At 40.5% G+C, this 72,089-nt stretch overlaps 1 protein-coding gene across 1 annotated transcript; it reads right to left on the minus strand.

The window, feature by feature from the left end:
* Positions 1–29,288: 29,288 nt before the first annotated feature.
* On the minus strand, positions 29,289–60,359 carry LRP10 (LDL receptor related protein 10). Its single transcript, XM_053702308.1, has 5 exons — positions 60,157–60,359; positions 47,084–47,119; positions 45,817–46,975; positions 45,610–45,739; positions 29,289–31,626 (listed from the first exon to the last, which is right to left on the minus strand). The coding sequence occupies exons 1-5, from the start codon at positions 60,194–60,196 to the stop codon at positions 31,078–31,080; spliced, it is 1,914 nt and encodes a 637-aa protein (XP_053558283.1). The 5' UTR covers positions 60,197–60,359; the 3' UTR covers positions 29,289–31,077.
* Positions 60,360–72,089: the final 11,730 nt, after the last annotated feature.

The following is a 72,089-nucleotide window of genomic DNA, read 5'->3' on the forward strand; positions in this document are numbered from 1 at the left end:
CAGAAGAAAAGAAAATCAGGTAAGCATAATTAAAGTTTTTCCCTCCTTCTTCTAAAATCTCCACCACCATCCCTCTATAATTGTGGACAACTCCATCATTACCCCTACCCCGCATGCCCAATGTCTTGGAGTCACATTTGACTCAGATCTTTCACTCCTCACATTCAGTCCTTAATCCTGCTGCTTCCACCTTAAAAACAATCTCTAAAATTAGACATTTTCTTACACAAGACATAACTAAGATTTTATTCCACTCTCTCATCCTTTCCCACCTTGACTCCTGCAACTCCGTCCTCTATGGTCTCCCTAGCTGCCGCCTAGCTCCTTTACAATCCATAATGAATGCCTCTGCCAGGCTCATCTTCCTTAAATGTAGCTTTTCATCTGCTGCACTTCTTTACCAATCCCTTCCCTGGCTTTCTCTTGCCTCCAGGATTAAACACAAAATTCTGACTCTGACATACAAGGCCCTCAACTGCACTGCTCCCCCCTATATCTCAGACCTTGTCTCCAGAAACTCTCCCTCCTGTCCCCTTCGCTCTGCTCATGACCTCCTACTCTCCTCCTCTCGTTACCTCCACACATTCCCGTTTACAGGACTTTTCCGACTGGCTCCCATCTTGTGGAAGTCTCTGTCTTGCTCCACAAGACTCTCCCCTAGTTTTGAAAGCTTCAAATGCTCCTTAAAGATTCTACTGTTCAGGGATGCATACAACCTACACTAACCTTTCCTAATACCAGTTCCTCTCCTACATTACTATCCGCCATGAACCCCCTTAGCATGTAAGTCTAAGAGCCTAACTGTTTGCAGATCACCTTCATAAGAGCTGATTACAACAGTGCGACTCTCAGCCGGGCCCTCTACCCATTTGTTCCTTATAAATGTTACCTTGTATACCGCCTATGTTTATAGCGCTGGGAATCTGTTGGTGCTCTACAAATAATCGATAATAATAATAAAAGATTTATACACTGTTAGTTACCTAAAAATGTACTATATGATTCTTGATGGTTCAATTGTATATATTGTTACCTGTCTGTGAGTGTTAGTGTAGTTGCTAAGATTCACCACTAGGTGTGGTGTGTGCTTAGACATGGAGCACCAAAGGTTAAATTATGTGCTATTTTTCAGAAACTTTGCTATTTTTGTACCTATCTCTCCAATAATTTTTTTAATCACATTGAGGTACTGCTGATCTGTATTTTTGGGATTGTGCTTAGGAGCTGGACAGTGGCTCCTTACAGAGTGCACCTCTGATATATGTTTTTCCGCTGGACCAGTATTGTTGTGGTTTAGTTATACTGCATCAGCAAAGTCTCTCCCAGGCAGACAGGGGTTTTCAAATCTGCTATCCAAGCTCTTCTGAAGAAGTACAAAGAAACGGGCATCATTGAGGACCGTAGATGCAGTGGTCAGGCCAAAAAGCCATACCTCCAATATGGAAACAAGGCCTAGCGACTCAACTATGCTCAATACACAGGAACTGTGGTGCAGAAAAATGGCATCAGGGGCACTGGACCAGTGAATCAAAATTTTAAATATTTGGTTGTAGCAGAAGGCAGTTTGTTCGCTAAAGGACTGCAGAGTTGTACAAAAATGAAACTGCAGGTAACAGTAAAGCCAGCGTGCATCCTCTGCATGAGCATGCTATCCTTTGTTAAAAAGCATAGCTAGGTAGGCTTAGCACCTGGGTGCTATTTGCTGATTGTTAGCTGGAGATTTTATATGTGCAGCCACTAATCAGCAAATAGCACCCAGGTGCTGAGCCTACCTAGCTATGCTTTTCAACATAGCATACCTAGATAATTAAGCAAATTTGATAATAGAAGTAAATTGGAAAGTTATTTAAAAATGTATGCTCTATCTGAATCATGAAAGAAAAAAATTGGATTTTCTGTCCCTTTAAATTAACTTTCAAGGGGGACCATCCCCCTTATCTGGACATCCATGGTTTATACCAAGAACAACAGTCTACTTAGCTACCTAGAATGAACAGATGTGGGTTCTAGGTGTGATTCAGCAGGGCCTTTACAGTTCTTAATATCTTTCTGCGTATATGGACTGGATACTGCTGGAGTGGTAAAGGACGTTAGGCATATATGCCCAACACCTTGACCCTAGCTTTCTGCTGCAAGGTGAGAAATCATGCAAGTCTATATCACTTATGCCTGTAAATACAGACTACATAGAGTTTTGACTACCAGTTCAAGTGCATATTCTGCTTAAAGGGACACTAAATCAAAATTAAACTTTCACTATTCAGCTAGAACATGTAATTTTAAACAACTTTCCAATTTACTTCCATAAACAAAATGTGCACAGTCTTTTTATATTTAAACTTTTTGAGTCACCAGCTCTCACTGAGCATGTGCAAGAATAAGTGTGTATGCATTTGTGAATGGCTGAGGGCTGTCACATGGTACGTGTATGCATTAATGACTGGTTGATCACTGTCACATGGTACATGGGGAGTGGAAAAAGACATAACTTTTAAAATTGTCAGAAAAAAAAATCTACTACTCATTTGAAGCTCAGACTAAGGCCTATATTTATCAAAGTCTGGCAGACCTGATCCAACAGTGCGGATCAGGTCCACCAGACCTCGCTGAATACGGAGAGTAATACGCTCTCTGTATTCAGCATTGCACCAGCAGCTCACAAGAGCTGCTGGTGCAACGCCGCCCCCTGCAGACTCGCCGCCAATGGGCCATCAGCAGGGAGGTGTCAATCAACCCGATCGTACTCTATCGGCTAGATTTCCGGCGATGTCTGTCCGCCTGCTCAGAGCAGGCGGATAGGTTATGGAGCAGCGGTCTTTGTGACGGCTGCTTCATAACTGCTGTTTCTGGCGAGTCTGAAGACTCGCCAGAAAAACGGGTGTCAAGCTCCATACGGAGCCTGATAGATAGGCCCCTATGTGCTATTGCATTGTCTTGTTATCTTGCATTTGTTGATTATGCAAATATACTGTGTTGATTGGTCCATGCTCTCTGGGACATTAGCTGTTAAGTAATTTTGAATTACTGTCCTTGGCTAAAAAGCCTTTGTCACTTACTTAGTACTCAGGTCCTGTGGATTTTCCTGAAGCATAAGTTGGCTTTCCACTGTTTGCTCAATATGTCTCGGAAACGCTTACCTAAACAAGATAAAAGTGACAAGTCTCAACAAAGCTACCGCTTCTTCAGTTAAAGGGACTGTAAATTCAAAATAAAATTTTCATGGTTCAGATAGAACATACATTTTTTTTTAAAAACAACTTTCCAATTTGGTTAGTTTCTTGGTGTACTTTGTTGAAAAGAATACATAGGTAGGTTCCAGAGCAGCAATTAACTACTGAGAGAAAGCTGCTGATTTGCCTCTTGTCATTGTATCACCCATTGTGTTCAACTAGCTCTCAGTAGTGCATAACTGCTCAACAAAGGATATGAAGAGAAGTAAGCACATTTGATAATAGATATAAATGATAAAGTTGTTTAAAATTCTAATAAAAAGAATTGTTCCACCAAGGGAATCCGTACTGTGCAATTATTCATACCATCCACATATGCAGATGTAAAACTGTAAAGTCTCGATCACACAAATATAAGACTGTATATGATTCAGTAAATCCCGATGACCATTAAGTCCTGGAGTACACAAAGGAACATATAAAATGGCAAAATACTTTACAGTTGGTACATATCCATTATCTCCTGGTCTCACAAGAAAAGAAAAGGCAAGTCTGTAAAAAGCAGCGCCGGTGTAGGACTCCATTCAAAAGAGCCGCAATTCTGGATGTGACGTCTGCGTAGCTCTGCCTTTACGCGTTTCGTAAACTCTTTCACTTTGTCAGAGGGCAATCTATTGCCATCCTACTCCATGGACCTTTAATTCACCTTGGAAAGGGGAGGAGTTAACTTGGATAGAAAAGTGCTGATTGAAACTATGCATCCTTTTTCATGTTTTGCACTAGATACTATCTATTTGCATTTGTGAGTTATGCATACAAACTTCTTTAAAATAAGGAATTCATTAGATTATCAGTCTTTCAAAAAGTAAAGTTTTTTTTTGTAGAAAATCTACGTATACATATATATTAGGATGTATTAAAAGAATATGACAATAATAAAATTTAGTAGAAGCTAAAAAAAGAGGAATCAAAAGCGATTTAGAGACGGTTCATACCAATGCAGGACTGAGATCCCAGAAACAACAATATGAAGTTGAGACTACCAATATACTTCACTAATAAAAACTTCTCATTTATCAGATGATTCTGAGCAAAGATTACCTATACATAGTGCGAGATCAATATTTTGAAAATAGGGTCTACAATGCTGATAAATCAATATCTATATTTAAACCTTGAGGTCTAAGAGTGTTAAGTTGGTGAATCCAGAAAGTTTCCCTTCTTCTGAGTTCTTTCAATCTATCTAGCCCTTTTAAAGCTGGTATTTGCTCTATAGCTTTTACTACAAACTCTTTAGGATTTTTATTATGAACTTCTGTAAAATGTTTAGAAACACCATATAGCTAAGTTCTCCCTCTTTTATGCTATGGATATTGTTCCAAGCATCTCTTTTTCAAAAGTATTTTCGTACGCCCTACATAAAGTAATTCACATGAGCATTGAAGAATATAAACTACATATTCAGATTTACAATTCAGAAATGTTTTAATAGGCATTTTTTCCCATTTTACTTCTGCGATCACCTTGTTATTTTCTTTGTTTTTACAATTTTTCCTACCACATTTGAAAAAACCTATACTATAATAATTTGCCTTTTTTCTTTTTGTCTCCTCCCATTCTCTGGTTTTCGTCTAAAAACATAAATTATGCTTACCTGATAATTTCATTTCCATCTGTATGGGAAGAGTCCACAGCTGCATTCCTTACTTGTGGTAAATACTGAAACTGGCCACCAGGAGGAGGCAAAGACACCCCAGCCAAAGGCTTAAATGCCTCCCCCACTTCCTCATAACCCCAGTCATTCTGCAGAGGGAACATGGGACAGTGGGAGAAACATCAGGGTGAAAAAGGTGCCAGAAGAAAAAAATTAAAATTTAGGGCCGCCCATCATAGAACACGGGCGGGAGCTATGGACTCTTCCCATACAGATGGAAATTAAATTATCAGGTAAGCATAATTGAGGTTTTCCATCTTAATATGGGAAGAGTCCACAGCTGAATTCCTTACTCGTGGGAAACATATACTCAAGCTCTAGAGTACAAGGAATGCTAACGGGAGTGAAAAAAGAGAGGCGTACCCTAATCTGAGGGCTCCACAGCCTCAAAACCTTTCTCCCGAAGGCTGCTTCAGCAGAAGAAAAAACATCAAACTTGTAAAATTTTGGAAAAAGGATGTAAGGAGAACCAGATAGCTGCCTTACAAATCTGATCCATAAAAGCCTCATTTTTGAAGAACCAAGAGGAAACCACTGCTCTCATAGAATGAGCCATAATCCTCAGAGGAGGCTCATGTCCAGCCGTTTCTATGCTAAACGGATGACACTCCTCAGACAAAAAGATAAGGAAGTCGAAGAGGCCCTCTGACCCCTACGCTTCCTGGGAAAGGAACAAACAGAGAAAGAGGTTTGTCTAAATTCCTTTGTGGCTGAAGACAGAACTTCAAGGCACAAACCACATCCAGAAATACGTTGTAAATGTTCCTTCGACGAAGAAGTATTAGGACATAAAAAAGGAACAACAATCTCTTGATTGATGTTGCGAATTGACACAACCTTAGGAAGAAAACCTAACTTGGTTCGTAGAACAGCCTTATCGGCATGAAAAGCCAGATAAGGAGGAACGCATTGCAAGGCAGCAATCACAGATACTATGAGCGCAGAAGCAATAGTCAGTAGAAGAGGAACCTTCCAAGACAACAATTTAATATCTACTTCATGCATAGGCTCCAACGGAGCCCGTTGCAAAACCTTAAGAACAAGATTTAAACTCCAAGGAGGAGCCTTAGATCTAAAAAAAGCCCTTCTCCACTTCATCCTGGAGAACAGAATAAGTAGGTCCTTCACACCTTATAATAGATGTGACGAGCAACCAGCTTACGAGCTTGAATGAGAGTAAAAATAATTCTCTCAGAAAACCCTCTCTTGGCTAAGACTAAGCGTTCAATCTCCACGCAGTCAGCCTCAGAGAATCTAAACATTGATGAACAAAGAGACCTTGGTCAGCAGATTCCTGCGACAAGGTAACTTCCACGGAGGAGATGATGACATCCCCACTAGATCCGAGAACCATATCCTTTGCGGCCAAGACGGAGCAGTCAGTATCACTGACGCCTGCTTGACTCGAGCCACTACACTAGGAAGTAGTGGTAATGGTCGGAAAGGATAAATTAGGTTGAACTTCCAAGGCACTGCTAATGCATCTGTTAGCTCCGCCTGAGGATCCCTGTACCTCGACGGCTATCTGGGTAGCTTGGTATTTAGACGTTATAAGATCTTCCTCTTGCAAATCTCTGCAAAACACTCGGGATGGAGAGACCATTCTCCTGGATAAAAGGATTGTCTACTGAGGAATCCGCTTCCCAGTTTTCCACACCCGGAATGTGGATCACTGAAAGCAAACAAATGCGGGTCTCCCCCACACCAGAATCCAAGATACTTCCCTCAAAACTAGGGAGCTTCTCGTTCCCCCCTGATGGTTGATGTAAGCCACCGAGGATATATTGGAATCTGATAAACTGGGATGAACCCAGCAGAAGCCAAGCATTCAGAGCATTGTATATTGCCCGAAGATCCAAAATGAGATCAGGACGGGAGCTTTACCTTCTGAGACCAGATGCCCTGTGCTTTCCTGGCCCCCGAAACGGCTCCCCATCCTGACAGACTCGCAACCGTAGTCACAATCACTCAGGATGGTCTTGAGACGGACGTCCCTCAGGACAAGTGATTTGGACAAAACCACCAAGAGAGCGATTTTCCCAATTGGTTGTCCAGAGAAATCTGTTGAGACAGATCCGAATGATCGCCGTTCCACTAGTTCAGCATGCACAGTTGCAACAGTCTGAGGTGAAACCTGGCAAAGGAAATTATGTCCAAGCTGGACACCATGAGACCAATCACCTCCATACACCGAGCCACAGATGGCCTTAAGGAGATCTGGAGGGCAAGACATTTGAAGCTAGCGTGCAACGTCTCTGGTCTGTTAGCAATATTCTCATGTCTATAGAGACTATTATAGTACCCGAGAATTCTATCCTGGTACTTGATACAAGAGAACTCTCTCTAGATTATCTGCCATTACCTTAGGAACTGGAAGTGGTTCTTGAGGATTGGTACGAGAAGGGAGCATCCTTCAGATCTATCGTGGTCATGAACTAGACCTCTCAAAAAAGGGGAAGAATGGACCTTATTGTCTCCATCTTAAACGAGGGGACATTTAAAAACCTGCTTAAGCACTTTAGGTCCAGAATCGGACGGAAAGTTCCCTCCGTCTTAGGGACCACAAAAAGGTTTGAATAGTATCCCAAACCTCTGACTGCGATAGGCACAGGGACAATAACTCCTAGAGGACAGATCCCGTACACACCCCAGAAAGGCTTCCCTCCTTTCTGGTCAAGAAGACAGGAGGAATCTGCCCTTGGGTGGCTGAGACCTAAAACCTATCTTGTAACCGTGAGCTATGACCTCCAGGATTCTGCACGTCCCTGAACCAAGCGACTGAAAAGAGTGACATACTGTCCCCTACACGATCCAGAAGAGGACTGGGGACCGCCCATTCATGCCGGCATAGACTCGGCGGGCTTCTTGCTCTTCTTGGATTTATTCCAGGACTGACCCGGCTTCCAAGAGCTCTTGGTTTGCTCTGGCTTAGCGGAGGACTGCTGACATGGGCTTTATCAGAATGAAAATTGTCACTTGGATTAGTTCATATACTCTTGCGGTAGGAGGGCACCCTTGCCCCCTATGACCGTGGAGATAATTGAGTCTAAGCCTGGACCAGACAAAATCATTTACTTAAAGGGAGGGAAGAAGTCTAGACTTAGAAGTCATATCTGCAGACCATGACTTCAGCCAGAGCCCGATGGGCCTGAACAGAAAAAGCTGAAGCCATAGCATTCAAGCGAATAAACTGCCTAATAGCAGCACAGATAAAAGAATTAACAACCCTCAAGGCCATAAATCTTTTCTTAGTAACATCGAGGGGATCCTCCACCCTGATCAAATCCTATAAGGAGTCACACCAGAAGGTAGTTTCTCCAGTAACCGCAGCAACAGGCACCGCCAGTTGAAACAAATATCCCGTATGTTGAAACATCTTTCTTAACAGAGTTTCCATCTTTTATCCATGGGCTCTTCAAACGAAGAACTATCCTTAAGCGGGATAGTAGTAAGTTTAGCAAGGGTGAAGATAACGGCATCCCATTTAGGGATAGAACCTCACAACTCCATTGAGAGTCCAGGACCGGGGACAATTTGTTAAAGGTAGAAGAGGGGGAAAAGGAATCCAATCCTGTCCCATTCATTCTTAATAATGTTCGCAATCTAACAGGAGCAGGGAAGAATAAGGTACCACCCTGTCCTCAAACTCTATCCAATTTAGGAATTAAAGGTTCATCAGGCAATTTGGCCTCTGGAACCTCTGAATTCGCCAACAACTTCCTTTAGAAGAAAGTGCAAATTCCTAAACTAAAGTCTGGTTCCTCCGCAGCCGGAGGTTTAGAGGCAGCAGACTCCAACCCAGAATGTTCATACTCTGAAGTCTCAGAAAGAACTTCATCCTCGGATAACCCTCAGTTAAATCCAATAAATGATCCTATTATTAGGAGTGCAATATGTAACCTTTCGCTTGCGCTTAGCAGGACAAGGTAAAGCATTAAAGGCTGCAGACACCACCGTCTGAACTGCGCAGTAACGTCTGGTGAAAAAAGCCCCCCTCCAGATGGAGGATCAGCAATTCTACAGGAAATCTGCATGTGTAGAGATATAAGAATGTAGGGTATGCACCTCACTGGACGACAACTCCTCAGAGGTGGACGGCTCTGTGGTATCAAACATGGTTGATATTATCACATTATCAAGGCATATGGAAAAAAATTGAGAGGGCAGAACTAAAGCCTCCTCACCATATAAACAGGAATTACTCATTAGGAATAGAGGGAGTGCCCTCTAAAGTAACAAAATCCTCCATCGCTAGTGCAATAACCGGAGAACTAGAGAAATAAAACATCTTATTTTATTAAAATAAATGGCACCCTTTTACCCCAATGGCTGGGGCACTCACCACCTCCTATGACCCAGACAGTACAGAGATTTATGACTCCTCTCTGATAGACACCCAGTCAGGAAAATGGGAATGAATCACATGGTGCACAATGCAGGACCAGCCCTGCTATGAGAAAGCGCGCCAAGCTTGTAAGCTGCATGGCTCTGAAAGTGAAACCTGTATATTCTATAACAGCCTATGAGCCCATAACATCTCACACATAAAAGCAGCATAAAATCAAACAAACATGTAAGATTATCCCCCTTGTTCAATAATCCCCCTAACGAGATATTAACCCTTGATTCCATACAGATAAAAGGAGTCACACTGTGACCCTGTCTTCTTGCGTTATCATACATGAATAAAATATGAAACGATCTTACCAGAATCTAAGCCGTGGAACAGGAACACAGCCCTTCAAGTATGACAGATAGTAGCATCGCTTCTGACATGGACTTAAGTGAAGAAAGCAGGCAGCGAAACTCGTCAACGCTGATTGCTTATGGAGCTGTTAATCTGAGTCGGGATGGTTTTGCAGAAAGACTCTCCCTGCATCTTCAGACTCTAACTTTCATCTATGCTCTAACTGAGAGGCTGACAGGACTACTTAAAACTCCAGTCCCATCTCGAAGAGTACTACCCTCCATAAGAGACTACTCCGAAATCTTCTAACACTTCTCTGCCAACCTCCTGTGACGAAAGGCAAAGAATGACTGGGGTTATGAGGTAGTGGGGGAGGTAGTTAAGCATTTTTCTGTGGTGTCTTTGCCTCCTACTAGTGGCCAGATTCAGTATTTCCCACAAGTAAGGAATGCTGACAACCAGGGTGCCGGCAGGTCTGAGAAAGGGGAGCTTATCCTCGAAACATCACCAGAATAAAGAAATACTGGTTTGTCTGAAACCCAGCAAGTGCAATCTGTATACTTTCTCTCTCTCTCTCTCTCTTTATATATAAATATATATATATATATATATATATAAACTATTTATGTTTTTCTAAATAGATATGCCTGTATATACAGTATATCTGTATATATTTATACATATATAATTATATATATATATATAAATATATAAACCATCAGATATATGTAGAAATATGTATTTATGAATAAACAGAATATATTCCGTTACGAAATAAACATTGGAATATAAAACATTCATATTTTCATGTCTGGTTAGCGCTAATGGGAATGTGTGATGGTGTTTGCGTGAGAGTGGTTATTTTCAACTTGAAATACCAGCACAACCCAAATAGCGCAAAAATCTTAATTCTAGCAGAGTATTCGCTATAGCGATATAGCGCAAAATACCGCTTCACTTGTAATCTAGCTTTTAGTGTTTAATATCCCTTTATGCCTGTTACTTTTTGACTTGTCTAGATTTATAAATAGACTGTGTATTTCAGAATTGAGCTTATAATTTTTTCTGGAACCGATTGCATAATATTGCGTTGTTCCCAATCTCTCCCTTCCTTTTTGTATGCACAACTATCCTGTCCATAATTTTTGTTTTAACGTGTGATAAACTGTATTTGTCATTGTCTACTGTATGTTATGGATTTTCATTAAAAATAATAAAAAATATAAAGAACATTTTGACTAGAACCTGCTGATCTACACAACTTCATACTAAACACCATAATTTGCCACTTTATGTAAACGAGACAGTTCCTTTTTACCTTTAAAATCATAATAGCGTACACACATATACAAAGATGTTTCAGTAATTTTATTTTGTGTGGAACTTTTGATTTGTTTGATTTTTTTTATTCAAAAAAATAATTTCCTTTTTTATGACAGGGCATGTGATTTGCAATTTATTGGATAATGATTCCAATTATTTCATCTCCTATCTGCTAATATGTCCCTTTCAAGGCTGGTAATTGAAGTCTCTGAGGGTATGTCCAGCAAATGATGATACATAAGGCATCATATGAAAATAGCTACTTTAATATTAGTAAAAAACTGATCCAAGACTAAAGCTAACAAATGTTTTGTGAAATCCAAAGAAGGTTTCCGTTTTCTTCTATTCAGTTTAAAATGCACCAATAAGTGATGGACAGACAAGAAAATCAGGCTTCTATTAGTGGTATTAAAATACCAATGTTTGCCAGTAGCAGAGTCTCTCTCTCTCTCACGTTTGATGGAATATATACCTAGCGCCTGTGTAATCCTATATGCTCCGGCTGTCTTGAACTCTAGCTGTCAATAAGAAACTCTAAGAATATATGGATGTAGCCTGAGCGCCTCAACTAGAAGTGGGCTAGGATGTGAATAGGCAGTACACGTGTATTTATTAATGACAATAAATGTTGACAGTTAAAACAATTAAAACAATAATTAAAATAATAAATAATATGTAATATGCAAAGGTACCTATGTAAAATATTCAAATAGTACATTAAGATGGATCCATGTTTATCAACATACAAAAAGACTGGTAAAATGTGACAGTAGGGACAATCTTGATAATAATATGCAAATAAAAGATATATATATATATATATATATATATATATATATATATATATGGAAAAAGTACCACTAAAGAAAGTACCACTAAAGCAGTACTACACCACCTTGGTACACAAATGGGGCACTAAGCGCCCAGCAGGGTCTTGGCCGTAGTGTAGTAAGAAGTCACAAATTGTTCCTATCAGTTGAGTGTCATTTGTTATCCCAGGTTCAGTGAAAATATGATGTAGAATTTCCAAGCGTATACTTAGGTAGAGTCCAATATAGTTATATTATAGATGATCCCTCATTAGTGATGGTGTAGGAGAAAAAAAGGGGATGTAACTGAATCATAGTGCAAAATAGCAAAAATATATTTTTTTTTAGCAGAAATTGCCAAAAGATGCCATTGATGAAAAAAAGAAGAAAACATGTGCTGAAATTAGGATAAATACATTCATAGGTGCAATATAAGTCTAAGTGATGAAAATTAGTGAATTAAACATTATTCTCAAGGTTCAGTTGGGTGCTGCGAGATTTGTGCAGCTGGGTGCTGCAGGGTTAGTGCTGCGACCACAGATGGAAATCAAGAGATTTTAGTGGATGTTCAAAGTAGATAAAGATGTAGAAATAAGGCTTACCAGATGCTTGGTCAACGCGTTCCGGCCTCTCACAGGCTTTTTTCAAGACTGACTCTCACATGTTTGCTAGAAGAAGAGTCTCTCTCTCACATGTCGCATGTTTGCCAGTAGCAGAGTCTCTCTCACATGTAGCATGTTTGCCAGTAGCAGAGTCTCTCTCTTACTCATGTCGCATGTTTGCCAGTAGCAGAGTCTCTCTCTCACACGTCGCATGTTTACCAGTAGCAGAGTCTCTCTCTCATACACGTCGCATGTTTACCAGTAGCAGAGTCTCTCTCTCACACATGTCGCATGTTTGCCAGTAGCAGAGTCTCTCTCTCACACATGTCGCATGTTTACCAGTAGCAGAGTCTCTCTCTCATACACGTCGCATGTTTACCAGTAGCAGAGTCTCTCTCTCACACATGTCGCATGTTTGCCAGTAGCAGAGTCTCTCTCTTACACATGTTGCATGTTTGCTAGCAGCAGAGTCTCTCTCTCTCTCTCACACGTCGCATGTTTGCCAGTAGCAGAGCCTCTCTCTCACACATGTCGCATGTTTGCCAGTAGCAGAGTCTCTCTCTCACACATGTTGCATGTTTGCCAGTAGCAGAGTCTCTCTCTCTCACATGTCATGTTTGCCAGCAGCAGAGACTCTCACACACGTTGCATGTTTGCGAGTAGCAGAGTCTGTCTCTCTCACACGTCGCATGTTTGCCAGTAGCAGAGTCTCTCTCACACATGTTTGACAGCAGCAGTTTCTCTCACACATGTCGCATGTTTGCCAGTAGCAGAGTCTCTCTCACACATGTCGCATGTTTGCCAGTAGCAGAGTCTCTCTCACACATGCCGCATGTTTGCCAGTAGCAGAGTCTCTCTCACACATGTTGCATGTTTGCCAGCAGCAGAGTCTCTCTCTCTCTCACACGTCACATTTTTGCCAGCAGCAGAGTCTCTCTCTTACACATGTTGCATGTTTCGCAGTAGCAGTCTCTCTCTCACACGTCACATTTTTGCCAGTAGCAGAGTCTCTCTCTCACACATGTTGCATGCTTGCCAGTAACACAGTCTCTCACACATGTATGTTTGCCAGTAGCAGGGTCTCTCTCTCACACATGTCGCATGTTTGCCAGCAGCAGTCTCTCTCTCACATGTTGCATATTTGCCAGTAGCAGAGTATCTCTCTCACATGTCGCATGTTTACCAGTAGCAGTCTCTCTCACACATGTCGCATGTTTACCAGTAGCAGTCTCTCTCACACGTCGCATGTTTGCCAGCAGCAGTCTCTCTCTCTCACACATGTTGCATGTTTGCCAGTAGCAGAGTCTCTCTCACACATGTTGCATGTTTGTCAATAGCAGTCTCTCTCACACATGTTGCATGTTTTGCCAGTAGCAGAGTCTCTCTCTCTCACACGTTGCATGTGTGCCAGTAGCAGAGTCTCTCTCACATGTCGCATGTTTGCCAGTAGTAGTCTCTCTCACACGTCACATGATTGCCAGTAGCAGAGTCTCTCTCTCTCTCACACGTCGCATGTTTGCCAGTAGCAGTCTGTCATGAGATGCAGGACACAGCATAGAAGGTACAATGCTATTTTATTGCAGAGTATAGAAGTATACAGCTTGTACAACACATCAAACTTGGTAACTGCGACATAGACCAATAACGGACAAAATCATATTCACTGCATTCCGTTATCACTCACTAACTCCATTGGTATGCCCCACCGTTGCCAGTAGCAGAGTCTCTCTCTCACACATGTCGCATGTTTACCAGTAGCAGAGTCTCTCTCTCATACACGTCGCATGTTTACCAGTAGCAGAGTCTCTCTCTCACACATGTCGCATGTTTGCCAGTAGCAGAGTCTCTCTCTCACACATGTCGCATGTTTACCAGTAGCAGAGTCTCTCTCTCATACACGTCGCATGTTTACCAGTAGCAGAGTCTCTCTCTCACACATGTCGCATGTTTGCCAGTAGCAGAGTCTCTCTCTTACACATGTTGCATGTTTGCTAGCAGCAGAGTCTCTCTCTCTCTCACACGTCGCATGTTTGCCAGTAGCAGAGTCTCTCTCTCACACATGTCGCATGTTTGCCAGTAGCAGAGTCTCTCTCTCACACATGTTGCATGTTTGCCAGTAGCAGAGTCTCTCTCTCTCACATGTCATGTTTGCCAGCAGCAGAGACTCTCACACACGTTGCATGTTTGCGAGTAGCAGAGTCTGTCTCTCTCACACGTCGCATGTTTGCCAGTAGCAGAGTCTCTCTCTCACACATGTTTGACAGCAGCAGAGTTTCTCTCACACATGTCGCATGTTTGCCAGTAGCAGAGTCTCTCTCACACATGTCGCATGTTTGCCAGTAGCAGAGTCTCTCTCACACATGCCGCATGTTTGCCAGTAGCAGAGTCTCTCTCACACATGTTGCATGTTTGCCAGCAGCAGAGTCTCTCTCTCTCACACGTCGCATTTTTGCCAGCAGCAGAGTCTCTCTCTCTCACACGTCGCATTTTTGCCAGCAGCAGAGTCTCTCTCTTACACATGTTGCATGTTTCGCAGTAGCAGTCTCTCTCTCACACGTCACATTTTTGCCAGTAGCAGAGTCTCTCTCTCTCTCACACATGTTGCATGCTTGCCAGTAACACAGTCTCTCACACATGTTGTATGTTTGCCAGCAGCAGAGTCTCTCTCTCACACATGTCGCATGTTTGCCAGTAGCAGGGTCTCTCTCTCACACATGTCGCATGTTTGCCAGCAGCAGTCTCTCTCTCACATGTTGCATATTTGCCAGTAGCAGAGTATCTCTCTCACATGTCGCATGTTTACCAGTAGCAGTCTCTCTCACACATGTCGCATGTTTACCAGTAGCAGTCTCTCTCACACGTCGCATGTTTGCCAGCAGCAGTCTCTCTCTCTCACACATGTTGCATGTTTGCCAGTAGCAGAGTCTCTCTCACACATGTTGCATGTTTGTCAATAGCAGTCTCTCTCACACATGTTGCATGTTTTGCCAGTAGCAGAGTCTCTCTCTCTCACACGTTGCATGTGTGCCAGTAGCAGAGTCTCTCTCACATGTCGCATGTTTGCCAGTAGTAGTCTCTCTCACACGTCACATGATTGCCAGTAGCAGAGTCTCTCTCTCTCACACGTCGCATGTTTGCCAGTAGCAGTCTGTCATGAGATGCAGGACACAGCATAGAAGGTACAATGCTATTTTATTGCAGAGTATAGAAGTATACAGCTTGTACAACACATCAAACTTGGTAACTGCGACATAGACAATAACGGCCAATAACGGACAAAATCATATTCACTGCATTCCGTTATCACTCACTAACTCCATTGGTATGCCCCACCGAGCGAACAAGCTCTTGAGACGAGTGATAACGGCTTGACTTGTGATCTCATTCAAGGGTGCAATCTCCACATACCTGGAATAGTAGTCAATCACGACTAGGTACTTTTTCCCATGCAGTTCGCACAAATCAGCAGCAATTTTCTGCCACGGGCCTGCAGGCAGCGGAGTAGAAATCAAGGGCTCCCTTGTCCGAGTAGGACAGCGTTCCCGGCAAAAGGCACATTTTGAAACATGGCTTGAGATGTCAGAACTGATCCCAGGCCACCATACTGCCGTAGCTGCCCTTTCTCTAGATTTTTTATAAATCCTGCTTAACATCTCCTGCCGCATGCTAACAGGAATAACAATGTGGTCCTGGAACAGCACCAACCCATCCAGCTCCATGAGCTTCAACCTTTCTGACTGGTAAGAACTTAAAGACATCCAGGCTGCCCGGCTCTCGGGCCAACCTTCTTTTATGTACTTAATAACTTCTTGAAGGTCAGTATCTAAATATGTCTCCTTTCTTATTTGCTCTAACTTCCCTGACGAATTGGATTTGGATGCCAGAACTGAATCTACATAGACTTTCACATCTGATTCCGTTGAAGATTCTTCAGCAGCAGCCAGTGGGAGCCTGGAAAGTGTATCTGCCACTACCAGTTGTTTCCCCGGCACATGCACTGCCTGAACGTTGAACCTGAGCAGCCTCATCAGAAGTCTCTGGCATCTTAGGGGTGTTTTGTCAATATCATAGGAGTTGATTAGAGGTACTAGCGGTTTATGATCAGTCTGCAGACTAAATTTCTCTAAACCCACTAGGTAACGCTGGAATCGCTCACAGGCCCAAACTGCAGCCAGGCACTTTTTCTCAATTTAAGCGCATTTCGACTCAGCAGCCGTCAGTGTACGGGAACAGTAGGCAATGGGCTATAGTTTGTTCTCATTCAACTGCAGGAGGGCGGCCCCTAACCCACAACTGCTCGCATCAGCACTAACCACAGTCTTTTTAGAAGGGTCGTAGAACCCCAACACTGGGGCAGACCCCAGCAGGGACTTGACCTGCATAAAATATTCTTCCTGTGAAGGTCCCCAGACCCAGGCAACATCTTTCTTTAACAACTCTGTGATAGTGTGTAGTATTGTGGATAAATCTGAAAGGAACCTGCCCACCTAATTCACAAGGCCCAATATTTGTCTCAGTTCATGTACATCAGAAGGACTTTTCATCTGTTCAATAGCAAGGAATTTTATCAGGGTCCGGCTTGATGCCATCCCCATTAATAATATGCCCAAAGTAACATAACTCAGCCTTCCTAAAATGGCATTTCTCCTTATTTAATTTTAGCCCTGACTCTCTAATGGTCCGCAGCACACAGCTAAATCACTGAATATGTTCTTCCAATGTAGACCCATACACCAAAATGTCGTCCATGACGACTGCCGTGCCCTTGTGGTCCCTTATGAGAGAACTCATCTCTCTTTGAAAGATTTCAGGAGCAGAGGCTATCCAGAAGGGGAGTCTGCAGAAGCAAAACCGACCTACCGGTGTAATGAAGGTAGTCAGTTTGCGGCACTTTGGATCTAGAGGTATCTGCCAGAAGCCGGTGGAAGCATCAAGTGTAGAGAAGAACTTCGCCCCAGCCAATTTCAGAGCTATGTCTTCAAGTGTCAGCAGCACATATCTCTCTCTCTTTACCGCCTCATTCAGCCTTTTCAAGTCTACGCAGATGCGTACCTTCCCATTTTTTTTCTTCGCAACAGGCACAATGGGGGCACACCAGTCAGCTGCTTCAACAACTTCTTCAATAACTCCCAAATTCTTCATACGCAGAAGTTCCTTCTCCACTTGAGGCATGAGCAGGAACGGAATTCTACAAGGAGTGGTAATGCTGTATGGGACTGCGTCACCTTTAAGTGATATTGGGACTGGGTTGCAATTCAGTAGGCCCAATTCACCAAACATGTCTTCTGAAATCTCATTCACTCTGGCGAACAGGCCCAAACCACAGGCTGCTTTTTTGCTCAATAGGTTGTTAACACACTGACCTCTAATCGCATGTACCCACATGGTGAATTTCCTCTGCTTGTACTCGCAGCTGGCAAGAAATTTCCACGCACAAACAATGCGGCCACCAGAACTATGAACTTCTGTTGTAACTTTCGCCAGCTGAGGCCGTCGAGGCAGTTTTCTGAATGCTGCAAGGGACATAACAGTGATGTCTGCTCCTGTGTCAATCTTAAAGGCAACTTTGGCTCCCATTACAGTAAGAGTAACCCGCCAATCTTCATCTGAACCGGACCGTTCAACAACAGACCCTACAAAGGACACTTCTTGACCCTCCTGGTCACTATCCACCTGCATCTCCTTAATGTATTCAGTTAACACGCCACTTCAAAATGGCCCATTCGGTTACATTTTCTACATCTTTTGTCTTTAGCAGGGCATACGACACTCTGATCATGGGTACGGTTACACCACGTGCAGTGAGCATGCTGCGCCCATCCGCTTCTGGGCCTATCTGTTGCCCTTGGTCTACCGCTCACACTGTGTCTTTCACTAGCAGCTCTCCTGAACTGCTGCACTTCATCCACAATACTCTCGGACCTCAGATCAGCACTTTGCTTTTTCACCAGTTCACTCTGGCGGGCCATCCTAATAGCCCCATCCAATGTTAAATCAGCCTCCAACAGTAGCTTCAGTGAGACTTCAGCATCTGCAATTCCTAAGACTATTCTGTCTCTGATTTGCTCCTCTTAGGAACACCAAACTCACAGAATTCAGCTAGTTCATACAGGCTGCGCACAAATGACTCCACAGATTCTCCCACACGCTGAGCACGTTTGTGAAAACAGGCCCTCTCATGAATCACATTTCTTTTGGGCACAAAGTGAGCACTGAGTTTGTTCATAATTATTTCAAAGTCAAATTCTTCCCCTTCTTGGAAAGTAAAGGCATTGAACACTGGCTCCACATCTTTCCCCATAGAGTATAAAAGAGAATTAACTTGTACTTCACCACTCTCCTTGTTCAGCTTGGAAGCAATCCTGAAGCGTTGAAACCGCTGACGCCATGTGGGCCAAGCTGCAGGCTGAGAGAAATCAAAAGGCTCAGGTGGGGTAAACTTCGACATTGTCATTAATCAGGAAACAGAAGTGCAGGCAAGAACTTCTGACACCATGTCATGAGATGCAGGACACAGCATAGAACGTTATTTTATTGCAGAGCATAGAAGTATATAGCTTGTACAACACATCAAACTTGGTAACTACAACATAGACAATAACGGCCCTAAACCACCACCCCCATCCGGTGACGTCACTTCCCACTCTCATCACACAGTCTCTCTCACGCACGTCACATGTTTGCCAGTAACAGTCTCTCTCACACATGTTGCATGTTTGCCAGTAGCAGAGTCTCTCCCACACATGTTGCATGTTTGCCAGTAGCAGTCTCTCTCATACATGTTGCATGTTTGCCAGTAACAGTCTCTCTCTCACACGTCGCATGTTTGCCAGTAGCAGAGTCTCTTTCTCACACATGTCGCATGTTTGCCAGTAGCAGAGTCTCTCTCTCACATGTTGCATGTTTACCAGTAGCAGTCTCTCTCACACATGTCGCATGTTTGCCAGTAGCAGTCTCTCTCTCACATGTGTCACATGTTTGCCAGCAGCAGTCTCTCTCTCACACATGTTGCATGTTTGCCAGCAGCAGTCTCTCTCTCACACGTCGCATGTTTGCCAGTAGCAAAGTCTCTCTCTCACATATGTCGCATGTTTGCCAGCAGCAGTCTCTCTCTCTCACGTCGCATGTTTGCCAGTAGCAGAGTCTCTCTCTCACACGTCACATGCTTGCCAGTAGCAGAGTCTCTCTCTCTCACGTCGCATGTTTGCCAGTAGCAGTCTCTCTCTCACATGTCGCATGTTTGCCAGTAGCAGAGTCTCTCTCTCACATGTCGCATGTTTGCCAGTAGCAGAGTCTCTCTCTCACATGTCGCATGTTTGCCAGTAGCAGAGTCTCTCTCTCACACGTCGCATGTTTGCCAGTAGCAGAGTCTCTCTCTATCTCTCACACATGTCACATGTTTACCAGTAATGAGTCTCTCTCTCACATGTCGCATGTTTGCCAGCAGCAGAGTCTCTCTCTCACACATGCTGCATGTTTGCCAGTAGCAGAGTCTCTCTCTCACACGTCACATGTTTGCAAGGAGCAGAGTCTCTCTCTCTCACATGTCTCATGTTTGCCAGTAGCAGTCTCTCTCTCACATGTCGCATGTTTGCCAGCAGCAGTCTCTCTCTCACATGTCGCATGTTTGCCAGTAGCAGAGTCTCTCTCTCTCACACATGTCGCATGTTTGCCAGCAGCAGAGTCTCTCTCTCTCACACATGTCGCATGTTTGCCAGTAGCAGAGTCTCTCTCTCTCACACGTCGCATGTTTGCCAGTAGCAGAGTATCTCTCTCACACATGTCGCATGTTTGCCAGTAGCAGAGTCTCTCTCACACATGTCGCATGTTTGCCAGTAGCAGAGTCTCTCTCACATGTCGCATATTTGCCAGTAGCAGTCTCTCTCACACGTCGCATGTTTGCCAGTAGCAGTGTCTCTCTCACACATGTTGCATGTTTGCCAGTAGCAGTCTCTCTCATACATGTTGCATGTTTGCCAGTACCAGTCTCTCTCTCACACGTCGCATGTTTGCCAGTAGCAGTCTCTTTCTCACACGTCGCATGTTTGCCAGTAGCAGAGTCTCTCTCTCACATGTTGCATGTTTACCTGTAGCAGTCTCTCTCACACATGTCGCATGTTTGCCAGTAGCAGTCTCTCTCTCACACGTGTCACATGTTTGCCAGTAGCAGAGTATCTCTCTCTCACACGTCGCATGTTTGCCAGTAATAGTCTCTCACACATGTTGCATGTTTGCCAGTAGCAGTCTCTCTCACACATGTTGCATGTTTGCCAGTAATAGTCTCTCACACATGTTGCATGTTTGCCAGTAGCAGTCTCTCTCACACATGTTGCATGTTTGCCAGTAATAGTCTCTCACACATATTGCATGTTTGCCAGTTGCAGTCTCTCTCACACATATGTCGCATGTTTGCCAGCAGCAGACTCTCTCTCACACATGTCGCATGTTTGCCAGCAGCAGACTCTCTCTCACACATGTTGCATGTTTCCCAGTAGCAGAGTCTCTCTCTCACACATGTCACATGTTTGCCAGTAGCAGAGTCTCTCTCACATGTTGCATGTTTGCCAGCAGCAGAGTCTCTCTCTCATACACGTCGCATGTTTGCCATTAACAGAGTCTCTCTCTCTCACACATGTTGCATGTTTGCCAGTAGCAGTCTCTCTCTCACACATGTCGCATGTTTGCCAGCAGCAGAGTCTCTCTCTCTCTCACATATGTCGCATGTTTGCCAGCAGCAGAGTCGCTCTCACACATGTAGCATGTTTGCCAGTAGCAGAGTCTCTCTCACATGTTGCATGTTTGCCAGCAGCAGAGTCTCTCTCTCATACACGTCGCATGTTTGAGAGAGAGAGACTCTGTTAATGGCAAACATGTTGCATGTTTGCCAGTAGCAGTCTCTCTCTCACACATGTCGCATGTTTGCCAGCAGCAGAGTCTCTCTCTCTCTCACACATGTTGCATGTTTTCCAGTAGCAGAGTATCTCTCTCACACATGTTTGACAGCAGCAGAGTTTCTCTCACACATGTCGCATGTTTGCCAGTAGCAGAGTCTCTCTCACACATGTCACATGTTTGCCAGTAGCAGAGTCTCTCTCACACATGTCGCATGTTTGCCAGTAGCAGAGTCTCTCTCACATGTCGCATGTTTGCCAGTAGCAGTCTCTCTCACACGTCGCATGTTTGCCAGTAGCAGTGTCTCTCTCACACATGTTGCATGTTTGCCAGTAGCAGTCTCTCTCATACATGTTGCATGTTTGCCAGTAGCAGTCTCTCTCTCACACGTCGCATGTTTGCCAGTAGCAGAGTCTCTTTCTCACACATGTCGCATGTTTGCCAGTAGCAGAGTCTCTCTCTCACATGTTGCATGTTTACCTGTAGCAGTCTCTCTCACACATGTCGCATGTTTGCCAGTAGCAGTCTCTCTCTCACACGTATCACATGTTTGCCAGCAGCAGTCTCTCTCTCACACGTGTCACATGTTTGCCAGTAGCAGAGTATCTCTCTCTCACACGTCGCATGTTTGCCAGTAATAGTCTCTCACACATGTTGCATGTTTGCCAGTAGCAGTCTCTCTCACACATGTTGCATGTTTGCCAGTAATAGTCTCTCACACATGTTGCATGTTTGCCAGTAGCAGTCTCTCTCACACATGTCGCATGTTTGCCAGCAGCAGACTCTCTCTCACACATGTCGCATGTTTGCCAGCAGCAGACTCTCTCTCACACATGTTGCATGTTTGCCAGTAGCAGTCTCTCTCTCACATATGTCGCATGTTTGCCAGCAGCAGACTCTCTCTCACACATGTCGCATGTTTGCCAGCAGCAGACTCTCTCTCACACATGTTGCATGTTTGCCAGTAGCAGTCTCTCTCTCACATATGTCGCATGTTTGCCAGCAGCAGACTCTCTCACACATGTCGCATGTTTGCCAGCAGCAGACTCTCTCTCACATATGTCGCATGTTTGCCAGCAGCAGACTCTCTCTCACATATGTCGCATGTTTGCCAGCAGCAGTCTCTCTCACACGTCGCATGTTTGCCAGTAGCAGAGTCTCTCTCTTACACGTTGCATATTTGTCAGTAGCAGAGTCTCTCACACATGTTGCATGTTTGCCAGTAGCAGAGTCTCTCACACGTTGCATATTTGCCAGCCGCAGTCTCTCTCTCACACATGTCGCATGTTTGCCAGTAGCCGAGTCTCTCTCACACGTTGCATGTTTGCCAGCAGCAGAGTCTCTCTCACACATGTCACGTTTGCCAGTAGCAGAGACGCTCTCACACATGTAGCATGTTTGCCAGTAGCAGAGTCTCTCTCACATGTTGCATGTTTGCCAGCAGCAGAGTCTCTCTCTCATACACGTCGCATGTTTGCCATTAACAGAGTCTCTCTCTCTCACATATGTTGCATGTTTGCCAGTAGCAGTCTCTCTCTCTCACACATGTCGCATGTTTGCCAGTAGCAGAGTCTCTCTCACACATGTCGCATGTTTGCCAGTAGCAGAGTCTCTCCCACACGTTGCATGTTTGCCAGTAGCAGAGTCCGTCTCTCTCACACATCGCATGTTTGCCAGTAGCAGAGTCTGTCTCTCTCACACATGTCACATGTTTGCCAGTAGCAGAGTCTCTCTCATACACGTCGCATGTTTTCCAGTAGCAGAGTCTCTCTCACACATGTCGCATGTTTGCCAGTAGCAGAGTCTCTCTCACACATGTCGCATGTTTGCCAGTAGCAGAGTCTCTCTCACACATGTCGCATGTTTGCCAGTAGCAGAGTCTCTCTCACACATGTCGCATGTTTGCCAGTAGCAGAGTCTCTCTCACACATGTCGCATGTTTGCCAGTAGCAGAGTCTCTCTCACACATGTCGCATGTTTGCCAGTAGCAGAGTCTCTCCCACACGTTGCATGTTTGCCAGTAGCAGAGTCCGTCTCTCTCACACATCGCATGTTTGCCAGTAGCAGAGTCTCTCTCACACATGTCGCATGTTTGCCAGTAGCAGAGTCTCTCCCACACGTTGCATGTTTGCCAGTAGCAGAGTCTCTCTCACACATGTCGCATGTTTGCCAGTAGCAGAGTCTCTCTCACACACGTCACATGTTTGCCAGTAGCAGAGTCTCTCTTTCTCACACATGTTGCATGTTTGCCAGCAGCAGACCAACATGTACAAAATGGCTAAAATAGAGATTTTAGACGTAAAAATAAAAACATACAGAAAATGAATTAAAAGTTTCAAAATCATCAGTGTTCTCTGAATAAGAATTCCATTGGAAAACATCCAGAATTGTCATGGTTTGGGAAATCTACCTATTTTCCTAATTTCATGTCCACAGCTTTTCCGGCCAGGGCAAATGTCCTTGGTTTTTAGGGACTGCCCCAGGTCCACACAGAAGATGTCTTTACTCCACCTGGCCCAACCGATGAAATATACATTGTCCAATTCAACGACCAGAGGAAGCTGGAGCTGCTGTCAAGATTAAAAGGTAAGTTTTTTTTTCACAACAGGAGTGAAATGTAAATTTTGATGAATTAAAGTGCCCCTGTTTTTAATCGAATTTAAAAAACCGTGCACTTTAGCATCAAAATTAACATTCACTTTAAGCTTAATGGCCATTTAATCATGCAAGGAAACATGCCGTAAGTGCATACAAATTTACGTACATAGCCATAAGTACATAAAGTGGGATTTCCGGCCAGAGGTCATCTTGCATCCATGGACTTTTTCAGATATTCATTGATTATGTCCTCTAAGGATCTATTAGTTAACACAGACATTGAGTTTGTCCTTGGAGCAAAACCTTTTCAGTGATAAGGCCTATCCTTCTGTAGAAACCTTATGCCTTCCCCACAAATTGTTGTGCAGTATTGCACAGTTATATACTATCTCTGTTTATATAGTGATGGATAATTGTGACTACAATAGGGTCAGAATTAACAGCCCTTTACTCACTTCACGAGATGCTACCACATTAGAAGCCTCAATGTGACTGAAGAATGCGAGAATACTGAGCCTTCTGCCTTGGAGCTCAGCTGGTCTACTGTATGCAGAATGCCCGGGCATTCAGTCCAGCATACCACTGAGCAAAAAACGGTGGATATACAGTGGTATTATGCTCCTGTTCTAGAGTTTGCCCTGTATGTGGATATGGAGGTGTAACAGAAGTTCTAGAGGATAATCTTCAAGACCCACAGAAAAGTTTATAACTACCTGGTCTGGCCGATTCTGTAGCAATTCATTGTGAGGCTAACTTTGAAGTGCCAGGGGTTAACAACCAATCTCTTCAGCAAGAGATAATACAACAGAATATGCACATGAACAATGTTGAAGCTGTCAAAATCCACAGATAATCGGCAGATTAGTGGAGCCCCGTTACCAGCCTCATATTGTGACCAACCAGGGTTGCCGTCCAAACAATGCCCCCCATACTGTATTTTATAAACATTCTACCAGACCAAGTGCAAACAAGAATGTGTGGTCATTATTTCATTACAGACCATACATAACTTGCATATCAACCATTCAGATTTATTTCCCTTTTAACTGGGGAATCTTGCAAAGCAGGGAAGCAGCAAGACAAAAGGAAATATGGAAAATGGTGTGGGAGGGAGCAAGGGGAGAGAGAGGGATGGAAAAATAAGGGGTTGTAAACACCTAATATAAAAATGTTTCTTAAAATTTAGTAGTATCCACATTTATATCTAGTCTGGAAAATAAACACTTGACTGCATATTTGAAGCAATATTGTGTTAAAATTAAAGGGACAGTAAACACCTTAAGTTTTTTGGTTTTTAAAGTATAGTTATGCTTAAAGGGGCAGTCTAGTCAAAATTAAACTTTCATTATTCAGAAAAAGCATGTCATTTTAATCAACTGTCCAATTTACTTAAATCATCAAATTTGCTTTGTTCTCTTGGTATTCTTAGTTGAAACTAAACCTAGGTAATCTCATATGCTCATTTCTAAACCCTTGAGGGCTGCCTCTTATCACATGCTTTTAAAATTGCTTTTAACAACAAGAGACTGATAAGTTCATATGGGCCATATAGATAACACTGTGTTAACGCCTGGGGAATTATTTAAGATTTAGCACTATACAATACTAAATGCAACTCAATAGATTTGATATAGTCACAGTCATGTGATCAGGGGGCTGTCAGAAGATGCTTAGATACAAGGTAATCACAGAGGTAAAAAAGTGTGTTGGTTATGCAAAATCGGGGAATGGATAATAAAGGGATTATGTATCTTTTAAAACAATAACAATTCTATTGTAGACCGTCCCTTTAAAGAAACCCAAAATGTTTTTTTTTTTATGATAACACATTTAAGTCTGTTGTAATTAGCTTACCAATTTGTTCAGCTAGCTCCCAGTAATGCATTGCTGCACCTTCAAAAAAGGGTACCAAGAGAATGAAGCAAAATTTATAATAGAAGTAATCTAAATCATAAAAGAAAAATTTGGGGTTTCATGTCCCTTAATGAAACAACTTTGCAATATACTTTCATCATTTATTTTGTCTCCAATTCATGTAATTTAGACCTTTCAAGGCTAACTCTGCTAGATATATTTATATATACAGATATATAAATACATTTTTTACTAACATTATGGCCAATTCAAATCCAGATTAGCTCCTCCAAATAAGGCAAAAACTTTTAGACATTATATGTTATTCTATAGCAACACAACAGAAAAGTATTGCAAGATTACACGGTTTTTACTGCCCCTTTAAATAAAAGACCAGAGTTCCTGATGATTATTAAATAGACTTTTATGATTAAAGAAGTGATGTAATTATTTTAAAATGATGCTCCCGTCTTGAATACACCCACCTTTTGTCAGACTTGTGGAGAGTTGTCCCTATCTGCCAATACAGAGTCAATGCAAATTTAATTTGAATTAAGACGGTTCTTATTTGAACTTTTTTCAAGGAAATAAAAATTAACATTTAATTGCTAATCATAGCCATAAAAGAAACAAAATAAGTATCAACACAACCACCATACACGTGAGAGGGAAATAATCTGTAGTAGCTATAATTGCTAAGCAGCAGAAGTTGAGATATTACTGGGGTAATATTCTAAAATAACATGAAAGCTGCCATCCATCTCTCTGTTCTTGACATTTATACAAAAGCACTATTCAAACAATAGAGATCATGACAAATTGCAGGCAAGATTGTAAGCTAAGACATTAACTCTTCCGTAGAATAAAGAATGTTTTTTTTTTAAATGCTTAGGCTCACTTACATAATATAGTATACAATACTGCAGTTATATAATATTGCATATAATACTGCAGTTATATAATATTGTATATAATACTGCAGTTATATAATATTGCATATAATACTGCAGTTATATAATATTGTATACAATACTGCAGTTATATAATATTGCATACAATACTGCAGTTATATAATATTGCATACAATACTGCAGTTATATAATATTGCATACAATACTGCAGTTATATAATATTGCATACAATACTGCAGTTATATAATATTGCATACAATACTGCAGTTATATAATATTGCATACAATACTGCAGTTATATAATATTGCATACAATACTGCAGTTATATAATATTGCATACAATACTGCAGTTATATAATATTGCATACAATACTGCAGTTATATAACATTGCATACAATACTGCAGTTGTATAATATTGCATACAATACTGCAGTTATATAATATTGCATACAATACTGCAGTTATATAACATTGCATACAATACTGCAGTTATATAACATTGCATACAATACTGCAGTTATATAATATTGCATACAATACTGCAGTTGTATAACATTGCATACAATACTGCAGTTGTATAATATTGCATATAATACTGCAGTTATATAATATAGTATATAATACTGCAGTTATATAATATTGCATACAATACTGCAGTTGTATAACATTGCATATAATACTGCAGTTATATAATATTGCATACAATACTGCAGTTGTATAACATTGCATATAATACTGCAGTTATATAACATTGCATACAATACTGCAGTTATATAACATTGCATATAATACTGCAGTTATATAACATTGCATACAATACTGCAGTTATATAATATAGTATATAATACTGCAGTTATATAATATTGCATACAATACTGCAGTTATATAATATTGCATATAATACTGCAGTTATATAATATTGCATATAATACTGCAGTTATATAACATTGCATATAATACTGCAGTTATATAACATTGCATACAATACTGCAGTTATATAATATAGTATATAATACTGCAGTTATATAACATTGCATACAATAGTGCAGTTATATAACATTGCATACAATACTGCAGTTATATAATATTGCATACAATACTGCAGTTATATAACATTGCATACAATAGTGCAGTTATATAACATTGCATACAATACTGCAGTTATATAATATTGCATACAATACTGCAGTTATATAACATTGCATACAATACTGCAGTTATATAATATAGTATATAATACTGCAGTTATATAACATTGCATACAATACTGCAGTTATATAATATTGTATATAATACTGCAGTTATATAAATTGCATACAATACTGCAGTTGTATAATATTGTATATAATACTGCAGTTACATAATCTATAATAATAAAAGGCCCTGTATGTTTGTCCGATGCAGTCATGCACAGTAGAGATTGCAGCGCAAGACAAACATACCTGGCCTTAACCCCTTAATGACCAGTGCCGATGGTCATTAAGCCCTTAAGGACCTGGGCCTCTCTCTGCCGCTATAGCAAGATTGTGCTATTTCTGCATGCCCCATTCTCTGCATCGGGCAGCGGTGGTGCCGATCGTTGGTGGCAAGGGAGGGTTAGGAGGGAGGCAGGTGGGCGGCCCATCGCTGGAGGGGGGCAGGAGTGTGTGGGACCACTGCGCTGCAGAAAAAAAAATGTTGAGCTAGAGATAGAGATCGAGGGATAGGGATAGATGGATAGAGAGATAGATGGATAGGGGGATAAAGATAAGTGGGATAGATTGATAGAGGGATAAATATAGAGGGATAGGGATAGATGGATAGATATAAAGGGATAGGGATAGATATAGAGGGAGAAGAGATAATGTGATGAGCATGGGTGTTGCAGAAAGGCAGAAGACTATGGAGAGGTCAAATACAAAATAGGAATAGTGCTAATTAATGGGTAACTTAAATGGACATAAAGCACCAAGTTTCCGATTAACCTCTACAATCAAATCTTTTTTTGATCTCTTGGTATCTTTTTGTTGAAAACCAGAGATGCAGGCTCAAGAGAGCACTTGTGTCTGGATCACTATATGGCAGCAGTTTTGCAAGAATGTTATCCACTTGCAAGAGCCCTAGATTGCAGCACTATTTCCTGCCATGTTGTGCCCAAACACCTACCTAGGTATCTCTTCAACAAAGAATACCATGGGAACAAAAAAAAATTGAGATTTGGAAGTTTTTTTTTATACTGTATGCGGTCTAAATTACAAAAAATTATATCCCTTTAAAAAAGGCCATAAAAGTAAAAAAAAAATAAAAAAAAAAAATTAAAAAAAAAAAATGCTCTAATCCGTTAATGTAATTTTACAACTATTAACCCCGCAAAGGGGTTAAACAGACATTACAAGAGCGGCTTGGGATCTTTGGAGGATTGTGGGTCCTGAGCCGCAATTGTAATGTGTGTTTAACCCCTTTGTAGGGGTTAAACACACAGTAGAGCAAGGTTGATATAGTCTTAAATTACATGTTCTACCGGATTAGAGCATAGAATTTAGTATGTACAGCCCTTTAAAACAGAGTGGTTTTATAAATTAAGAAAAAAAAAGCAGAACTGAGAGAGATTCATATGAGTAACAGAAGTGTTCCAGAAGTAACCAATGCCAATAGCGTATTCACCAACACCCAGCTTGCCCCTTTCGCTTCTGTGCGCTCTGAAGTAAATGTAATTTAGACTTGAATGATACATATTCACCACACTATTACATTTTTATCACATTATAAATTTATTTTTTTGTACATGATCACAGAAAATAAATACATTTACAATGAGATCTCGCAATAAAATCTGTGCCCACCATTAACCCTTCCACTACAAGAAGTACATAGGATACACCAAAGGCAACATATCAAAAGCAGTGCACCTTGAGTCCCATAGCAGAGAAGGGCTTTTATTGCATTTACATTCATCACAATAAAAACGTCATTCATCTGGCAACAGCCCCTCTAGTGCAGTGAGGAAAGTTATCTAATAGGGATTCTTTTTTCATAGAAAAATAGATACATATATATTTTATTTTTTATCTCCGAAATCCCTGTAACCAAGGATAGGAAATACCTAGTTTTACTGTGCAATTTAACACCTTACTTGGGTGGTGTAGAGGGAAAATGAAGGTGAGCCCACTCTAAGATTTATTAAAATCAACAGAAGGATTGTCTAAATATGATCATTCAACAAAGGACAAGCCACCCTTAAAGAGAATATTCCAACACCCAAAAAAAAATATGCTTAAGATTTACTTTACTTTTGTTATCAAAATTACGTTTGTCTCTTGCTATCCTTAAAGGGACATAATACTCATATGCTAAATCACTTGAAAATGATGCAGTATAACTGTAAAAAGCTGACAGGAAAATATCACCCGAGCATCTCTATGTAAAAAAGGAAGATATTTTACCTTACAATTTCCTCAGCTCAGCAGAGTAAGTTCTGTGTAAAAAAGTTATACTCCGCTGCTCCCAGCTGCAGGTAAAAAATTTTTTTTTAAAAAAATGAAGAAATGAACAGCAGCCAATCAGCATCAGCAGTGCTGAGGTCATGAACTCTTTTACTGTGATCTCATGAGATTTCACTTAACTCTCATGAGATTTCATAGTAAACTGAATAGGGAAATAACATGAGAGCGCACAAGGCTCAATCTCTTAGCTGTCCCGGGACAGACATACTGCTTAGAAATCCTTTACAATGGGAGGTGGCTACTGAGGAACTTTTGAGGTAAAATATCTTTCTTTTTTACATAGAGATGTTCAGGTGATATTTTCTAGTCAGCTTTTTACAGCTATGATGCATCACTTTCAAGTGTTTCAACATTTGGGTATCACGGCCCTTTAAAACATGTGCACATGCCTAAGCCTACTTAGGTATGGTGTCATGAAAAGAAGATATGTTTTAACAAAGGATACTAAGAGAAAGAAGTTTGATAAACTGGAACATTCTGAATAATAAAAATTACATTTTTCATGCACCAGTCTGCTTGTGAAACAGTACATCTGATATCCTTCATTTTCACTGTGCAGTCAACAGAATAATGTGTCAAACTACAGCTGATACAGAATTGCAATCCATTCAAATTGCATAAAAAAACATTAAAAAGGGGCATTTTAGTGCAAAAATGGCATGTTCTAATGATTTATAACATACAGTTTTTGCTCTACAATATCCCTGCAACAACATATATGAAAACACCCATTTGGGCAGTAGCTGTTTATATAATTCAAAAGATGCAAGATTAGCTGGGAAAATCACCTTCAGTATTTAAAGTGTGTAAACACTTTCTGTAAAGAACAGCTAAAGAGAAATTAACACTAATCCATAACCTCCGTTTGAACAATGTTTCCTTTCTAATGTGAATCTGTGCATTGCTGGGACTGTCCTTCCCTCCATGCTCCCCTGGCTCCATCAGGTTTTCAGTGTTAGTTGGAAGAACAAAAGAGGGAAGAGTGGTGTAGTCTTTGTGCAAATTTATAAAAAAAGTCTTGAGATTTGCCCTATTAGCATGCAATAAGCCCCACATCTCCAGCTGCCCCATCAAATCCCTCTGCAAGAGGCAAAAGCAACAAGTCATCTTCATCCTCTTGTCGATCCAATACATTTCCAGATTCTTCATCTCTACCCATTGTGTCCTCTCCTCCTAGAGGGTATAAGATTCTTCCTCTGACTGCCTGCATCATTCCCATCAGCCCTCTTCCGACGTCTGATGAGGCTGTGTGCTGCCAGGTAGCCTCTGTTTGAGTTGTTTGGCTAGTGAGTGGATCTTGCAAACTCATAGAGGATTTGACAGGGAGTAGAGGAGCAGAATGTGGGTCACTTCCATCAGATGCACCTTCAGTTGAAGATGATGTCTGGTTCAAAGTGGGTTCAGTCTGGGACCCCTGTGTACGAGGGGGGATGAGGCCCCAACGCCGTAGACGTCGAAGAAGTCTTCTTACTGGACGAGGGTGGCGTCGTCTGGTAGGTATATCATTTATCCCACCTGTAGGCGGAGTTGGTGTCTGATTAAGGAGCTGTAAGAGGCTTCTGATATTCCCAATGAAGGAACCCTGTGTGACGTAAAAACAGATTAGTGAATAGACATTGGAATGTAAATGTATATGTGCAAAAACACAGACAGTAGGATTAACTCTAAGGATGCAATACCTTAAACTCCCTAAGGAGGGTGCTTAGTGCCCTATAATTTCACAGAAATTTACATAAGAAATACATTAGAGCGGAGTCAGCCTCTTGGCTTCCCTCTAAGCTTACACACTGCTAAGGGGAATGGCTTTGCCTTAGTTTAAAGCCTTGCTTTTGCCATTTTACCTCTAAAGGTTAATAATGCAACGCTACATTTCATGACAAATAAATGTCTTGCTAAAACTAATTTTTCAGTTATCCTAATCTGTTACTTGTCTTGAGTAAGTTTGTTAAAACAACACACCGCTTGCTATATGAACTGAAAGTCTACGTCTGAGTCACATCCGACCCTTATAAAGGAGTTCATTATGCCTGACTGTGGAATATTCCATCTATTTATTACTGATCTGACTCTATTTATCAATAACTAACCAGACAATTTCATACACTCTGCTGTGTGATAAGTTGATCACCTCCAGCTTTCCTCGTGGTTTAATAAACATGCTCTTTAACCTTTTGGTCATTCATCAAACCAACAAAAAGAACTTTTGTTTTACGGCTTTGAATAATTTACTGCCATGAGTCCTAGTATAAGAAGGTGGAGTAAACCTCATACTTTAAGACAAATGAGCATTAACTATTTGTGCTGACTGAGCACCAAGTTTGGGTAACTGTTTTAACACTACATCTTTTTAAGTAATTTGTTTGTAGTTTTCTTCCTTCCTTTCCTAATACCCTTGGCAATGTTATGGAATCCTAAGGTAGGAAAACACGGAAGAGAATATAATGTAGTGATATAGTGCATGTAATTATATTTATTGTTGTTTTTGACCATTATATACTTATAGCCATGTATCCTCATTCATTTAATTTCACAGATTAATAGCACTGGGTGTTAAATGCATTTTTCTCTTGTTAAGTGTATCCAGTCCACGGATCATCCATTACTTATGAAATATATATTCTCCTTCCCAACAGGAAGCTGCAAGAGTCCACCCACAGCAAAGCTGCTATATAGCTCCTCCCCTAACTGCCATATTCAGTCATTCTCTTGCAAGCCTCAACATAGATAGGAGGTCGTGAGAGTCTGTGGTGCTTTCTACTTAGTTTATTCTTCAATCAAAAGTTTGTTATTTTTAAATGGCACCGGAGTGTGCTGTTTATCTCAGGCAGTATTTGGAAGAAGAATCTGCCTGCGTTTTTCTATGATCTTAGCAGACGTAACTAAGATCCATTTGCTGTTCTCACACATTCTGAGGAGTGAGGTACTTCAGAGGGGGAATGGCGTGCAGGTTTTCCTGCAGATAAGGTATGTGCAGTAAAATATTTTTCTAGGAATGGAATTGACTAAGAAAATACTGCTGATACCGAAGTAATGTAAGTAAAGCCTTAAATGCAGCGATAGCGACTGGTATCAGGCTTATTAATAGAGATACATACTCTTATAAAAATGTGTTTTAAAACGTTTGCTGGCATGTTTAATCGTTTTTTAACGTACATTGGTGATAACACTGTAATGTTGGTATAGCCTTAAATGCAGTAAAAGCGACTGGTATCAGGCTTATTAATAGAGATACATACTCTTGTAAAAATGTGTTTTAAAACGTTTGCTGGCATGTTTAATCGTTTTTTAACATATGTTTGGTGATAAAACTTATTGGGGCCTAAGTTTTTTCCACATGGCTGGCTTAAATTTTGCATAGAAACAGTTAACTGAAGCTTTCCACTGTTGGCTGTGGCAGTTTGTTGTGTCTGTTTTTAAAAACGTCTATGTCGTTTTTTTAATCTGTTTTTTGCATTAAGGGGTTAATCATCCATTTGCAAGTGGGTGCAATGCTCTGTTACCTTATTACATGTACTGTAAAATTTTGTTTGTTTTACTGCCTTTTTTTCATTATTAGTCTGTTCTAACATGTCTAACATAGAGGAAGCTCTGTGTTCATTATGTTTTAAAGCCATGGTGGAACCCCATCTTAGAATGTGTACCAGATGTACTGATTTCATGTTAAACAATAAAGATCATTTTTTGTCTTTAAAAACATTATCACCAGAGGATTCTGTCGTGGGGGTAGTTATGCCGACTAACTCTCCCCACGTGTCAGACCTTTTGACTCCCGCTTTAGGGACTCACGCTCAAATGGCGCCAAGTACATCAAGGGCACCCATAGCGTTTCTTTTACCAGGGGATTCTGTTGAGGGGAAAGTTATGCCGACTAACTCTCCCCACTTGTCAGACCCTTCGACTCCCGCTTCAGGGACTCACGCTCAAATGGCGCCAAGTACATCAAGGGCGCCCATAGCGTTTATTTTACAAGACATGGCAAAGGTGGTGAATAATATTCTGGCAGCAGTATTAGTCAGACTACCTGAAATTAAAGGAAAGCAGTTAGCTCTGGGGGTAGATACAGAGCATACAGACGCTTTAAGAACCATGTATGATACTACCTCACAATATGCTTAGTCTGTGGGTGATTTTTTTTTTTTTTTTTTTGACTCAGGGAAGATGATTTCACCTGATTCTGATATTTCTACATTTAAAATTTATGCTTGAGAACCTCCACTTGTTGCTCAGGGAGGCTTTGGCTGCTCTGAATGAATGTGTACAATCGCAGGGCCAGAGAAATTGTGTAGACTGGATAAATAATATGCAGTGCCGGTGTGTACTGATGTTTTTCCAATACCTAAAGAGGTTTACTAAAATTTTTTTAATAAGGAATGGGATAGACCAGGTGTGCCGTTCTCTTCCCCTCCTATTTTTTAGAAGAATGTTTTCTAATAGTTACCACCACATGGGACTTCTGGCAGACAGTTCCTAAGGTGGAGAGAAGAGTTTCTACTCTAGCTAAGCGTACCACTACCTCTGACGAGGACAGTTGTGCTTTTTAGATCCAATGGATAAAAAATGTTTATTCAACAGGGTTTTATCCTGCAGCCCCTTGCATACATTGCTTCTGTCACTGCTGCTGCGGCGTTCTGGGTTGAGTCTCTTGATGAGTCTTTACAGTTAAGCGACTCCATTGGATGAATATATTTGACAAGCTTATGCTAGCCAATTCCTTTGTTTTCTGATGCCTTGTTCATTTGACTAGACTAACGGCTAAGAATTCTGTTTTTTACTATACTGGCGCGCAGAGCGCTATGGCTTATATCATGGTCAGCTGTCGTGACTTTAATAAATAAGCTACTTAACTTCCCTTCAAGGGGCAGACCCTATTCGGGCCTGGTTTGAAGGAGATTATTGCTTATATCACTGGAGGAAAAGGTCATGCCCTTCCTCAGGATAGGTCCAAATCAAGGGCAAAAAAAAAAAAAAAAAGTCTAATTTTCTTGCCTTTTAAAAACTTCAGGGCAGGTGTGGCATCCTCTTCCTCTAAGGCAAAACAAGAGGGAATTTTTGCTCAGTCCAAGGCGGTCTGGAGACAATCGGACCTGGAACAAAGATAAGCAGGCCAAGGAGCCTGCTGCTGCCTCTAAGGCAGCATGAAGGAACGGACCCCTATCCGGTAACGGATCCTATAGGTGGCAGACTTTCATTCTTCGCCCAGGCGTGGGCAAGAGATGCCCAGGATCCCTAGGCATTGGAATTTATATCCCAGAGATATCTTCTGGATTTCAAAGATTCCCCCCCAAAAAAAGGGGAGATTTCGCCTTTCACAATTATCTGCAAACCAGATAAAGAAGGAGGCATTCTTACATTGTGTACGAGATCCATCCAGTTCCAAGAGAGGAACAGGGACAGAGTTTTTACTCAAATCTGTTTGTGGTTCCCAAGGAGAGGGAACCTTCAGACCTATTTTGGATCTAAAGATCTTAAACAAATTCCTCAGAATTCCGTCATTTAAGATGGAAACTATTCGTACCATCTTAACTATGATCCAGGAGAGTCAATAGAGGACTACAATGGATTTGAAGGATGCTTATCCTCACATTGTGATGCATAAAGATCACCATCGTTTTTCAGGTTTGCCTTTCTAGACAGGCATTACCAGTTTGTAGCTCTTTCCTTTGGGATATCTACAGCCCCAAGAATCTTTATGGAGGTTCTGGGGTCGCTTTGGCGGTCCTTAGACCGCGGGGCATAGAAGTGGCCCCTTATTTAGACGACATCCTGATACAGGCGTCAAACATCCAAATTGCCCAGTCTCATACGGACGTAGTACTGGCATTTCTGAGATCACATGGGTGGAAAATGAACAAGGAAAGAGTTCTCTATCCCCAATCTCAAGGGTTTCCCTCCTAGGGACTCTGATAGATTCTGTAGAAATGAAAATTTACCTGACGGAGTCCAGGTTGTCAAAGTTTCTAAATTTCTGCCGTGTTTTTTCATCCCATCCGTGCCCTTCGGTGGCTCAGTACATGAATGAAATCGGCTTAATGGTAGCGGCAAGGGACATAGTACCGTTTGCACGTCTACATTTCAGACCGCTGCAACTATGCATGCTCAGTCAGAGGAACGGGGATTACACAGATTTGTCCCCCTGTTAAACCTGGACCAAGAGACCAGAGATTCTCTTCTCTGGTGACTATGTCGGGTCCATCTGTCCAAGGGTATGACCTTCCGCAGGTCAGATGGGACAATTGTTACAATAGATGCCAGCCTTTTAGGTTGGGATGCAGTCTGGAACTCCCTGAAGGCTCAGGGATAGTGGACTTAGGAGGAGACCCTCCTTCTAATAAATATTCTGGAACTGGGAGTGATATTCCATGCTCTTCAGACTTGGCCTCAGTTAGCAACTCTGAGGTACATCATACTCAGTCGGACAATATACACGACTGTGGCTTACATCAGCCATCAAGGGGGAACAGAAGTTCCCTAGCGATGTTAGAAGTCTTACAATAATACACTGGACAGAGACTCACTCTTGTCTATCAGCTATCCATATCCCAGGTGTTGAGAACTGGGAGGTGGATTTTCTAAGTCGTCAGACTTTTCTTCCGGGGGAGTGGGATTTCCTCCGGAGGTCAAGACCAAGCAGGAGAGGGCTTTGGTGTTTTTGACAGCGCCTGCGTAGCCACGCAGGACCTGGTATGCAGATCTGGTGGACATGTCATCCTTTCCATCACGGTCTCTGCTTCTGAGACAGGTCCCTCTACCTCAGGGTCCTTTCAACCATCTAAATAGAATCAATCTGAGATGGACTGCCTGGAGACTGAACGCTTGATGTTATCAAAGCATGGCTTCTCCGAGTCAGTCATTGATACCTTAATACAGACATGAAAGCCTGTCTCTAGGAAAATTGAACATAGATATGGTGTAAATATCTGATTGTTATGAATCCAAGGGTTACTCATGGAGTAAAGTCTGGATTCCCAGGATATTATCTTTTCTCCAAGATGTTTTTGAGAAAAGGGTTGTCAGCTAATTCCTTAAAAGGGGACAGATTTCTACTCTGTCTATTTTTTTGCACAAGCGTCTGGCAGGTATTCTAGACGTTCAGGCATTTGGTCAGGCTTTGGTTAGATCCAAGCCTGTGTTTAAAACTGTTGCTCCGCCATGGAGCTTAAACCTGATTCTTAAGGTTCTTCAAGAAGTTCCGTTTGAACCTTTTTTGTTCCATAGATATCAATCTTTATCTTGGAAAGTTCCTTTTGGGTAGCTAATTCCTCGACTCGTAGAGTCTCCAAGTTATCTGTGTTACAATGTGATTCTCCTTATCTGGTCCTTCGTACGGATAAGGTAGTCCTGCGTACCAACCTGGGTTTTTTCCTAAGGTGGTATCTAACAAGTACATCACTCAAGAGATAGTTGTTCCATGCTTGTATCCTAATCCTACCTCAAAGAAGGAACGTCTATTACACAATATTGGACGTGGTTTGTGCTTTAAAGTTTTACTTACAAGCTACTACAGTTTTCATCAAACGTTCACCTTGTTTGTTGTCTATTCTGGACAGAGGAGAGGTCAAAAGACTTCAGCAGCCTCTCTGTCTTTTTGGTTAAAAAGCATAATTCATTTAGCTTATGAGACTGCTGGACAGCAGCCTCCTGAAGGGATTACAGCTCATTCTACTAGAGCTGTGGTTTTCACTTGGGCCTTTTTTAAATGTGGCTTCTGTTGAACAGATTTACAAGACGGAGTCTTGGTCTGCGCTTCATACTTTTCAAATTTAACAAATGTGATACCTTGCTTCTTCGGAGGCTATTTTTGGGAGAAAGGGTTTTTTACAGGCAGTGGTAACTTCCGTTTAAGTACCTGCCTTGTCCCTCCCATCATCCGTGTACTTTAGCTTTGGTATTGGTATTCCATAAGTAATGGATGATCCGTGGACTGGATACACTTAACAAGAGAAAACATAATTTATGCTTACCTGATAAATTTATTTCTCTTGTAGTGTATCCAGTCCACGGCCCGCCCTGTCACTTTAAGGCAGGTAGTTTTTTCATTTGAACTACAGTCACCACTGCACCCTATGGTTTTTCCTTTCTCTGCATGTTTTCGGTCGAATGACTGAATATGGCAGTTAGGGGAGGAGCTATATAGCAGCTTTGCTGTGGGTGGACTCTTGCAGCTTCCTGTTGGGAAGGAGAATATATATTTCATAAGTAATGGATGATCCGTGGACTGGATACACTACAAGAGAAATAAATTTATCAGGTAAGCATAAATTATGTTTTTTTTAAAAAAAAATTTTACTTTTAGTGGTAGAATATTTTTACCCTAAAATCTAAATTAGACTAGATTAAATCCATGTTAGTTGTGGTTCAAAGTTATACATTTTTCTTGTGCCTAAATATCCAAGATAAGAACTCCTGGTGTCAGACTTTGCTCTGAGCATATAAAGTGAGTGACCAACATTATCTTTCATACAAGGGCACCAATTATAACAACAATTTATCATAATTATGGTACATACACTATATGGCAAAAGTATTTGAACACCCCTACTAATTATTGAGTCCAGGTGTTTCATCCACACCCACTGCTAACAGGTGCATACAATCCAACACAGCCATTAAATCACCATAGACAAACAAAAGAAGTACAATGAGTTGTACTGAAGAGCTTAGTGACTTTAAACGTAGCATTGCCATAGTATGCCACAAGTCAGTTTGTGAAATTTCTGCCCTACTAGATCTTCCCCGGTCAACTATAAGTGCTATTGTTGTGTAGAGGAAGCATTTAGGAGCAACTACAGCCCAGCCACAAAGTGTTAGACCACATATACTCACAGAGCAGGGTTATCGAGTACTGAAGCGCATAAAAATCGCCTATGGCAGCTGTATACAAGCCTCACATAAACATGTGCAATTCCCAACATCGCTTGGAGGGATTTAAAGCACGCCACCACTGGACTCTGTAGCAGTGGAAATGTGTTCTCTGTGGTGAGGAATCACGCTTCTCTATCGCGAAGTCTGATAAAAGAATCGGAGTGTGGCAGATACCAGGAGAATGCTAACTACCTGAATGCATACGGACTAATGTAAAGTTTGGTGGATGAGGAATAATGGTCTGGGCTGTTTTTCAGGGTTTGGACTAGGACCCTTATTTCCAGTGAAGGGTCATCTGAATGTTACAGGATACAAAGACATTTTAAACAATTGGGTGCTTGCAAAACAGACCTTCTCATCCAACATCAGTGCCTGACCTCACATATGTTGTTTTGGATGAACGTGCACAAATTCCGAAAGACATGCTCCAAACTCTTGTGGAAAGCTTTTCCAAAAGTATTGCGGCTGTTATAGCTGCAAAGGGGGGGAGCGCGTTAACTTCATAGTACTGCCCAATAAGTTGATATAGGTGTGATGGTCAGGTGTCCATATACTTTTGACAATATTGTGCATTTTGTGACTGAATAATAGAGCAGTCTTGCATTATGGAACATGTATTAGTTAAAAGAAACGTATTATGTTTCTCATTTGGTATGCATTATATTATAATATATAAGTCGTGGTGTGACGTCAGACGCCCGAGTAAGCCGGTGCAAGCGAGTCTGTCGAAAAAAAAACAACGAGTTTTGACCTGTGAAAGAAGCAGTTTACTGGAACTGTCTGGATGGCATACCGGTGAGGTGGACCATCGACACTTGTGTGCATATACCCGTGGAGGATGGGTGAGATTGTTTATTGAGCGGAACTTTTTACTGTTGTTACATGCTGACTGGCGAACTCTGGTCCTTAAAGGGACATGAAACCCAACATTTTCTTTCATGATTCAGATAAAGAATACAATTTCAAACAACTTTCCAATTTACTTCTATTATTTAATTTGCTTCTTTCTCTTGTTATCCTTTGCTGAAATGTTTATCTAGGCAAGTTCATGTGCAGCAGAGAATCTAGGTTCTAGCTGTTGATTGGTGGCTGCATATATAAACTGATGGTCATTGGCTCACCCACGTGTACAGTTAGAAACAAGTAGTGTATTGCTGCTCCTTCAACAAATGATACCAAGAGAATAAAACAGATTAGATAATAGAAAGAAATTAGAAAGTTGTTTAAAATTGTATTCTCTATCTGAATCATGAAAGAAAATGTTTGGGTTTCATGTCCCTTTAAGTGCCGGTTCTAGCCCTTACACCTTGGACATTACTGCTACGCTGTGGAAATTGACATCTATGCTTACCTTACGCTTCTAACAAGGCAACCCTCCTGCATGACCTGCTTTATCATATTTCCCACAAGCTTTTGCCTTACGCACCACTTGCATATAAAACCCTGTTGCTTTTACATCTAAGCTCATAGCTACTATATATCATTATGACACATGTTGTCAAAATACTGAATATTTCATTCAAAATGGTCTGGCTCATAAAAATCCTAGACTGACGTCTACACCTTATACTTGTGTACTGGGGATGCCCAGTATCAATGTTTATTTGTTTATTGTTTCTGTGTATTTGCATCCCAGATGTATTATGCATTACATTTACTTTTCATTTGTTTGTTGTATTCTGATTTAATGCACATTAAATTACAGTGTTTTTCACTTTAAGAGATACACTTGCATATATTTCTTTGATACATTGTTTGGTAGTGCGGAGACACTTATACCCACTTTTATTGTTATACTGAGGTGTTTATTCTGGAGTACACCTTAGTCCCGAGCATTTCTACTTCATATTATTAGTGCTTATCCACAACTCTATATAATATATAAGTAGGTTACAAATAACCAATTGCCTAAGCATGTAAATAGGTGGAACAGACATTTACATGTGTTATTAAGGGCCCCAGAAACTGGTGTGACGGTATTTCTTATAAGAATAATACATCTTATTTAGTTAAATTTTATTAAAAAAAAATATCTAAATTTTAAAAATTATTGTCTCACATAATATGTTAATTTATTGCATAAATGAAGAAACATAGTGTAATTGCAAGGTGTTTACTGTCCCTTTATAGATTACTTATTTGGTCTTAAAGGGATATGAAACTCAATTTTTTTCTTTCATGATTTAGAAAGAGCACGCAAATGTAAACAACTCTCTGACTTCTATGATCTAATGTGCTTCATTCTCTTGATATTCTTTGCTGAAAAGCATATCTAGATAGGCTCAGTAGCTGCTGATTGGGGGTTGCACATAGATGCCTCTTGTGATTGGCTCACCCATGTGCATTGCTATTTCTACAACACAGGATATCTAAAGAATGAAGCAAATTACATAACAGAAGTAAATGTAAATGTTTAAAATTGTATTCTCTATTTGAATCATGAAAGAAAAAAATGGGTTTAATGTCCCTTAAATGTTACCTGTCATTCAGATAGCGCAAACAAAAAACAATAAAAAAAATAAATAAAAAAAACTTTCCAATTTACTTTTATTATCAAATTTGCTTATTTATTCTTGGTATCCTTTGGTGAAGGAGCATAAATGAACTAGACTGAGCACAGTATTCTAGAATATTTACTTAGGCCTGTGTGCAGCAATCTCAACACCAGGGGTTAGTTTGTTAAACGGACATTAAACTTTTTTTTTTTTTTATTGCATTGTATAATTAAGAACATAATGTCAAAACACCTGCATGTGAAGTAAGCTGTGCTTTAAACTGTAAATCTACATTATTTTGTTGGCTATGAGGGGCATACCCCTAAATAAACAATGTACGCTGCATATTTTATCAGTATGCAATAATTAAAAGGACACTAATATAAAAAAATTAAATTATCTTTCAAACTCCCTGTCACACCCTGGGATTGAACCTGGGACCTCAGCTTCCTGGGCTGTTGCTTTTGCTATGCGCTATCCGTGCAACTGGACTGCAGTCTGTTTCTTTTGCCTAGTTAGCTTTTGTTTTCCTGCACTTTGGCTCATCTGCCTGTAGCTGCAGGTAATTGGCAATTACTCTCAGCTGATATAAACCAGCTCTTCTAGCAGTCATTGCCTGTTTATTGAGTTTCTAGTCAGAGTGTGCTGTTTATTGCTATTTTGGAACGCTCACTGTTACAGATTTGGATTCTGGGCTCTGCCTTTTTCTCTGCCCATTGGTACTTCTTTGGATCTGCGGTTTTCTTTGATCTTGGAACTGGACTTTGACTACGCTTTGCTTTAACCCCTTCTACCTCGCTGGATTGTTTGCCTTACTGTTGCTGCCCTGGATTATCTGTGAATACGCTCAAGTCTGACCTCTAGTGACTATTTCTTGTACTACCGGATTGTATCCTTTTGCAGAACTAGTTTTCCTTGCTCAGTATCACCAGATTGAATTAGTACTGTACAGTCCGGACTGCATCCAGAGCTTCAGGCTGGTTGTTATTCCTATCTCAACCTTAATCTCTGGCTTACTCCATACCGTACTTATACTTTGTGTAGGTACTGTATTTTACTGCCCGTCTCTCCATCTAAAACTGAGGCAGGCGTGACACTCCCTTCTTCAAAAGGGTTAATGTGGTCAAATATGTACTAGAACATCCAGACAAGGACACAGCCAGTGACTGGAGCACAACTTTGTGTGTTTAACCACTTTGCAAGGGTTAATCACATAGTAAAATACAGGAATTTATTTAAAAATGGACACATTTTCCACTAGAATGTCCCTTTGGTTGATTTAATTTTGAATGTAATGTACCTTTAAACCTCATTGAACACGACATAGATACATTGCAGCTATTTACTTATATAGAAATATTGGGCATTAATGAACTAAAGCTTTCCTCTCTAGCGAGATTATGACGTGTATGTAGCTATACAGAGTTCTGCATGTGAAGGAGAGGACATGCACACTCGCTTCATACAGGATAGGAGCACACCACAACAAAAAAATGGCATTGGGATACAACCTCAGGTTGTATAAAATGTCCCTTTTACTTTTTTAGTTCCAGCACTTCAAGGGACATGAAACCCCCATTTGTTCTTTCACGATTTAGATAGAACACACGGTTTTAAGCAACTTTCTAATTTACTTCTATTATCAGATTTTCTTTGTTCACTTTGTATCTTTTGCTGAAAAAAGCTGAGGAGCATGCACGTGTCTGGAGCACTATATAGCAGCAGTTTTGCAAGAATGTTATCTATTTGCACGCGCTCTATTACCTGCCATGTAGTGCTCCCGACACCTACCTAGGTATCTCTTCAACAAAGAATAATTGTAATAATAATTAGATAATATATGTAAAGTGGAAACGTTTTTCTAAATTGTATGCTCTGTCTGAATCACAAAAGAAAAATATTGGGTTTCATATCCCTTTAAGATGACATATGTGCATGTTCATCGGAAATGAAACCCAATTGTTTTTTTCTTTCATGATTTAGATAGGGCATACAATTTTAAACAATATTCCAATTTACTGCTTTTTGCTAACTTGCTTCATTCTCTTGATATCATATCTAAAAAGGCTCAGCAGATGCTGATTGGTGGTTTATTCAACAAAGGATACCTAAAGAATGAAGCAACTTAGATAATAGAAGAAAATTGGAATGTTTAAAATTGTATTCTCTCTCTGAATCATGGAATAAAACATTTGGGTTTCATGTCCCTTTAAGACTTCTAAAAATGTTGATTATTCATTTTAGAAGTCTTAAGTAACATTTTATATTCATCTAGGCATTCACATAAACACAATACAGTTACAAAGGCCAAATGTTCAGTCATACCCCTTTTTCCAAAGGAACTTCTATTTCAAGGTGCCAACTTTTGCACAACAGTAGTGTGCATAGTGGCCAAAATATATAAACTTCCACTTATTCAAAGAGTACGGGTGCAGAAATGTGCCCAGCAACAGTATATGTGTATAAAGGGTCAGTATATACACACAGATTACACTAATGTAGGACAATATGAAACATACACAATTATAAAAAAACTAAAGAATGTGTACATTTACAGTGGATATAAAAAGTCTACACACCCCTGTTAAAATGTCAGGTTTCTGTGATGTAAAAAAAATGAGACAAAGATTAATCATTTCAGAACTTTTTCCACCTTTAATGTGACCTATAAACTGTACAACTCAATTGAAAAACAAACTGAAATCTTTTAGGTGAAGGGAAATAAAAAAATAAAATAATATGGTTGCATAAGTGTGAACACCCTTTTATAACTGGGGATGTAGCTGTGTTCAGAATTAAGCAATCACATTCAAAATCATGTTAAATAGGAGTCAGTACACACCTGTTATCATTTAAAGTGCCTCTGATTAACCCCAAATAAAGTTCAGCTGTTCTAGTAGGTCTTTCCTGACATTTTGTTAGTCGCATCCTACAGCAAAAGCCATGGTCCGCAGAGAGCTTCTAAAGCATCTCATTGTTAAAAGGTATCAGTCAGGAGAAGGGTACAAAAGAATTTCCAAGGCATTAGATATACCATGGAACACAGTGAAGACAGTCATCATCAAGTGAAGAAAATATGGTGCAACAGTGACATTACCAAGAACTGGATGTCCCTCCAAAATTGATGAAAAGACGAGAAGAAAACTGGTCTGGGAGGCTGCCAAGAGGACTACAGCAACATTAAAGGAGCTGCAGGAATATCTGGCAAGTACTGGCTGTGTGGTACATGTGACAACAATCGTCCGTATTCTTCATATGTCTGGGCTATGGGGTAGAGTGGCAAGACGGAAGCCTTACAAAAAAAAAATCCAAGCCCGACTAAATTTTGCAAAAACACATCTGAAGTTTCCCAAAAGCATGTTGCAAAAGTTGTTATGGTCTGATGAAACCAAAGTTGAACTTTTTGGTCATAATTCCAAAAGATATGTTTGGCGCAAAAACAACACTGCATATCACCAAAAGAACACCATACCCACAGCGAAGCATGGTGGTGTGAGCATCATGCTTTGGGGCTGTTTTTCTTCAGCTGGAACTGGGGCCTTAGTCAAGATAGAGGGAATAATGAGCAGTTCCAAATACCAGACAATATTGGCACAAAACGTTTAGGCTTCTGCTAGAAAGCTGAACATGGAGAGGAACTTCATATTTCAGCATGACAACGACCCAAAGCATACATCCAAATCAACAAAGGAATGGCTTCACCAGAAGGAGATTAAAGTTTTGGGATGGCCCTGCCAGAGCCCAGACCTGAATCCAATTCAAAATCTGTGGGGTGATCTGAAGAGGGCTGTGCAAAGGAGATGCCCTCGCATTCTGACAGATTTAGAGTGTTTTTGCAAAGAAGAGTGGGCAAATCTTGCCAAGTCAAGATGTGCCTTGCTGAAAAACTCATACCCAAAAAGACTGAGTGCTGTAATAAAATCAAAAGGTGCTTCAATAAAGTATTAGTTTAAGGGTGTTCACACTTATGCAACCATATTATTTTAGTTTTTTATTTCTATTTTCCTTTACCTAAAAGATTTCAGTTTGTTTTTCAATTGAGTTGTACAGTTTATAGGTCACATTAAAGGTGGAAAAAGTTCTGAAATGATTTATCTTTGTCTTTTTTTACATCACAGAAACCTGACATTTTAACAGGGGTGTGTAGACTTTTTATATCCACTGTAGATTATTGTATTAACAAACATGTGATGCACACAAACACTTACGTCACTTGGGCTTTCAGTGGGGAAGTTTTCCACAGGAGGGATAGCTCCCTGTGCAATCAGTTGGCCATAGGATGGTGGAGCCTGCTGCTGGATCAGCTCTGCATCTACCCGTGAGAGCGGAGCAAATACGCTGTAAAGAGAGTATAGGAAGTGATTAACATGTATCGACAGTCATACTTAGTGTATCCCTCCATGACCCCTCCTCACCTGTACTCCCGTGCTCTTGTGGTATACAGCCTGCATGTACAACCTAGAGCCACCACCAGAAGAGTAGCGCATATAAGGCTCCCAATAATTGCGGCAGCTATGACCTTTCGGGGTAGTATGTATCCACAGTCCCTCTCATCACTTCCATCTCTACAGTCTGCTTGTCCATCACAAACCCATGCTTCGTACACACACCGCTCCAGGTCACAGTGGAAGCCTCCAGGTTGACAGCCTAGGCAGCCCTTCTCATCTGTACCATCCTGGCAGGAGGTTTGGTAATTGCATCGTTCTCCAATAGGGTAACATGCTCGACCAGAGGCACAAGGAAAGTGTCCTTCTGGGCAGATTGTACAGTTTATTTCATCTCTTCCATTGGCACAGTCCCATGATCCATCGCACTGCTGAGCATCAGTGAAGCAGCCACCACCCTCCTCAGTTCCAGCATCCCACAAAAGTCCTGGGCTGGAGCCACATGGATGGTCCCATGGCAAACAGTAACCACGTACACGGTAAGTGGCATTGAAACCCCTGGTCCGAAATGATAAGCCTGAATCCCATAAGCTAGGGTTATTAGATGGAGAAAAGCGAGAACGAGATAAAAAGGAGTCAAAAAGGTCTGGGGTTTGAGGGCCATGTCCATGGTCGACTTTTCTAGCAGAGACAGGAAAGTCTGATCTAGGAAATTTGGAGCTGGAACTATGAGTAACAGAAGAGTCCAAGCCAGGGAATCTGAGTGCATCGGAACTGTAGTGATAAACAACCATGACCCTCCCTCCTACAGACTCTACTGTGACTGCCTTTCCATTGCTCTGGTGATCCAAGGCACGGAGGATGTGTAGGGAAACTCCAGGGCCTCCCTCATACACGACAAGGGCATCAGAATTCAAGAGTTGCAAGGCTGAGAATTTGAGGTAAAGACCACGGCCATCTCCAGAGTCAATGATCCACCGACAGGAGCTGGGAACAGGGTAAGGTACAGGTCCTGGATAGCCAGGAGTTGAAAACACTCCATAGAAGTTTTGTAGGGTGAAACTGCACTGGGAAGAGCAGCCATGCTCATCAGACTGATCGTCACAATCATACAATCCATCACAGCGAGCAGACAGAGGCAAGCAAGCTGAGCTACAGTAAAAATAACCTGGTGGGCAGGGAGAGGGGTCTTGTATATCAAAGAGAGAGAGAGATAAATGAACATTACATTAATATGCTTCCATAAAACAACATACATGTATACAATCCAAATGCAACATTTTAATGTTATACTCACCATAAAGGCTATCTCCTTCTGTCAGCATCAGCAACCCTGGGAAAGACAAAAAGTAAAAGTGCTATAAGGGGTGAAAGCAGAGGAGCTTTTTTAGCTTGTTCACAACTGAATATGTATGTAATGCATACTGTCATGTGGTTCCATAAAGACCCACACAAACCTCAGAAATGTAACATTAAGAAACTGTATGTACAGCCGCATGTAAAAGAGGGGCAACTCTACACTCTAGTGCATGTCATGTTTGATCCTGGGAAAGGACAGTAAAAGTATCTGTCACTCCACCCTCACTTTATAGTGAAGAGACCACAGAAAGGAAATAGAATCTACTCTTTCAAAATGAAGTCACTAGACTCCATTTATGACATGGTTTATGTGAAAATGGCAGCTTTCTAACACTTAAGGCAAGACAGTTACAATATACATGTTAAAAGGATTTCAATCTAAACGTATCTCACAAAATATAAGTACATACTCCCATAATATGTATACAATATATAAGGAGGCACTCACTGGTCTTTTCCAATAGAGAAGTTTAATAAGCGTGAAGTTTCAGGGACACACTTCCCTTCCTCTGACAAACAAACACAGCAAGCAAGTGGCATTTTGAAACCGCATAAACCCCACCCCCAGTGAGTGCAAAATTGGGGCGGGGTTTAAGCGGTTTAAAAATACTGCTTACTTTGTTGTATGTCTGAGGAAGGGGAGTGTCCCCCCGAAACGTCACACTTATTAAACTTCACTATTGGAAAAGACCAGTGAGTGTCTCCTTATATTCTATGTATTGAATCGTTGGCACCCTGGCACTTCTGCATTGAGGTGAGAGTGCTCTTTTTGGGAATATATATATCCCTGATGTAACTGAGAAAATAAAAATGTAATGATCCCGCTGGTGTGATATACACACACACATCAGGGACAGGGGGTTTATAGCTTGTTTAATATACACACATCAAGGACAGGGGGTAGAAGGCTGGTGTGATATACAGACATCAGGGACAGGTGGTTTATGGCTGGTGTGATATACAGACATCAGGGACAGGGGGGTTTAGGGCTGGTGTAATACACACATCAGGGACAGGGGGTTTATGGCTGGTGTGATATACACACACACACATCAGGGACAGGGGGTAGAGGGCTGGTGTGATATACAGACATCAGGGACGGGGGGGGGGGGGTTAGGGCTGGTGTGATACACACATCAGGGACAGGGGGGTTTACGGATGATGTAATAGACACACATCAGGGACAGGGGGGTTTACGGATGGTGTAATATACACACACATCAGGGACAGGGGGGTTTACGGATGATGTAATAGACACACATCAGGGACAGGGGGGTTTACGGATGGTGTAATATACACACACATCAGGGACAGGGGGGGTTTATGGATGGTGTAATATACACACACATCAGGGACAGGGGGGTTTACGGATGGTGTAATATACACACACATCAGGGACAGGGGGGTTTACGGATGGTGTAATATACACACACATCAGGGACAGGGGGGTTTACGGATGGTGTAATATACACACACATCAGGGACAGGGGGTTTATGGCTGGTGTGATATACAGACATCAGGGACGGGGGGGGGGGTTACGGCTGGAGTAATATACACACATCAGTGACTCCAAGTTTGTGTATCATATCTCTGGAGTATTGCATTTATACTCTGTCACACGTGCACTATACAGTAACAGCTGTGCTGACATCCCAACAAGTATTGATACAGACATCAGGGACAGGAGGGGGGTTTAGGGATGGTGTAATTAATATATATATATATATATATATATATATATATATATATATATATATATATATATATATATATATATATATATACATACACACTAATCAGGGACAGGGGTTAGAGGGCCGGTGTAATATACAGACATCAGGGACAGGGGGGGGGGGGGTGTTAGGGCTAGTGTGATATACACACATCAAGGAAAGGGGGGGTTTACGGGTGGTGTAATATACACACACATCAGGGACAGGGGGGTTTATAACTGGTGTGATATACACACACATCAGGGACTGGAGGGGGATTTAGGGCTGGTGAAATACACACACATCAGGGACAGGGGGGTTTAGGGTTGGTGTGATATACAGACATGAGGGACAGGGGGGTTTAGGGCTGGTGTGATATACAGACATGAGGGACAGGGGGGTTTAGGGCTGGTGTGATATACAGACATGAGGGACAGGGGGGTTTAGGGCTGGTGTGATATACAGACATGAGGGACAGGGGGGTTTAGAGCTGGTGTGATATACAGACATGAGGGACAGGGGGGTTTAGGGCTGGTGTGATATACAGACATGAGGGACAGGGGGGTTTAGGGCTGGTGTGATTTACAGACATGAGGGACAGGGGGGTTTAGGGCTGGTGTGATATACAAACATGAGGGACAGGGGGGTTTAGGGCTGGTGAAATACACACACATCAGGGACAGGGGGGTTTAGGGTTGGTGTGATATACAGACATGAGGGACAGGGGGGTTTAGGGCTGGTGTGATATACAGACATGAGGGACAGGGGGGTTTATGGCTGGTGTGATATACAGACATGAGGGACAGGGGGGTTTAGGGCTGGTGTGATATACAGACATGAGGGACAGGGGGGTTTAGGGCTGGTGTGATATACAGACATGAGGGACAGGGGGGTTTAGGGCTGGTGTGATATACAGACATGAGGGACAGGGGGGTTTAGGGCTGGTGTGATATACAGACATGAGGGACAGGGGGGTTTAGGGCTGGTGTGATATACAGACATGAGGGACAGGGGGGTTTAGGGCTGGTGTGATATACAGACATGAGGGACAGGGGGGTTTAGGGCTGGTGTGATATACAGACATGAGGGACAGGGAGGTTTAGGGCTGGTGTGATATACAGACATGAGGGACAGGGGGGTTTAGGGCTGGTGTGATATACAGACATGAGGGACAGGGGGGTTTAGGGCTGGTGTGATATACAGACATGAGGGACAGGGGGGTTTAGGGCTGGTGTGATATACAGACATGAGGGACAGGGGGGTTTAGGGCTGGTGTGATATACAGACATGAGGGACAGGGGGGTTTAGGGCTGGTGTGATATACAGACATGAGGGACAGGGGGGTTTAGGGCTGGTGTGATATACAGACATGAGGGACAGGGGGGTTTAGGGCTGGTGTGATATACAGACATGAGGGACAGGGGGGTTTATGGCTGGTGTGATATACAGACATCAGGGACAGGGGGGTTTAGGGCTGGTGTGATATACAGACATGAGGGACAGGGGGGTTTATGGCTGGTGTGATATACAGACATCAGGGACAGGGGGGTTTATGGCTGGTGTGATATACAGACATCAGGGACAGGGGGGTTTATGGCTGGTGTGATATACAGACATCAGGGACAGGGGGTAGAGGGCTGGTGTGATATACACACATCAGGGACAGAGGGTAGAGGGCTGGTATGATATACACACACATCAGGGACAGGGGGGTTTATGGCTGGTGTGATATACACACATCAGGGACAGGGGGGTTTATGGCTGGTGTAATATACACACATTAGGGACAGGGGGTTTATGGCTGGTGTAATATACACACACATCAGGGACAGGGGGGTTTATGGCTGGTGTGATATACAGACATGAGGGACAGGGGGGTTTATAGCTGGTGTGATATACATATAAGTTTATAAAGAGCAGCGCCAGGTATTATTCCCCAAAGCTCCCTCACAAGTAATTTTCCCTATAATTACCTTAAATAATACACAATAACAAAAATCAATAGTAGTTTGGGAGCGCTAAAAGCTAAATGAGAAAAGTCTGGAAACTGATATATATTGTATCAAAAATATATTTATTAAAATAATATAAAACATGTATATAACATTTAGAATAGATTGTGGGACGTCTCCCTTTGTAGTTTAAGAACAGGTAAAATTTACTGCATCAAGAGAACACTTTTGTATATTTCTCTAAGAGATTCCACCTAGGTTTTTCATTTTCACCTTAAATCAATTATCTTTTAATTTCCACCTTAATTCTGATACTAAGTAGTCGTAAGAAATTTCTCAGATATTATATCGTTTCCTACTTTTGTATTGTTACTTTGTATCAGATGGAAACAATTTACATTTCATAGTCCAATAAATTGTTATTTCAGTTGTTATCTTTTTGTAGCAATGTCTTTTGGTGTATAATGTATAAACAGAGTTGTCTGTACTCAGTAAAAATTGATATTTTTTGATGGGGCTTACCGGTTCTTCTGACACGTCTGTGTCTGATGGTATCTCGGTCTCTCTTACCGGTTTTTTCTTTTGTGTCTCTCCTCCCTGTATACTGTAGGTATCTCCGATATCGAGAATAGAAACCTAGACCACGCTCCTGCGTGTATGGGTTTCTATTCTCGATATCGGAGATACCTACAGTATACAGGGAGGAGAGACACAAAAGAAAAAACCGGTAAGAGAGACCGAGATACCATCAGACACAGACGTGTCAGAAGAACCGGTAAGCCCCATCAAAAAATATCAATTTTTACTGAGTACAGACAACTCTGTTTATAAATTATACACCAAAAGACATTGCTACAAAAAGATAACAACTGAAATAACAATTTATTGGACTATGAAATGTAAATTGTTTCCATCTGATACAAAGTAACAATACAAAAGTAGGAAACGATATAATATCTGAGAAATTTCTTACGACTACTTAGTATCAGAATTAAGGTGGAAATTAAAAGATAATTGATTTAAGGTGAAAATGAAAAACCTAGGTGGAATCTCTTAGAGAAATATACAAAAGTGTTCTCTTGATGCAGTAAATTTTACCTGTTCTTAAACTACAAAGGGAGACGTCCCACAATCTATTCTAAATGTTATATACATGTTTTATATTATTTTAATAAATATATTTTTGATACAATATATATCAGTTTCCAGACTTTTCTCATTTAGCTTTTAGCGCTCCCAAACTACTATTAATTTTTGTTATGGTGTGATATACAGACATGAGGGACAGGGGGGTTTATGGCTGGTGTGATATACAGACATGAGGGACAGGGGGGTTTATGGCTGGTGTGATATACAGACATGAGGGACAGGGGGGTTTATGGCTGGTGTGATATACAGACATCAGGGACAGGGGGGTTTATGGCTGGTGTGATATACAGACATGAGGGACAGGGGGGTTTATGGCTGGTGTGATATACAGACATGAGGGACAGGGGGGTTTATGGCTGGTGTGATATACAGACATGAGGGACAGGGGGGTTTATGGCTGGTGTGATATACAGACATGAGGGACAGGGGGGTTTATGGCTGGTGTGATATACAGACATGAGGGACAGGGGGGTTTATGGCTGGTGTGGTATACAGACATCAGGGACAGGGGGGTTTATGGCTGGTGTGATATACAGACATCAGGGACAGGGGGTAGAGGGCTGGTGTGATATACACACATCAGGGACAGAGGGTAGAGGGCTGGTATGATATACACACACACACACACATCAGGGACAGGGGGGTTTATGGCTGGTGTGATATACACACACATCAGGGACAGGGGGGTTTATGGCTGGTGTGATATACACACATCAGGGACAGGGGGGTTTATGGCTGGTGTAATATACACACATTAGGGACAGGGGGTTTATGGCTGGTGTAATATACACACACATCAGGGACAGGGGGGTTTATGGCTGGTGTAATATACACACACATCAGGGACAGGGGGGTTTACGGCTGGTGTAATATACACACACATCAGGGACAGGGGGGTTTACGGCTGGTGTAATATACACACACATCAGGGACAGGGGGGTTTACGGCTGGTGTAATATACACACATTAGGGACAGGGGGTTTACGGCTGGTGTAATATACACACATTAGGGACAGGGGGTTTACGGCTGGTGTAATATACACACATCAGGGACAGGGGGGCTTACGGCTGGTGTAATATACACACATCAGGGACAGGGGGGCTTACGGCTGGTGTAATATACACACACATCAGGGACAGGGGGTTTACGGCTGGTGTAATATACACACATCAGGGACAGGGGGGTTTATAACTGGTGTGATATACACACACACACACACACACATCAGGGGCAGGGGGTACAGGGCCGGTGTGAAACACACACATCAGGGACAGGTGGTTTACGGGTCGTGTGATATACAGACATCAGGGACTGGAGGGGGGTTTAGGGCTGGTGTGATATACAGACATCAGGGACAGGGGGGTTTAGTTATCATTTGTTGAAAAGCATACCAGGAGCAGCAATGCATTACTGGAGCTAGATGCAGATTGGTGGATATATATATATATATATATATATATATATATATATATATATATATATATATATATATATATATATATAGTCATTGACTCATCCAATGTTTTCAGCTAGCTCCAAGTAATGCATTGTTTCTCCTTCAATTAAAGATACCAAGAGAATAAAGCAAAATTAATAATAGAAATAAATTGGGAAGTTGCTTAAAATCGTATGACCTATCTGAATTATGAAAGAAAATGTTGGGTTTTATGTCCCTTTAAGAAGCAGGGGCCGCTGCAGGGTTCCTCACACAAGACAATGTGTCAGAAGCTGCAAATGCAACTTGATAAATTCTCCCCCTTGAATGGGGACTAAATAATGAAAATCCAGTTTGTAGATTAGTGTAATAAACAATTCTGAGACAGGGCTTTCAAGCTGACATAATGAAGATATACATATCCACATCAGAGAAAAGGACTTGCATAATAAACACACACAGATCCAAGACGAGGTTTGTAATTAACACCTCATTTTTGTTAGACTTATCTGTGACATTTGCATCTATAGAATACAATGGCTTTGGACTTTCATACTAAAACGCATGCGAGTTGGCAGAGACAAATAACTTACTCTAACATCACTGATGGGGCTTTAGTGCCTGTATAATAAATTGTCCTAAGAATGGACAACTCGGGTACAGGAGTCAAAGGGACGTGAAAGTATTTTCACATTGATGCAAAAGACAATTGTCACTAGTATGTTTACCCGATATCCCTTTATTGTGGCCAATTATGGCAAGCTGCACTACACAATCAATGTCTAGTATATAGCTGGTTTAGGTCTTTTGCAGCATTTAAATAGAAACCAAGGGTACAGAATCTTTTTTCAGCAACTCAAAAAAAGCACAAAAGCAAGAGGTTTTATGTCCCTCTAACACTCTGGTGTGATACACACAATGGTCTTGTGATATGTACAATAAATAAACCTCAAAGACAGAAACTTGTGTGTATGTGGGGAGGGGGGGGGTAATAATATGTGGGAGGCTCAGAGACAGGGATTTGAAACCAATGAATTTATCACACACCACAAAGGTTTAACTCAGAGTAATAAACTTACTCCTTAGAGACAGTAGCTTAGGTACTAGTGTAAAACACACTTCCCAGCAAAGAGTAGGCAAATGGTGGAATAAAATAACACAGCTGAGTGGAATGGATGAAAAATATATGCACAGTATGGGGTCTCAGTAACACATAAACAATGCTAAGTACACAGTTTCATGGATTAATAGCGCAACAATGGATCACCGTACTCGAGGTTCCCTTTACAATCTCGATTTTGCCACCCCATCCACAACTGCTAGAAAGGCGACTGCAGACTACTTCCCCATCACCAGCTAAACGTGCCACCACTTGCATGCATAATAAAATCACAGGGAACAAGGAAGTCCCGCAGATGCAGGGTTCTCCTTGTTAATAAATAGACGTGTGCATTCAAAGTTTTCAGATATCACTGAATGCAAAAGAAGGCAGCTCTTTGTTCTGTTCAACTATTTCTAAAACCAAATTTATATTTGTGAAACAACAACACACTAAAATCTGGATTAACGCAGATTTTAGCGTGTTGCTGTTTCACAAGTATAAATTAGGCTCCCAAAATAGCCAAACAGAATGAAGGGCCGCCGCCTTCCGCATTTAGAGGTATCCGAAACCTCTCAATCCACCTGTCTATTAATAAGTCTGCAGCTGGAGGAAGGGCGTTAAAAGCCAAAATTTCCATCCCTATTTAACTTACAGGGACATAAGACTGTAATTTAAAATGAGAGGTAGCATACTTGTGCAAGATGCGGTAAAAATGGCAATAACTTGCGGGAGCTCTAATGGAACCCCTATCTCTTCCTGGTTTTTGATAGAGTGACATTTGAATGGGAAGATTTCCCTCTTTCAAATGGAGGAGTCAATTTCCTCCCTAGGATGCAACTGATCACCTACCCCACTAGAGACTATAGACCCCTATCGCTACACTGGGTCACAACCCTGTCTAATTTTCAGGTGATCACTTGCCCAAAGTAAACATCTATGCTAGGTTTTACAAGGGGTGGTAATTTTAAAGCCTCTACCTCCACCTAAATAAAACACACAGGTGTATAAGACCTCAGACTGGATCCCGTTGCCATAAGAATAGCAATCCTTACATATTTACCATATAGAGGTAGTGGCTCCAAAGGAGCCTGTATCCCCCTAAACACAGCATACTACAAACAATAACTCCCACATTAAAAGGTAATTGACCAATTTTCTAAATGAGGCGTCTCATACCCCTTTAAATAGCAAGTTATTACCATAAAAAGAGCATTCATCTATATTGTTGGTGCCTTTTAATTTGGTCCGAGCTTTAAATAAATATGCACAACGGGAAAAGTGACCTCTCATGTTAGAGAAGAGGCCTGCTTTCCCTTAACCTTATTTTGTTGTGTTGTTGATATAACTTTATTAGTTTGGAGAAAGAGCTATCAATCAAAACAAGTACAAGAACTGGGTGAATGTAAACATTACATTTTGCACAATTTTACATAATTTTTAGCTCACCTATTTTATGTTTTGTTTGTAATATGTTTTGCTATACTGAGTCTGTACAGGCGTGAGAGCATACATACATTGTCCAAATGGGTTAAACCCTTCCTTTGCGAAATAAGAATTATCAGTAATTTTCCATTGCATCTTATTTCCATTCCAATATTCTTCACATAGAAGGAAATGTACACACACACACACAGAAATACATATTGCAAAATAAAAATAACATTTCCTTCCACGTGAAGAACATTGTAATGTAAAGTATTAATATTAAAAACACAATAAAATGTATTAAAATTAAATACAAATATTTAATGTTTCAAGGTATTTAACTGGAAAGGATTCAACAGGGTATATAAAGTATGTGTTACACATAAATACAATACACATACATATACTTAGACTTATACACACACGATTGCCCTTTCCAGTCAAATACCTTATCTCTTTTAACCTTTGTATTATTAATATTTATATTAATTTTTTTTATCAGAAATTGTATATATGATTGTAATAATTTATTTTAATGTGTTTTTGATGTGTTTGGCAAACTTTTTTTTTTTTTTAAAACCTCATTTAGGTCTTCAGGCATACTTATCTGTTGATAGCAAAATTTGTTTGCACTGAAGTGCAGCTGTTTAACTTTCAACTTGTAATATGCTCCCTAGTTAACACAGTTGCAAAATTGCTTATCACATCCCCCTCTAGCATAAGTGTATCACTTGCAATCTAGCCCAATATGTATATAAATATTTGTGTATGGATATACTAATATTTATTTTAGGGAATGGCCAAAAGTTTATGGGTCCTAGATTTTGAACAAATTTGTTGAGGCCTAGCTTAATATTAGTTTAAATTTTAGCTGGGTGGTGTGCCCATTAAGGGCCAGATTATGAGTGGAAGGGTAACAGTTACGCACAACAGAAATGGGGTTTATCGTGGGCGTTTGCGTGCGTCGGGTTTTCTTTCGTATTACAAGTAAAATGTAAACAAGATTGCTTTAGCGCAATTGAAGTTAATTGTCGTTGGGATAGTGCGTCCTAAGACCTATGGTTAACTGTTTCGCAAAACAAAAAAGTGTCACAAACACATCAAAAATAGATTTAAAAGTACAGTTACACTTATATCAACACTATCTGATAAAAAAAAATTAAAACCAATATTGCACAAAAAAGTTATAAGGATTCAAAGAAATTAGGTCTCGTGTTGGGGGGGAAAAAAGACAGGCAAAGGGCTTTAACATTTAGATATATACATGTCTAAATACGTATATATGTCAATATATATATATATATAAATATATATATATATATATATATATATATATATATATATATATATGTTATGTGTGTGTTTATACATATGTATTTATGTGACTGTATATATGTATTTACAGACAAAAATACACATGTACACACATATAGACATCATATTTATGCAATATTCATTTTATATAAAGTGTTATACTGTATATTTACTGTAAAGATTTTGCATTCTAATGTCTGCACATAACAGAATATGTTCTCTGTGTTTTTAAATAGATATTCCGATAGAGAGATGTATAGAGAGATAGAGAATGTGTGTGTGTGTGTATGTATGTATGTATGTATGTATATACATATATATACACATATATACACATATATACACATATATATATATATATATATATATATATATATATATACACACACACATACACAAATATATATATTTCTGAATAAATAGAACATTCTTTTATGTGAAGAACATTGGAATGTGAAATATTCATATTTTCATGTTGGTTTAGCGCACTTGAGAATATGGGCTTGCACGTGCGTAGAGTGTTAGTTTTTTTTTCTCCACTTTTTTTTGCTCCATTGACTTCTACGGGGGGGGGGGGGGAATAGGTTTTTACACATGTGATAGTCTAAGTTCGTTTTTTTATGCTTGTCGACTTATCGCGCAAGCAAAAACTGTTCACTTTCAACTTGTAATATGAGCACTACCCAACATGTGCATAAAGCCTAAGTTTAGCCCAGTTAAATAATGATCCACTTGTGAGCTAAATAGGTCCTAGAGAGAACACTGATATGTGCTCCCTTTTACTTTTGACGGCCTTAGGATGGGGAACCATAGCACTCCTGATGTTTCAGAACTACATTACCCATGATGCTTAGGCACTCTAAAGTCCAGATGAGTATCATGGGAGATGAGTATCATGGGAAATGTAGTTCTGAAACATCTGGAGGGCCAAGGTTCCCACTTTCTAAAGGCTCTTTCAGCTGCCTATACAAGTCACAGTAAAACTAAATGTGGAATAAATCAAACATAAATTATTAGTTACCTAACAAGTTGTCCCCGTCATAATATACTGCTGACCCTCTTCAGTTATAATATTACTAAATTAACTCCTCCATCCCCCTATAAATTGTGGAACAAATCGCAATAAACAACCTTAACCCCACTCAGCAATAGCTCCCAAAACCTAATCCCCTATATTAAGTGCAGTATTGTTACTACTTAAAGGGATATGAAACCAACATTTTCAGGATTCAGATAGAACATGTGATTTTAAACAACTTTCTTATTTACTTCTTTGATCAATGTTTCTTTGAACTCTTGGTATCTTTTATTGAAAAGCAGGGACGTATGCATAGGAGCCGGACCATTTCTGGAGCACTATATAGCAACAGTTTTGTAAGAATGTTATCAATTTGCAAGACCACTAGATGGCAGAACTATTTCCTGCCATGTAGTGCTCCAGATGTCGGTATATTTTCAAAAAAGACTGTCATGGGAATTAAGCAAATTTTATAAAAGTAAAGTGGAAACTTTAAAGGGACTGTCTAATCAAAATTAAAAACGGTTTATGATTCAAATAGGGCATGCAATTTTAAACAACTTTCCAAATTACTTTTATCATCAAATTTGCTTTGCTCTCTTGGTATTCTTTGTGTAAAGCTAGGTAGGCTCATATGCTAGTTTGTAAGTTGCCTCTTATCGCAGTGCATTTGACAGTTTGACACTGCTAGATCATGTGTGTCATATAGATAACATTTGTGCTCACTCCCGTGGAGTTATTTAAGAGCCAGCACTGATTAGCTAAAATGCATGTCAAAAGAACGGAGATAAGGGGGAAGTTTGCAGAGGCTTAGAAGCCAGGTAATCACAGAGGCAAAAAGTGTATTAATATAACTGTGTTGGTTATGCAAAACTGGCGAATGGGTAATGAAGGGATATCTATCTCTTAAACAATACAAAGTCTGGTGTAGACTGTCCCTTTAAAAATGGCATGCTCTGTCTGAATCACAAAAGAAAATGTTAGGTTTCATATGCCTTTAAAAAGGGTTTGCTGTTGCTGGTCTAAAGAGGCGGCTGAACAATGAATTTTCTAAACCTGAACAACAGATGATACCTTTTGATGTTATTGAGTTTATGTATTACTACTTAGTAACACACACTGGCTCTAAGGCAGTTAGATAACTACTATGTAACATTGTAACACACACAGGTTCTAACACAGCCTAGCGAGTACTCAGTAACATACATACATACTCAGTAACATACACACATACATACTCACACACTCAGTAACACACATACATACATACTCAGTAACACACATACATACACACTCAGTAACACACATACATACACACTCAGTAACACACATACATACACACTCAGTAACACACATACATACATACTCAGTAACACACATACATACATACTCAGTAACACACATACATATATACTCAGTAACACACATACATACATACTCAGTAACACACATACATACATACTCAGTAACACACATACATACATACTCAGTAACACACATACATACACACTCAGTAACACACATACATACACACTCAGTAACACACATACTCAGTAGCACACATACATACATACTCAGTAACACACATACATACACACTCAGTAACGCACATACACGGGCTCTAGTTAATTTAGTTTGGTGACTCACTAACAACAGTAGTTATAGTAAGACAAAAACATGTATTCTCACACAATCTTTAGTTGATCAATAGCACGAGCACACACAATAACAGTTCAGAATTTCTGTACCCCGACCAAACACACACACCCTGAGCTTGGGCCACGCGAGTTCACTGGTTGTGTAACACAGAGACACCGGCTGTGGGTTCAGTCGCTTCTGCAGTTTAGTGACTAGTAGGTAGGTAACACAAACAGAAAAGAGTTGCCAAAGACGCTGTCTTACCGCACAGGAACATTATCAGGAATAGACACACATTAGCCATTTTGTCCCTCTCTTCAATCTGTCATGTCGCTTGGACTCCCGGCTATGAGAAACTGTCTCTTTTTGGTGACAAAGTTTCTCTTAATCCTTCTACTAACACCCTAATTCTATCACTCTCTTTCTCTTCCTGCCTTTCTGTTTTTTCTCTTCACTTCCTTCTCCGAAACGCTGGTCTCTTCCGTCTCACTTTCTCCCCCTGCTGTCTCTCAGGTCTCACTGCACTACTCTCGTCCTACCAATTACTGCTCATATTGGTCACTGTAACTACTTTTCCACTGACTGAAACTATTTTCAGCCATGTTTTAATGTTAGTCATACAGTTGGCGCAAAACACCCATTCATCAATCTCTCCCAAACACTAGACAAATCCTTGCTTTCTTTTATTTAAAACTATTTAGTTACTCTGATGTCAGGTCAACTTTGTTCTTTTCTTACTAAGGTTTTTGACTTGTGTACATTTAATTCAGTAATAATGTGTTCAGAATAAAAATATTTATATTAGTTTATTAGTAGATACTTAAAATAAAACATGAGCTATGTTTTTTTTACCGTATATGAAAGATCGTTATAAATTATGTTAAATATATTTTTGCATTAAAATGGTTTATCAGTGCTATTTATTTTGATTTTTGAAACTAACAAGAAGAGCACAATTGGTCTGTGGGATAGAAGCTCATTGGCTAATAAGAATAACTAGCACAACTCTGTTGGTGGGTAGCAATTTTCCACAAACATAAAAACAAAAAGCTCAACATCTGATTTTTCCAAAAATAAAAAATATAACATACTAGTATTAAAGACCATTACATGGGCCCGTGGTCGGACTGTTATCCGATGGACATTTGACCGACTGACATTTGTGTGACGGATAATATTCCGACAGACAAATGGCTGTCGGATTACAGTCTGGCCACGAGATAGATAGATAGATAAGGATAGATACAGATCCAAAGACAGATAAAGATCAAAAAATAAACAGATACATAGAGAGATAGTTAAAAGCACGTCGCTGGGAGATGGGAACCATGGCTAGGTTCCCAGAGGCGGTTGCGGCGCCCGAGGCTCTGATAAGAACAGAGCACTCTAGAGCGTATCTGCCCTTGGCCGACGTCGGAACACAGTCTCTCGGACATATGTCTGAAGGACGAATGTGCTTCGTCATTCTGTCCCTTGGCATTTTGTCTGAGCACCACATGGGCCAAAATAACCTCTCCCTCCAAGAACCATTCTCTACCCTCTGATCCCCTCTCAATTTTTGTTTTCTGCAGCATAGCGTTTCCACCCGTTCCCACCCTTCTCAAGCAATGGTCTGCCCACCCGCCTCCCTCCTAACCCTCCCACGCCACCAACTTAGCAGCATAGTGGTCCCACTCGCTCCCGCCCCCCCTCCATTGATGATCTGCCCACCCGCCTCCCTCCTAACCCTCCCACACGAACAACTGGTTAGTCGCACACTGAGACCACCTGCCTCCCTCCTAACCCTCCCACGCCACTAACTTGTCAGTCGCACACTGAGACCACCCGCCTCCCTCCTAACCCTCCCACGCCACTAACTTGTCAGTCGCACCCTGAGACCACCCGCCTCCCTCCTAACCCTCCCACGCCACTAACTGGTCAGTCGCACACTGAGACCACCCGCCTCCCTCCTAACCCTCCCACGCCACTAACTTGTCAGTCGCACCCTGAGACCACCCGCCTCCCTCCTAACCCTCCCACGCCACTAACTTATCAGTCGCACACTGAGCCCATCTGCCTACCTCCTAACCCTCCCACCCCAGTAACTTGTCAGTCACACACTAAAAACACAAAGACGCGCCACTGATCCTCATGCGCCACTACTGATTGCAGTCTCCTCGCAGCAGGCAGCGGACACTGCTTCTTATGGCCGGGTATGTTTGTCTCGCGCTGCAGTCTCAAGGGAAACTACAATTATTGGCTATCAAGACAGATGCTCACAAAGGGATTACATCTACTTGTGTTAATAAGCACAGTAATCAATACTGCAACAAAATGTTTTACTTTATTTTCAACCTTATTAAAGGGATATGAAACCCAAAAAAATTCTTTAACAATTCAGATAGAAAATGCCATTTTAAACAACTTTTCAATTTAGTTCTTATCTCACTTGGTATCCTTTGTTGAAGGAGCAGTAATGCACTACTATGAGCTAGGTGAATGCAGTGGGTAAGCCAATAACATGATGCATATATGTGTAACCACCAATCAGCAGCTCCTGAGTCAACCTAGTTATCCCTTTCAACAAAGGATATCAAAAGAACAAAACAAACTAAATACTAGAAATAGATTGGAAAGTAGTTTAAAATCACATGCTCTATCTGAATCATGAAAGAAAATATTTGGGTTTCATATCCCTTTAAAACTCAGAGACATTGTAGTTAAAAAATGACATGCTCTAATTTGTTAGCACGTTATTTTAGAATTTTTGACTGTTAAAGTCTATGGCCTAGATTACGAGTGGAGCACAAAATTGCACGTTTTGCGAGTGCGATATTTGCGCTCCACTCAGTAATACCAGTGCACGCAAATGTGAGCTAGTATTAGCGCTGCGGAATCTGTTGGCGCTCTACAAATACCTCATAATAATAACATTACAAGTTCAGCGCAATGCGAACGTGTGTTCCAGAAACGTAACTCTGTTTAACCCGTTTGACAGAGCTAAACACAAAGTAAAAAGAAGAGAATTTAAATAAAAATAAAATGCTGCAAAGTTTAATTTCTACAGTATAATGCTGCTTTTTAAGACAGGATAACTTACTTAAAACATGGCGGTGCCCTTTGCTAATATTAAACTAAAACTTTACACTCCTATTTCTTAATATTTATACTAATAACAAAATTAAAAAAAATCTGCATATTATTCTCAGGTTAATCTTTGCTTTGAATACATAATTGTGTTTTGCATTTTTTTGGGGGGGTTTAGTGTCCCTTTTAACTTCTAAATTTTAAAAACGACGGTTTCCATTAAAAAAAAAAAGTTGCATTCCTTTATTCCATTAGCGCCCCATTTGCTATGTTGCCTTTGTTTAGCTGGTTAATGTATTTTTATCACGGAATTAGAGGTTATGCAGGAAGGATGGGTGGAGGTTTGTATAATTAAGCTTATGGCAGAACCTGTTTTTTTTGCTAGATGTGTGTTTCTTAGCGTGAAGCATTATTGTTTCATGTATCTGTTTCCTTGTCATTTTCAGATACATACAGATGTGTTGATAAAGCTTGTAAAGTTTTGACTTTGGGATTTCTGTGAAAGGTCATGAACAGGAATCAATGTTTTCATTCTTGCAAAACCAGAATAGAACCAGTGGTGGGGAATAACATAAAAAAGCAAAAATTGTTTCTAAATATATTACTAAAGTGTGTGTGTAAAAATGTAGTGTGTGTGGCTCCCCATACGCTCCAGAATATGCTGTCAGTATTTAGCGATGTCGGGCGCCGATAGGGGCAGATTTATTATGATGCGGGCGGACACGATCTGCTACATGCTGTCGGCATTTAACATTGCGCAAGCATTTCTAGTTAAATGCTTGTGCAATGCCGCCCCTTGCAGATTCGCCAATTGGGGGTGTCAATCAACCCGATCGTATCTGATTGGGCTGATTGCTGTCCGCCGCCTCAGAGGTGGTGGACGAGTTAAGAAGCAGCAGTCTTACGACCGCTGCTTCTTAACTTCCTCTTCAGGCGGACCTGAAGCGGAGTGGGTCAGAAGCAGCATCCACTGCTTCATAAAACAACCCCATAGTGTCAATTGTTTGGCTTCAGTAGAAAAGATAAGATAACGAAATACAAATTGGGTAGAAAAAAGTGAAAAGGTTAGGCATGTAAAGCCTACCATGTTTTTCGTTTCAGTTTTCATTATTAGAAAATCCGCATTTTTAAAAAAAATTACAGGAAAAGGGGACAGAATAAAAAATGAAGGTATTTTGCAAAGTTGTTTTAGTGCACATAATTAAGCATTTCATATTACATTCTCAGGGCCAGTTTACAAGTGCCGCGCTAAATAACTTTTTCGCTTGTGATAAGTAAAAATGTATTGCAGACGGGTTAGCTTGCGTATTACAAGTTGAAAGTAAAAAGTTAGAAAAACTTAGAAAAAAAGATAGAGAAACTGAGGCGCGGTAACTTCAGCATTTCAGATACTGTGACTACAATAACTTCTCTTCATAGACTTATATGGGAAACGCTATAAAAAAAAAACAGTTATCACTCATCCGCTAACTCGACACTGCGTTAGCCTAACTGCGCTAAACTCGACTCAAAGCGAGTTAGAAAAATTTTACATTTCTATGTTCTTCACATGTGAAGAACGTAGGAGTTTAAAATATTTCCATTAAAAACACTATAAAATGATCCATCTATATTTTACAAAGAAGGAGAGGATGTGAGCCATTCAGCTCCCCTCCTCGGGAGCCAATCAGCGGCCCGCTCTCTTTAGCCAATCAGCGGACCGCTTCTTCACTCTCATTCTAGGAGCCAGGTCTGGGCAGGAAGATCCAACAGAAAGCAGCCGCGGAGTGAGAGATGAGTGGTCTGGTCATGTGTGGTGTGAGGGTGAGAATAGTCAGTGTCTCAGTGACAGTCTGAGCCGTTAGTCCATTACCGACCGTTAGTGGCAGACTCTTTCAGTCTGACTGGCAGAAGAAAGGACTCCCGAGTTACCAGTGCTTGAGTGCTGTGCTGTTACAGAGTCTCAGTCTACACAGAGGACACCAACACTTAGTATTGCAGCCTTTTTCTGGTTGAAATGGACCTTATTTCCTAACTGCATTGTTTTACTTGGACCCCAATTCAGTGAGAAAATAAAGGAGGTCCATTTTAACTATAAAAGGCTGGAATCTTCTTTTTTTTAATGGTTGTTGGCCCAAACTGTCTAGCCCCTGTGACTACTTAGTAGACAGAATGAGGAAAAAGGAAGCTGAGTCCTGTAGTCAATAGTAAGAGTTTATTTTGGAGCAGGCTTCAACATGTGGTGAGCTCCTATCTTACGCGTTTCGCGCATGAGCACATGCGCTTCATCAGAGATGTCAGTCTCTGCCGGCCAGGGTCCTTATGAAGGTGTAAAAGACCAATCAGGATAGGTAAAATCATTGACTGTTGGAATGTAAACAAATCACTTGCAAAGGTAATGAGGAAATCACCCGCAGGATAGTCACATAGATCCTGGTCGGCATGAGACTGGCAGAACAGATTATTCATAAACAATTGTCTATGTGTATGATACTTGCTTATACATAATATTTCAGACATATATATGTATACATTTAGATCAAAGTAATGTTAACAGGGGTCACAATAAAAGAAAACATGTTGAGTTTGCTAGCTAAGTGTTAAACATCAGTTATAATTTCACTGTCAGTATATCAACTGACAACTTTGTTCTATAGTGATACAACAGAGTTATTTTTGCAAACATCAAATTGAATAGGGCCCCTTAATCTGAGATAGTGCTATAACTATACTATACTAAACAAAGCAATGTGTCGGCCTCAATGGGTCCACATAGTGTGTATAAAGTATCAATTAGTTAAAAGTATTAATAACATTCTATAGCCCCTATATACACTAATATATATAGATGTATATATATATGTGAATACCACATTTTGGATCTACAAGGGAGGGATGTATATGCCTCTCTATGTTGGTGTGGCCCCTAAGAAGCATGTAGCTGTTGAATGAACTTCACTCTATTTGGTGAGTGGATGAGTGAGCCACAGTATACTGATCCTCTCTAAAATAATTATATATACAATAGAGAGGGAGAGTGACTCCAAATGATTCTTACTCTTAGGGGGAGCTGGTGTATGTTGCCTACCTAGCCAGCTATAAGATGGCTACACTAGAGAGAGGGGGGTAATAACTAATGGATCAGCATAGTAAAATCATAAGTGTATAAAACTTAAGACAAACCTTGCTTTTTTTTTATAAATATTAGAGGAGGGACAAGTCTGACTTGGTTTGAATTACATTCGAATAGTTATATTCCTTGGTGGATGTGTTATTAATCTTTGTTTATCTCTTTGTCTTTCTTTGTCTTTTTTATCTTCTTTTGTGTGGAGATTTTTAATCTAAAAAGTAACTGAATGGAAAGAATCCTGTTTATTCTATATATAAATTCACATCATATCTTTTGTTCATGCCCTGGGGTACCCTAGTTTGTAACATAAAGATCCAATATACTTCTCTTTTAGAGAGTGTTTTGTTTCTGTCACCCCCTAGCGGATTGCTAATTACGGCCTAGATTTAGAGTTCGGCGTTAGCCGTGAAAACCAGCGTTAGAGGCCCCTAACGCGGGTTTCTTACGGACTCCGGTATTTAGAGTTTATTTACCGCCACTCCAAAATCACCTAACGCTCAAATTTCTACCGACACCTCAGACCCAGTAGTAAACATATACCGACAAAATTAAATTCTACGAATCAAATTAAAAATATTACACAAAGTACACTTACAGTCATACAAACACTACACTATGTTTATTTTTCATATTTAATCATTTTTCAGCAAAATACAAAGGATTAAAGTTGCGAGATCTCGGGTGTTTGAAAAAAAACAACACAAATCCATTTTCCCATTGACTTACATTGACACACGGGAAAAGACCCTCATATACCTACATCTAACTAATAACATTATCACAAACATACACTCATCGATGCATACAAACAATATACACCACATGACATACACAAAATATTTATTTATTACAAAAAGAACACAATTTAGTTACTTTTTCACACAAGCTCATGACGTCACTCACTTTACGAGGAAAACCAGTCTTAGAAAAAAAAAATTGGAAATCTTTAGAGCCTCCATTGACTTCTATTGGGAAGACGTGCTCGTGCACGCGAAACCCTCATTTCCCTAACGCACGCAAATAGCGTAGACTGAAAAACTCCAAATACCAGCGCTAGAAAAGACATGATTTTATGCGTTAGACCCAGCTATGATAAATAGATTAAGAAATGACTATTTCCCTATGGTGGATTTATGTTTTTTAATTATTGAATATTCACAACACCATAAAATTGTTTCACACTTTTAGATTACATCAACTACAAATCCACATCACTAGTAACACATTATTATTTAAATAAAATTACATTTAAAATTAAAAAAAAATTCAGTAAACATTTCTGGATTCACAAACAGTACACAATGGGAAACACCTCTCATTTACCTTTATTATTGCATTTCTGTTATTCAACTCATATGCTTGCAGCAACTGCATATCTACATAGGCTTAACACATGATCACTCATGGATGCACATATATTACTTTTAACATTCACTCATACATGTGCATTCAAATGATGGGGGACAAACACATGACATTCTCTACAGGAATCACAAAACACAACATATGGATTTGACTGTACTTTTAACATCATGATTCCATCACCAGAAACCATTAGGAATTACGTACAACAAGAACATCATTACACCAGATTACAGATGTCACTTTATGGGAAGGAACAACAATGCCAGACCGCTATATACAAGTCAGCATATGTGGGACACAATCACAATATATACGTATATGTACATAACACGCATCACCCATCACGCAACCACAAAGCACACATTTAGATTTTATTCAGCACACAATAACAATGTAGCACAATACAACAACACAATGAGGATTTCACAACTACATAGGCAGGTTAATAATATCATGACGTCATTACAAGATTCAACCATACACATCACAGATTCACCACTGTACCGCCCCTTTAGGAACTTTAACACACAATACTACAATACAACATATACGTAAACAACAGTTTGGAACAGCATTATTATTGAAATTTCAATGGGACAATTAATAAATATTGTCAGATCGCAAATCACTTATATATATAATACTACAGATGACAGCCGGAAGTTATTCAGTATTAGTGCCATTTGAATGGGACGCATACAATATTGACTGCTCGGCAATCACTTATATATACAATACTACAGATGACAGCCGGAAGTTCTTCAGTATTAGTGCCATTTTTATGGGACGCATACAATATTGTCAGATCGAAAATCACTTATATATACAAAAATACAGATGACAGCCGGAAGTGCTTCAGTATTAGTGCCAGTTTTATGGGACGCATACAATATTGTCATATCGCAAATCACTTATATATACAATACTACAGATGACAGCCGGAAGTTCAGATTTTTTATGGCGATTTGAATGGGACGCATACAATATTGACAGCTCGGCAATCACTTATATATACAATACTACAGATGACAGCCGGAAGTTATTCAGTATTAGTGCGATTTGAAAGGGACGCGTACAATATTTACAGCTCGGCAATCACTTATATATACAATACTACAGATGACAGCCGGAAGTTATTCAGTATTAGTGCCATTTTAAAGGGACGCATACAATATTGACATCTCGGCAATCACTTATATATACAATACTACAGATGGCAGACGGGAAGTTCGGAATTATTATTGCGATTTTAAAGGGACGAATACAATATTGACAGTTCGGCAATCACTTATATATACAATACTACAGATGGCAGACGGGAAGTTCGGAATTATTATTGCGATTTTAAAGGGACGCATACAATATTGACAGCTCGGAAATCACTTATATATACAATACTACAGATGGCAGACGGGAAGTTCGGAATTATTATTGCGATTTGAATGGGACGCGTACAATATTGACATCTCGCTAATCACTTATATATACAATACTACAGATGGCAGATGTTACTTTATCGTTTAAAAACAATATTGCAGCAACATTGATCGATCACATTCGATGCACATTATACACAACTATGCACTTTCATTCATGTTAGCCTGGACGTGTGCTTGTTACTATAACATCGCGTTTAAGAAATATTGATTACGCATATGAACAAACATTGCAAACATGCACTGTATGTGTGATATTTGACACTTTCACATTGAGATTCATTGGGGGGAAAAAACATTTCAGCCAAAAAAAATAAAACGCCCACTTTGAAAGCATTCGCGCCGCTCACATACAAACAGGTGAATACAATCAGCAATCATTACAAACTCACTACCATTGGACTAATCGTACTATAAATCCCCCAAACAACATGGCCAAAGCATCACTTGTGATCCACATCAGATCAAGTGCATACCTTGTTACGCTGTTTTGAAAGATGGATGACGATGACATGGTAGACGCTGCTGGTGCTGCTATTGGCGAACTAGCTGTTGGTCGAATCAGGCAGCCTCGGCGGCTCAGACCGAGACGAAGGGGTCGTCTGGTTCGAGGTCCTCGTGTCTACAGGGTGAGACCCACCTTGGAAAACATGAGCGACTTTGAGGTTTTTGATAAGTATCGGCTCGATCGCGAACAGCTCATTGGCCTTTACGAGCTTCTTAAACCTCATTTGGAGCCACGTATACAAATAAGGACTGCTGTTCCCGGCATGAGTAAGATGCTAAGCTGTCTATACGTCCTGGCCTCCGGGAGTTTTCAATCAGGAGAACTGTACATGCATGGCCTGGCTCAAGGTACATTCTCTGTGGTGTTTGATAACTTTCTGGACGCCATGGTACGTATCAGTAAGCAATACATAGGATTCCCACAGAATGATGGTGATTGGAGGCGCCTGAAGCGGGAATTCTTTGATATTGCTCAATTGCCCAATGTCTTGGGAGCCATAGATTGTACCCACATTGCGCTGCGTGCTCCAATTGATGACTTGCCCTTCAGAAATCGCAAACATTTTCATAGCCTCAACGTGCAGTATGTTTGTGACGCACGGATGAGGATTATGCATGTGTATGCGAATTTTGGAGGGGCTAGTCATGATGCCCGCATCCTCTCTCTGTCGTCCCTGTGGAGACAGTTTGAGGAAAGACAAATGCCCCCTGGTTATCTCGTTGGTGAGTATTTGTGCACAACATGTTTAATTAGTTTGACAATTGCCCCTGTAGTTTTAAAATGTTAGCGTCATGTTCATCTATAGGATGCAATTTAACCATTTGTTATTTACCGACGCTAATGTTTACTTTTATTTAAATGCAGATATGTAGCATGTCTTACCTTAAGTGCTCAGATAGAGAATGCAATGTAACCATGTATTTAGCATTTAACACTATTTTTTTTTTGGATAAATACGCATATGTAGCATGTCTTAGCTGAAATGTGAAGATATTATCTCATGCAATTTAACCCTGTCATTGTCTCTTTCCGCTAATGTGTAGTTTTAGTTCAATGCAGATATGTAGCATGTCTTACCTTAAGTGCTCAGATAGAGAATGCAATGTAACCATGTAGTTAGCATTTTACACAAGGTTTGGTTTAGGAGAAATACGCATATGTAGCATGTCTTAGCTGAAATGTGAAGATATTATCTCATGCAATTTAACCCTGTCATTGTCTCTTTCCGCTAATGTGTAGTTTTAGTTCAATGCAGATATGTAGCATGTCTTACCTTAAGTGCTCAGATAGAGAATGCAATGTAACCATGTAGTTAGCATTTTACACAAGGTTTGGTTTAGGAGAAATACGCATATGTAGCATGTTTTAGCTGAAATGTGAAGATATTATCTCATGCAATTTAACCCTGTCATTGTCTCTTTCCGCTAATGTGTAGTTTTAGTTCAATGCAGATATGTAGCATGTCTTACCTTAAGTGCTCAGATAGAGAATGCAATGTAACCATGTAGTTAGCATTTTACACAAGGTTTGGTTTAGGAGAAATACGCATATGTAGCATGTCTTAGCTGAAATGTGAAGATATTATCTCATGCAATTTAACCCTGTAGTTAGCATTTTACACAAGGTTTGGTTTAGGAGAAATACGCATATGTAGCATGTCTTAGCTGAAATGTGAAGATATTATCTCATGCAATTTAACCCTGTCATTGTCTCTTTCCGTTAATGTGTAGTTTTAGTTCAATGCAGATATGTAGCATGTCTTACCTTAAGTGCTCAGATAGAGAATGCAATGTAACCATGTAGTTAGCATTTTACACAAGGTTTGGTTTAGGAGAAATACGCATATGTAGCATGTCTTAGCTGAAATGTGAAGATATTATCTCATGCAATTTAACCCTGTCATTGTCTCTTTCAGCTAATGTGTAGTTTTAGTTCAATGCAGATATGTAGCATGTCTTACCTTAAGTGCTCAGATAGAGAATGCAATGTAACCATGTAGTTAGCATTTTACACAAGGTTTGGTTTTGGAGAAATACGCATATGTAGCATGTCTTAGCTGAAATGGCAAGATACAGAATAATATAGAACTTTTTTTTTGGATGTTTCTGAAAACTTTTAATATGGATTATCGTGTACAAAAAATTATTTCTAAAACAATATACTATTTTAAGGATTCTGTTTGAATTATGTTCTGTTCATAATTTATAGGTGATTCTGGGTACATGAGCCGGCCTTGGCTCATTACCCCCTTGCGTAGCCCGACTGATGTGTCTGAGGAGCGCTACAATAGGGCTCATAAGAGAACCAGGGCGGTGGTTGAAAGGATGTTCGGGCTCCTGAAGATGAGATTCAGGTGCCTGGACCGTTCTGGAGGAGCACTCCAGTACAACCCAAAGAAGGTGGCTAAGATCGTTGTAGCCTGTAGCGTCCTGCATAATATTGCACAGCGGGCTGGGATGCTGCAGGCCATCCCGGTGGACAGAGACCTCCTCAGAGATGAGGAGGATGATCCTGTTCTAGAGGGGGAATTCCAGGACGAGGGACTTGATGTCAGAGCAGACGTCATCAACCGCCACTTTAGACGGTAAAGAATAGAAGTTAGACTGGAGTATTTTCAATAGATGTGAACTCTAGGGAAATGACAAGTAGAGAATTGTGCAAACATGTTAGTATTGATCAAATTTTAATTTTTTTTTTAATTTATTCATATAGG

This window comes from Bombina bombina, chromosome 2 (genome assembly GCF_027579735.1).
Source record: "Bombina bombina isolate aBomBom1 chromosome 2, aBomBom1.pri, whole genome shotgun sequence".
Lineage (NCBI taxonomy): Eukaryota > Metazoa > Chordata > Amphibia > Anura > Bombinatoridae > Bombina > Bombina bombina.

What these genes read in the sequence shown, in the direction of transcription:
- LRP10 (XM_053702308.1), bottom strand. Translation starts at nt 60,196, where the DNA reads ATGGCTAATGTGTGTCTATTCCTGATAATGTTCCTGTGCG. An exon ending in AGAAGGAGATAGCCTTTATG is followed by an intron (nt 46,976 to 47,083) that starts GTGAGTATAACA and finishes TTGATATACAAG; the next exon opens with ACCCCTCTCCCTGCCCACCA. An exon ending in CCACTGAAAGCCCAAGTGAC is followed by an intron (nt 31,627 to 45,609) that starts GTAAGTGTTTGT and finishes TACGTCACACAG; the next exon opens with GGTTCCTTCATTGGGAATAT.